The sequence below is a fragment of the Ptiloglossa arizonensis genome, chromosome 10 (genome assembly GCF_051014685.1).
Source record: "Ptiloglossa arizonensis isolate GNS036 chromosome 10, iyPtiAriz1_principal, whole genome shotgun sequence".
In the NCBI taxonomy this organism is placed as follows: Eukaryota; Metazoa; Arthropoda; class Insecta; order Hymenoptera; family Colletidae; genus Ptiloglossa; species Ptiloglossa arizonensis.
This window is the reverse complement of record NC_135057.1, coordinates 7,003,830-7,063,442: the sequence shown is the minus strand read 5'-3', so window position 1 is coordinate 7,063,442 and position 59,613 is coordinate 7,003,830. Positions and strand designations below refer to the sequence as shown.

General features: G+C 38.4%; 2 protein-coding genes across 6 annotated transcripts; one reads left to right on the top strand and one right to left on the bottom strand.

Annotated features, from left to right (window-relative positions):
- The first annotated feature begins 3,674 nt into the window (after positions 1 to 3,674).
- Qvr (glycosylphosphatidylinositol-anchored protein quiver) lies at positions 3,675 to 24,345 on the top strand. Of its 3 annotated transcripts, none has more exons than XM_076322177.1 (6): positions 3,678 to 4,077; positions 6,900 to 7,155; positions 11,386 to 11,534; positions 15,719 to 15,766; positions 16,252 to 16,398; positions 16,972 to 24,345. In XM_076322177.1, exons 3-6 carry the CDS (start codon positions 11,510 to 11,512, stop codon positions 17,226 to 17,228), a joined length of 477 nt encoding a protein of 158 aa, XP_076178292.1. In that variant the 5' UTR covers positions 3,678 to 4,077; positions 6,900 to 7,155; positions 11,386 to 11,509; the 3' UTR covers positions 17,229 to 24,345. The 3 variants fall into 3 exon arrangements, with proteins under 3 accessions (XP_076178294.1, XP_076178292.1, XP_076178293.1); XM_076322178.1 differs by having other exon boundaries at positions 3,678 to 4,182; XM_076322179.1 differs by lacking the exon at positions 15,719 to 15,766 and having other exon boundaries at positions 3,675 to 4,077.
- Positions 24,346 to 24,987: 642 nt separating this feature from the next.
- On the bottom strand, positions 24,988 to 42,186 carry Hdc (histidine decarboxylase). Of its 3 annotated transcripts, XM_076322176.1 has the most exons (17): positions 37,850 to 38,048; positions 37,530 to 37,562; positions 34,933 to 35,219; positions 33,563 to 33,820; positions 33,157 to 33,300; positions 32,118 to 32,184; positions 31,634 to 31,796; positions 30,768 to 30,838; positions 30,647 to 30,666; positions 30,453 to 30,551; positions 29,480 to 29,700; positions 28,268 to 28,377; positions 27,525 to 27,533; positions 27,235 to 27,405; positions 25,983 to 26,059; positions 25,666 to 25,780; positions 24,988 to 25,523 (listed from the first exon to the last, which is right to left on the bottom strand). In XM_076322176.1, the coding sequence occupies exons 2-17, from the start codon at positions 37,555 to 37,557 to the stop codon at positions 25,180 to 25,182; spliced, it is 2,184 nt and encodes a 727-aa protein (XP_076178291.1). In that variant the 5' UTR covers positions 37,558 to 37,562; positions 37,850 to 38,048; the 3' UTR covers positions 24,988 to 25,179. The 3 variants fall into 3 exon arrangements, with proteins under 3 accessions (XP_076178291.1, XP_076178289.1, XP_076178288.1); XM_076322174.1 differs by lacking the exons at positions 27,525 to 27,533; positions 37,850 to 38,048 and adding an exon at positions 42,032 to 42,186; XM_076322173.1 differs by lacking the exon at positions 27,525 to 27,533.
- Between the last annotated feature and the right edge of the window lie 17,427 nt (positions 42,187 to 59,613).

The following is a 59,613-nucleotide window of genomic DNA, read 5'->3' as shown; positions in this document are numbered from 1 at the left end:
ATTTTTAGGATTTATGCTTCTGCACGCAATTATGGTACAAAATTTAATTTATTCAGCTTAATTTATATCTGTACAACAACCATTTTTCCCATTGTTTAATAGAAATTTATTACTTTTGCGTCTCTGATTGTACCAGCTTTCTAAGTACAACTAATAGAGCATTAGAATGTAATTGACAAAATGTAAATGGTTCATAAAAAATGAAGATAAACAACGTGTTTAGAGGTGTACATAGGTTGTCTGCTAGAATGTAAGTGCAAACTATAATTTATGCGTAAAGTATTATCTATTGGAACTCTACTCAGAATGTGTATTGTATTGTAATGGTCAAATAAAATTTATACGTAAAGTATTATTTATTGGAAATCTACTGAGAATATGTATTGTAATGTAAGGGTTAAATAAAATTTATACGTAAAGTATTTGATATAAAATTTTATGTATATTTTATTTCAATCCTTGTATATATGACATGCATCCAGTGTATACCTACGTGATATTTATGCGTCTTTTTTGTGCAAAATTTATATTTTGACAGCTACATTCAAATACACGCTGTAACAGTCCCCCTTCCGCCATCTGGCCCTTCAAGAACGAACTATTTCTCGACAAACTTGGGCGTTTTTCCGTAGATGCCGCCACCTGTACCTTTTCGATGTTTTAAATTTTTTATTAATTAAATTATTTTTAGGATTTATGCTTCTGCACGCAATTATGGTACAAAATTTAATTTATTCAGCTTAATTGATATCTGTACAACAACCATTTTTCCCATTGTTTAATAGAAATTTATTACTTTTGCGTCTCTGATTGTACCAGCTTTCTAAGTACAACTAATAGAGCATTAGAATGTAATTGACAAAATGTAAATGGTTCATAAAAAATAAAGATAAACAACGTGTTTAGAGGTGTACATAGGTTGTCTGCTAGAATGTAAGTGCAAACTATAATTTATGCGTAAAGTATTATCTATTGGAACTCTACTCAGAATGTGTATTGTAATGTAAGGGTCAAATAAAATTTATACGTTAAGTATTATTTATTGGAAATCTACTGAGAATATGTATTGTAATGTAAGGGTTAAATAAAATTTATACGTAAAATATTTGATATAAAATTGTATGTACATTTTATTTCAATCCCTACATATACGACATACATCCTGTGTATACCTACGTGATATTTATGCGTCTTTTTTGTGCAAAATTTATATTTTGACAGCTACATTCAAATACAGGCTGTAACAGTCCCCCTTCCGCCATCTGGCCCTTCAAGAACGAACTATTTCTCGACAAACTTGGACGTTTTTCCGTAGATGCCGCCACCTGTACCTTTTCGATGTTTTAAATTTTTAATTAATTAAATTATTTTTAGGATTTATGCTTCTGCACGCAATTAGGGTACAAAATTTAATTTATTCTGCTTAATTTATACCTGTACAACAATCATTTTTCTCATTGTTAAAAGGTTTTGTTTATTTAACGAATATGTATACATTATTTATTGGTCTTCATTGTTTATTGGTAACATTGATTGAATAATTGTTTGATTCTTGTCATTTGGACAATACACGTAGTCGTGGTACGCGTTGAACAATGGAGCCAAAATATAATTAATTACTTTGTTAAACATAAAATTTATCGTCGTGAGCAGCTGCAAAAGAATCTATCGTGGAATTTCAAATTTGTCTATCTCTGTACGAAGGAAACGCAATGGTTACGAAAAAAATGTAATGTAGAAGTTGGAGTTGTTACACATATTGGTCCTTTCGTCAGAATAAAATAAATGTTACATTAATGGGTCTAGTAAACAATTATTTCTTTCCATGTTTTAAAATTTTGAGAAAGAAACCAGCTTTCACTTCGAATCTCGATCAAAATTAATTTCTATAGGCAAATTGATCCTTGGTAATATATAAATAAGATGCGCATTGTTCGATTAATATTGAAATCGTTCGTAAATGTTAGTAACAATCGCGGAAATGAACGAACATTCACCAAAACCATACGCCTTCGCAGATTTCGCTATATCTTGATGTTTATTTATCATAATTGATAACAACCGTCTTAGAACCATAGTTTAAACAATTATTAACAATGTCCTGGTATAAATAATAGCTTAAAATATTATGTCGTTGAAATATTCTTCGTTCGAGATTGAATTCTTCATTGAGGTCCAACCGACATTGTCAAAGCTACACATATGGATTATCGATATATATTTGTCCATGAGTATAATTTTTTTTTTATATCTCTCAGCTATCCTTAAAATATAATAAACTTTTGCAAGTATTATTTACGTCCAGACTCGTTTTTTATGATACATGTCTTATACATTAAGAAACAAATGATCGAACAACACTCGAAACTTACATATCTTTTCCTTTGACATGTATAATTCAGGATCGTATAAAGCGAATGGAAGCAAAGTAGAAAAAAAAACAGGAGCTATTTATATTATACGTAATGAATTTGTTGAAATGCATCAGAGTTACATTCATATACTTACGTTTCACAAAAATATTCAGATTTTAATGCCCGTTAGAAAATTTTCAATGTTACGGTATTCAATTTCTCCTTGTATATTAATTAACTAATCCAAATTTGCAGCCAATAGTCTCAGTACTCCCGACAACCAATAATTGTTGTCCGTCGCGAGTAATACCGAGCTAATTGGTTCCATTGGTAAAATCTTTCTAGTTCTCGCAGGAACATACCCACCTGGTCCTTGTAAATAAACTTTTCTGATTTTCTAACAAACATACCCATCAATTTCTGCCTTACCATAACCGACCGTTAGTACAGACCTCTAACGGTGATTGGTACGAATCAAACGAATCCGCAATAAATATGCAACTGATCGCGATAAATCGTTCCGCGTACCGTCAGTTGCTCTCTTCGTCCATTCTATACCGTCAGTTGCTCTCTTCGTTCATTCTGTACCGTATTTCCTTTCTGTATGTTAAAACAGACTATCCATAATTTGTAATCTCTCTCGTCAGGTACATCTAATATCCGCGCATTGGATGGACCACGTTCGGTTCAAAAATTGAAGAATGATATCGTCAAGAGAGGGATTTTCAAATCGCAAAATTCCATTCTCGGGGAGATCCATTGTATCCTAAGGTAGGTGCAGGTCAGCACGTTTGCTTTGATTGGGAATTAAACGGTCTAGGCGAAAGCCTTCACGGCGCAATCGTGACGGATGCTCCCTCTCTCTCCCCGAATGAAACGAATCCCCAATAAATATGCAACTGACCGCGATAAACCGTTCCACGTACCGTCAGTTGCTCTCTTCGTTCATTCTGTACTGTGTTTCGTTTCCGTACGTTACAACAGACTATCCATAATTTGTAATCTCTCTCATTTGGTACACCTAATATCCACGCATTGGATGGACCACGTTCGGTTCAAAAATTGAAGAATGATATCGTCAAGAGGGGGATTTTCAAATCGCAAAATTCCATTCTCGGGGAAATCCATTGTATCCTAAGGTAGGTGCAGGTCAGCACGTGTGCTTTGATTGGGAATTAAACGGTCTAGGCGAAAGCCTTCACGGCGCAATCGTGACGGATGCTCCCTCTCCCTCTCCCACTCACACTCCACACCACCCCACTCTCACCGGTTCTCTCTCTCCCTTTCTCTCGTCGACCGCTCGACGCACTTGCCGCAACACGAGCACGAGGCAACGACTGCTGACCCGTCATATTGATCGACCTGGATCCGCAGTTCGCCTCTATCCGATTGCGCCGCTCGGCTGGCGTTTTCACAGACCGCGTCGCGACGCTCTCCGACGCTTAAACGCTAGCGTAGTCGCAACCACTGCACCTGCCCGCGCCGCATCGTTGCCCTCTACCCTGCGTGGAATAGTCCACCGCCATGCTGGCGATGCAGTGTTCACGGGATCGGTCTGGAACAGCGTACGCTCGACGATAAGAGAGAGTTTCGATGATCCGTATTGTAAGAGACGAAACAAGGGGTGGTTTCGAGTCTCCTGCGCCGAATTCTCGTCCTCGTCCCTGAATATCTCGCTCGCTTTCCAAGCTCGAGCGTCTCGGGATCATCGTTTACGAGTTGTGTACGTATCGACGAGGGTGTAGCAGTTCACGTTTCCGAGATCTCTATTTCGTTCTCTATTTCTGCACGACTGTATTCGGAGTGTAATCCCAGTGCGAACGATCCAGTAAGTTTTCTCGGCACTTGGAAACACCAACGAGACGCGTGGTACACGGAACATCGAAATTGTTTACAAACGATGTACGTCCCGATTGGTCGGCTACGTTACGTTCTCATCATCTTTGGTTACGACCAGCATCTCGAATTACGCGATCTCGAGCCACACGTTTCTCGTTACTCGGTACAAATCGGTTCGTCCACCACGCGGAAACTGTTCTTGCGTACCGTGATAGAGAATTTCAGTTCGTAAATTACGAAGAAGTTACAAGTTGGTTCGCGACGAACGTGTTCGCGTTTCGTTTCATCGACGAGATATTCTTCTCGTTAAATTGTACGCGTTCTTCGTTCGTTGAACGTATAATCGGACGATCGACCGCGAGTGAAAAACCGGCTGTCCGATCATTGCGAATCTTCATCACTCGTTCGACAGTAGTTCCGTGGTGTACGTTATCTTCGCGCGAAACGTTATCGTTTCGTATTTGATTGCAGGGCAGTCTTGTTCTCAATGTTTCGTAACTTGTAAGTAAACATTCGAACGCAAGTGGCATTACCTCCCTGCGTGTATCGAAGCCAATGAAATTGAATGGAAACCTGTGCAAAACGAAGTTTACGGTTGTCGGCACATTTAAATAAGCGTCAGAACGATCGGAGAATGCAACGTGTCTTTTCACACTTCTGGCATTGAACCAATTAATACGATAAATACGTTCCTCGAATGAAATTCTTATTTCGCGAATACGTTGCAATTCGATATAAGTTCGTTGAATGGTATTGAACTTTCGTCTTAGTTCTTCGACCGTACAATTTTTCGTTTGTTCGTTAGTGAAACCCACGAATTTAGTATAATTCTCGAGAGTTGTTACCGAAAATCTATCCTCGGATTCAGTACACAATCGTGCAGGTTACATCGAGCAACAGGTGCTCAAATTTTAGGCATTATTGCGTATCGATCTTAAAGTTAAATTTCCTCGGTAACAACGACACGTTCGAGGAAAAATTTCATCTCTCGTTTGTATCGTTTTTCGTTTCGATCGAATTAATTTCTTGAAATGTAGAATTGTTACAATGGTGGATTTTCGGTGCATCTTCGATATTTTCACTCGAGACTCTCCTTTCGGTGCATTGTGTCCGTTCCGTGATTTCCACTCGTAGTTTCCATTATGCATCTCGTATGTCGAGAGGCCATTTCATTTTCCTTTGTGCAAACATTAATATGCGCGACGGGTGAGTCGTTTAACAGATCGCCGTACATATTGTCCCGTCGATCAATTGCCTCGCCAAGCGGTTCGAGATTCGTGGTATTATGGAAAATTGTGTTTCATGGGAATACCGTAGCGCCGTGGACACGAGTCGTTTGTTTCCCATTGAGGGCTTTACCAAACGAATAAAAGTTTCGTTTAAACATGCCTCCAGTGTGCTATACAATACCAACGATTCCTAGCACCCTTACCGCGATCTGCCTCGTGTTTGACAATTATTTAACTACGTGAATATCACTCGATGGGAAGTTTTCCTGATTTTTCGTAACAATAAATGTCTCATCTCTTTTGAACGACATTCGTTATTTTTTCTGTGGTAATAGGTTTTGGCTTATCACGATTTCCCCTTTCGTATTCGACAGTAATACAATTATTTAACCAGAAGCGCGAATACTATTCGATACGCGCGGAAAATTTTCCCAATTTTCGTAACAATAAATATTTCACTTTCTTTGGCGAACGTATTAAAAATCCCTTATGACACACCTACGTTTTGCACTTTGAGAAAAATTTCTACTTTGATCGTACGAGCAATATTCGTCCAATTCACAACTATGGGTTTGTATAACGGGGTCGAGTGGATAATCCGAATCATTTAATTATCCGGATAATCCGAATATTCGATTATTCCAGATACCAATGAAATGATCCGGATAATTCGGGTGATAAACAGGGGAAAAGAATAGAAAACACGTGTGCGTTTTTGAGCACGTGTGCAACGTTCGATTAAATATTTTTTACAAATTTTCGCTTAATTTCTCTCTCGAATAATTAAAAAAAAAAAAGTATATATAAGAATAGAAGCACGATTTAAATTTATACACATGGAATTGCGAAGTTTACGTTGTTAGATAGTATCCACGGAATTGCACTTTTGTTTAAAAGTGTAACTTTGTAAACCCATATTTGGATCCCTGAATCTTTGGGAAAAGAATTCGTGTACTTGAAGTATTGCGAATACTTCGTGGTGGTATTGTCCGAATATTCGGATACTCGATTGTTCGGATAATTTCGAACATTCGAACTTCGATAAGTTCGGAACATTTCGAAACACAAGTATTACCTTTTAACTAATTATTGAGACGAAAAAGAAAAGAAACTCGTTCAAGTTCGTTCGTTACTACCGTTCTCCACTTATTGATTCTCATTTTCCATAAAACTAGCAAACTTAGCGTCGTAAGTAGCGATCGTTTAGAACCGAGATTCTCAGCTCGAAACGATTCGAAGTGACTCAATCGTGTAATTTTTACGTCGTTACATATTCGCGTACAATCGAAGCAAACTGTGGCTCTCATTCCCCAGTTTCTTTTTTTTTTTTAATACGTCCCCTGTTTAATCGTTGCGGTCAACGAGAACGATTTCGTGGAAACAAGATTGTACATTCGAGCTTTTGTCCACGATCGAGCGTCTCCGGTCGATTTCGTCAGAGACTTCCGTCGAATCTTCTCGCTTGAAATTTTTTCAGGACGAAGACAGAGATGTAACATCGATGTGGACACGGCGTGGTTGGACACGTTTCGCGGAGAAATGAAATTTTGACGCTGCTATGGAGAATATCGGGATCAGACGTCTTTCCTCGTAGCGGAACAGCGTCGAGGCGATAATTCGGAATCGCGGAAGCGATTCGCTCGCTGGACGAGCACCCTTGCGTCACATTGGAAACAGACTTGTTGCTGTTGGTATCACGCAAGGATCAAGAATCAACGTCGGTGTCACGACAGGTACGGACACTTGTCTTTCGAGAGATTTATTTTTTAATTCGTGACTCTTTATCTCGGATATCTTTTCACGTTTTCTATTTTCATACGCGGAGTGAAATTTAGAAATATTAGCAAAGAATTATCCGTACTGAAGAAGTAAGAGAGATATTTCTTTCTTTCGAGAGATTTTTTTTTTAATTTGTGACTCTTTATCTCGGACAGTTTTTCTACTTTAAGAAGAGAGATATTTATTTCTTTCGAGAGATTTATTTTTCAATTCGTGACTCTATCTCGGAGAGATTTTCACGTTTTTCTATTTTCATACGCGGTGTGAAATTTAGATATATTAGTAAAAGATCGTCCGTGCTGATCGAAGCAAGAGAGATATTTATTTCTTTCGAGAGATTTATTTTTCAATTCGTGACTCTATCTCGGACAGCTTTTCACGTTTTTCTATTTTCATACGCGGTGTGAAATTTAGAAATATTAACAAAGGATCGTCCGTGTTGATCGAAGCAACTAAATTGATAGCTACAGAGCTGCGAGGAATGCCCCTGACTTATGTTTACTTGTAAAATGTATTTTTCTTATGGTAGAATTATTTGTATTTACGCGATATGAAATTGTGATCAGTTTTAAGAAATTCTGATGGATAAATAACCTTCAGGGGCATTCTCTCCAGTGTACTCATGTTCTGTAAATGAATATTCGATGGAAAACTCACTTCAGGGAACGTGTAACGTAGCGATTGCATAGTCGTTAAAAGCAAGTTTTTAGTTCGTAGCCATTTTGAGAGGTAAAGGGAGTAAATTGACCGATAATTGTGCAACGCTGTAATTAATGATATAATGCAAGGATTAAAATAATGATATTTACTAAAGAGCATGTGAGTCGAAATTGTGGTATAAAATATAATACACAGATTCATAGACTGTAGAAAGTAAAAGTCGGTTGAATAAAATTTAATTGAGATAGAAAGTAGTAATATAGTAACAGTAGTAATATAGAATGTAAAAGAATCGAGTAAAGTAAAAACGATCGAAAGGACTAGATTTATGATAATAACAAGCGTAATATTGTTTCCATCGTGGGGGCACTCATGGCAGTGCAGGTAATGTTGACCTTCTACGTTGTTAATCATTTTTTTCTCGTGTTCTCTTGGTATGCGTAGCTCTATGTTGTTATTAACATAATCCCGACAACAACCGGGAAACCCAGTTTCATACAGTGTCAAGAGTAATTGCTCCACGAGCACCGCATCATTAGAAGTTTATGCGGAAAATTTCAATAAACACAACATTAACGATGCTTTTGCAACGAAGTGACGAGTCAAGTTCGCTAAGTTTAGTTATTTATACGTTTCGTTAGGTTCGGTGCTGCTCTAGCTGAAACTTTAGAGTTTACTTAACCTTCGAGTTGGTTTTTTTTTTTTTTGCGCGCAGCATATATTATGATAGAGCCAGATTGATTTATTGCGTCCCTGTGCGACCTTTCTCGCGATATAACTTTCTATGGGAACGAATTCTAGATTAGAAGCACGCTATTTAATCGACGATTCTTACCACCGTTCTGTTCCAAGCATTACGAGTAAATTGTTCGTTACAGACGTTCGTGTACAGAGTAATTCGCGAATACAAATTTCTTCGAAATGAAATGTACCTAAAGCATTCTGTAACTACAAGAAAAAACATTCAAGCATAATAAGCATAATCAGTATAATAAATACTCGCGTGTCGCGATATTTTCGAAATTAATTATCCAGAGAATGGAACATCGTACAGAAAAATGTTACTCCACGATTTCGATTTATTTTTGCCTTCATATAACGTAAAATATTCAAAGTGGACCATCTGATCCGACTGATTCAATTTTTTTTAGCAACCACTGAACGAATCAAAATTTTCTTTCATCTCGATGTTACATCTATGAATTTGCATTGACGAACGATATTACGTTAGAAGTATCGTTAATAATAATATTCACACATTGAAGTGTTATGCAATGTTTCGACCAAACAACACTTGGAGAGAACAATAGGCCAGAAACTCTTGCGAAGAATGCAAATGGAATCCCTTTTAATGGATTAGACGCTTAACGTCGCTTCTATCGTCGAGTACTTCTTCACCCCAAGGGTAAACAACACACTTCGCTTACCAGATCAATGGGACGGGGTAGAAAAGACGCTGCTCAACGCATCCATTATTGAGAATTATTCGATACAGGTGTTGCATATTATTTATGAAATCAATGTAACAAAAATACTGTAACAATTGAATGTTATGTCTTGGAGTTACTATATTTTAATTCAATTTGAAAATTAGAAATTTTCAAATAGTGCGTTCGTTAAGGTTCTTGATTGTTATAAACGTATGCAAGATGAGTCGAGACATTGCTGGTCGAATCTAATATTATCAAATATTTTCGATTCTAATATTTTAGTTATTTTGGATAGACATTTTATTTTGGTAATAATCTGACACAATCGTTATACAATATAAGAAGGAACGCTTTCTAAAATAAATATAAAGAATTAATAGTAGCGTACACGACGTAGGATGATTAATGTTTAATTACATACGATAGTAAAATTAAAGACAGTAAAAGTACATTACAATTTCGAGATACAAAATTAATTAGAAATGATGAAATAATCGTCAACCGAGAGAAACTGTGATTTTTTAACGAATCACTTGTATCGAGTAATGATACTTTAATTGTAACACTAGAAGCTTTATCGTGGATACGTAGACTGAATCGATTGTTAAAAAATTTGCAAACGCATTCTACTGCTCTAAACTAACAGAAAAGGTTTAAAATCGTACAAATCCAAGGAATATATGTTTCTCGATTTACGATCACTTTGTGGTTTAAATTATACGCGAAGATTCAAAGTTGTAAGGAATGGAATATATATGGTTTTTATCAACATCTTTATCTGTCTTCCGCGTAATGTAAATTTCACTACTTGTAATATCAGTGTATCGGATCTCCCAGTATGTGAAATGCTTGCCAGTGGAGACCAGTTCGAATACTTCCTGTGGGGTGATGATTTAAAGAGAAAGTAATTGCATCGTAGAAACAAACGGCGTTAGAATCAATATTGGTTAGACCACTCCTGTTAGCATTGAACATGTCCGCAAGTATCGTGACAAGTATTCCAACTCATTATGCATCTGAAATTTGCGTTAAGCTAGCGAACGAAGTTAGATGTAGACAAAGTCTTAATAACACGGGAAGGGAAGATGCGGCATTTTGTTGGCTCGGTTCTTTGCCGCAGCGTTGGTTGCCGCAAGATCGCGCGAAAAACAGAGTGTATTAACCCTGTATCGTTTCGAATTGGACTAACACGTCTCTGGATTATTTAAACAGAACGAGAAATAACTTAGAGTATAATCAATCATAATTATCATAGCTGTTGAATGAGCAAAACTCGAGATTCTTATTAAACGTTTTTAGGACATGTTTTTAGGACAATATTTCTCTATGATCAAATTTTATTGTTAAGAATATTTTATGCTTGGATTCACCTTATATTGAAAATTTTATTCAAAATTTTACACTGCTTGGAAAAGAATAAATAGTAAAATTGTATTTGAAATAATTCATCGTTACCGAAGCTTTCTTCGCTCTTCGTGAAACGTAACTTGTGATGGTATCGGTTACTTTCTTCTATCTTATTTTTTGAATAGTTGCATAGATCAGTTTCAACCGAAATATTGATTTTCTAAAATTGGCGACCCCCCGTTTCAGCTCTACAAAGGTCTCCACAGACGCTGATGTATGCGTTGATGCAAGCAATGAGTTTAAGTAGACACTGCAAACGTTGTAATATGATGACACGATAACGTAAATTATGTCTCGTATATTTTACGTTTGCAACGACAGGCGTGTTTCAAGTAGTTCTATATCCCAACTCCGGTACTGTTATAGATAACGGCTGATATGTCACGTTTTACAAATAAAGGAATCAAGAAACGAGTAAGTGATGAAAGTACGATTAGCAGCGACTGAAATGAACAGGTATACGTATATGTATTTATTTACTCACTAATCTCGTGCAAGTCACAAATCTATCGCTTGAAACGATGGTCGCCCCGATGCATACATCAACGTCTGTAGGGACATCAATACACTCCATCCTGTAATTACGTTCAATAGCGCATAATTAGAAACGATCAACGAAACGGGAGCAATGTTCAACGACGTGTAGCAGCATCAAGTAGCGATTTTTAATTTTTGTCTCCATTACAGTCGATTGCCTGACGGGCGAATGCAACCCCGCGAGTTGCATACAGCGTGCATTTCTATTGCAAGGGCGAATTCGTGACACGGCATGAAGTTGAATAAAAAGTAAGAAGAAACCATTGCGGGAAACATGGGGACGAATTACTTGATAGTGGGTGAGTTTCGCGAGTAATTACTCGTTTTATAACATCGTTACTTTCGAACGAATCGTCGATCTGGTTTATTATTCGTGTTTACTTACGGTGTTTTTTTTTTCCAACGACTCGTTGAATGTACAGGCGAGCGCATAGACAACAAAAGACTCGAGAGAGGTTACATTGGAATAATTTGTAATATTTTGACACGATTAGATCGTATTTTTGATAACTTCAGAAATAATTTCGCTTTTAATTGGATACTATTGCAGAGAGAACTTGCAAACATTCGTCAGAAATGTTTCATTTCTTAGACGCGATTTAAAATTCGAAGCAAAAATGGATATCTCGAACGAACAAATTTTACGATTATACATGGATTCTGTGCATTGCTTGTACATTATTAAAAATAATAGCGACACTAGTGAATCTGTCTTCGTTTCATGCCACACGCAATTATGATAGCGATAGGCTATTGTCTACAAATGTGTTAAGGATAATTCTTAGGAAGTAATGTTTCTTAGCGAATTGACACTAATGGATATTTGAATAATATTTTCCCTGCTATCAGTCTGCGAGATTTTAACATCGCCTCGTAACGCCAATGCATCGATTCAGTGGACGATAATATATCGCGAGAGGAGAAATGGATAATTGACGATAAATTTAAAGACAACAGGTTACCGTTTACCTTTCCCCGTGAATGAGACGGAAAATTTATGTAACGTACAGAAATCGATGCTTACTTATAGGAAATTTGTTAATCACAAACGGAGTAAAATGTTCCATTGTGATAATATTAAGTAATGAACGATCAAGTTGGTAATAAATATCAAAAGAACGCAATACTGAATAGAACAGACAAGAATCTTAAAAGTATTCAATTATCTTCTATCAGAACACCCAAACGCCCAATCATCTTCGGGTTTCATTTATTATTGATGACCCTCTTCAAGACACAAGGGGATGAAACAAAATTTTTCTCTATCGCGTGAATCTTCGATCGTAAAAATTTATCACAATATCTAAATAATATAGATTTTATAAAGTATTGTAAAATTTTCATCAAATTGACGAATGTAATATGAAATTTTTAATTCTGTATTTACAAATCCGATGTGTTATCGTAGACGATGTATTCTTTAGCTTCCTTGACGCGTATATCTTCGTCCATTGCGGTGCATTCGGTGTGATCGGTATCAAGAATTCAGCGATACAAATAGTAAAAAGGGGAGAATTCACAGCGCACTCCTACACCGTGTTGTTTCTTGCTTGCACCCTTCGAGCTCGTTAAACCTTTCCTACCCCTCACGAAGCAATAACTGCCTGACTAGTTAGATACGAATGGAACGTGCATTATCGATTGTTTGGAGGCAGTCGAGCGCACTGCTCCGGGTGAGTGCAAAAGACGAAAACAAGAAAGCTAGACACAAGTCTAGCTCACGATTAGCGCAGATAAGCGTGGACAAGCATAGAGCGTCGTTGGCGATAAAAGTGTCTCCTTATCTTTCGATTTCTTTCGTTCTCTCTCGAAAATAAAATAAAAGGTTCTTTCTCCGCTGACACAGCTCATTACATTTCACGATTAAATATTTGGAGCACCATTCTATCTTTAAAATAATTTTACCGAAAATATTATTTTGTCGTATCAATCGAACGTTACTTAGGTACAATTTTAAATGAAAATTACAGTCGATTATAATTTTGGATTTGTACAAAACAAGGTTCATCGCTATGAATTCTTAACAATATCGCTACGTGAACTTTTCGAATAAATTGGACATTTGTAGATACATATGCGAACCTGTTGCTTAATAACCACTGTTATAGGTACTCTTCGAAACGCTATTGATATCGAAATAAGTGGATACTCGTGATTTGTACATTACTCGTGTCTTTGCAAAGAATATTTGCGATACGCCATTTTTACCTCGTATCTTTTTCTTTAATATAAAAAAATAAAATTTTCAGACAAGCGTACGTTTATGAAAAAAAGTTTCGATTCTGTTAAAATGAAAGGGCGCTCGAAAGGTGTGGGTAGTATGATATATGTAGAATCAAGGTGGTTGGAATGGAACTCGATTTTCAATATCTCTTCGCATGTAAATGAATTTTATGCAGCTTGTTCATTTTTCAAGCGAGACACCGTGAGCTACTTTTGTCGCCAACGACACACTGCGAATATGAAATTTGGTTTCGTATTATTATTCCCCGTAGACTTCTCGTACGTAGGTCATTCTAAGAAATATGTCACAATCGATCACACTAATAGACACGCGTACGATCGCTGCCGCTGTGCACGAGGTACGTACAAACAAGTTTCTAAGATCGATAAATCCATTAACGTTTCGAATCAACGATTGTCATTGTCCTATTAACTACGTATTCTTCACACATGCTACGACAAAGAAATGCTGCATACTGGAAGGTATGAAAATAGAATAAAAAAGGATGTTCGATGCTCGCGAATGCGACCGAATCGATAATAATAATAACGATTCCATTTGAGATGCATCCATGGATTTTAATACGATGTAACGTGTAGCGTTGCGTTAACTTTAAATGGATTTTCCGAGACGAGGAACTCTCTGTGAACTTCAACGCTGAAATCTTAATTCGTGTAATGAATTCATTCTTCGTTGTGTATAGCTGAAAATAGAACGCGTATTACGTGGAAAAAATGCATTTGCATCGTAGTTATTTTATAACACGGGGAGCCGGGGGAGTCTGATGCATGATTTCGCAACATTCAATCGAGTTTAGTATTCACGACTACCAGTCTCAAGATGAACAAACATACTGTTATTTACATTCATACGTGCACATATTTATCACGACTCCCTGAGCAGCATTAAGACAATCTCTATGGATAATTATAGATTTAATTGTTACCGTATTATCGAACTAGTTACAATATTCATAATCCAGATATCTAGATCTCTTAATCGTAAATAGACCGTGGATTTTATGCATTTATAGCGTGTACGAATAAGAGAAATATATACGAAAGTTATGCAGAAGATATGCACGCGTGCAAAATAAATTATTAATATTATTATATTAAAGAGAGAGGTGAGAAAACGGTGTCCAATTTGTTTGGTCATGCGAATAAACATTTACAGACAGTAGTAACTATTCTCTCGTAGTTTATTTTGTAAATAAATAAAATTATCCGCGAGAAGCTTTTAAAGATTAAAGTTAAAGATTAGAGAGAAATCGGTAAATATTTAAGTTTGCAAAAAGAATTCCAGTCTTTGCAATATTATATCTGTAGAAGTATCGTTGTTAAAGAACTTTTGTATCGGATAATGATGCAATAAAGGGAACTTCTTAAACTTTCAAGAAAATGTACTTTTTCGTGCGTGAGAAGTGATAAGTATAACGATTTTCGCGGGAACTTTGAAAAGAAGCAAAAGTATTGTTATCAGATTTTCTGTTCCTTTTTTTTATGTCATCATTCGTAAAGTTGATCTTCCCTGATAACTTTTCTCTATATTTAGTACGATAATATATTCCTGGTCCATTTTTCACACAATGTTCCGCATAACTATACATATTTTTGTAGATTCTTGTTATAATTTTCGTAAACTCTACCCTACATATATATTTTGGCACCCCGTGTTCTTCTTCCAGAAATATCAATTTTATCTTTCCCCGAACTAAATAATTCCTATGTTAACGTATTGAAAATATTCTGCATACGTTTTGCATGTATTCTTCGTATTACCATAGCCCCACCGTGAATGCGCAAAATCCTCGGTCTAGTGATAAAATTGCATAACGGAGTTCGTAATTGGGAACAAGGCTCGTCTAAACGTTATCAGGTAGGTAAGAACCAAAAGTAACGAGAAATAAGCACCGCCCGAATACGTCGCGAGCGGATAACGCTTCGAGTGATTGACGTTATCGTCGGATTTTCTTCGTGTTGTTCGAATCTTAGAACAATTACAAATGAACGAAATGTTTGGATCCGACAGCGTTCCGAATGTTTTTAACCGCGATCGATGCCACATGCGATATTCACGACGTTGCGTAGAGTCGTCGACCATAGCGAAGGCAATAGCAGTAGGAAGAATAGTGACAGTAGTTTTAGCAAATGTGCACCCATTGTTGTTGTTGTTGTTTCATAATTATTGTTCCGTAGCCATGCGTGGTTACATACATGTCAATCGTCGTCTAAAACAGTGACCGATGTTTCGTTTCAGCGACAATTGTACTCGCGGTTGCCACCGTCTGTCGCGCGGAGTGCCAGAGTGAGTGATCAAGCCAGCTTCTCTTCAGTGTCCTTGTTGTCGACGTTATTCCGCAGGATTTGCGTCTACAAAATTCAACTCATTTTTGTTTCATCGCTACCCCGCGAGAACTAAGTTTTTTCATTTTCTTCCTTTCTTATTATTATTTTCAGCTGTTCCGTATCACACGCTTGGGCAGATACATTCATTTTGCGCCTTGCTCGACTTTCGATTTCTACATTTTATCTAGAATTATTTCATTCGTATCTCTTTTCGTTCTACTCTCGCTAATTTTTCTTTTTTCGTTTTTCAATCGCTACTTGTCTCCCTTTTTGGCCAAATACACGATTGTTTCAAATTGTAATTTCATTGTTCAACGTAAGAGTTATTTCACCACATATCGAAGTAGCTGAACGTTTTGCAATTTTGTATTATTATTATTTTTTTTTTTTTTCGCCGCTCGAAACGGAACGAACGCTTCGCTTCATTGTAATTGTATTTTCTAGCTCGCTCCGTTTACTGCTACGAATGCGATTCGTGGACGGATCTCAGATGCAAGGATCCCTTTAATTACACTGCCCTTCCCAGGGACCAGCCGCCCTTGATGACCTGCAATGGCTGCTGCGTGAAAATGGTTCGCAATGCAAAGTCACGTGAGTATTATTCAAGCGTTAAAACGTGGAGAAAAATTGAACGTGACTTTGTTGACGTATTTTTGCTATATTTTATGACGGTACATTCGATAATCGACATTTTCAATTGTCACGTCTCTGTAAGAAAGAATAACTTTTCATTATTTTTCCTTCCTGAATGCGTCTTCGAGAAGAACTCGTAGCACGGAATTAAAATAGAAAATACATTTGATTTTTCAAGCATACCAAGCGTACTTTTATTCGTGAACGATTAACATAATGATATTTAAGTATTTAGTACGACAATATTTTCCTGGTCCATTTTTCGCACAATGTTTTGTATAACTATACATATTTTTGTAGATTCTTGATATAATTTTATTAACTATACCCTATACATATATTTTGGCACACCGGTGCCTTTTTCGATCTATTTCTAAGGTCATCTTCCATCGAAGAAACATATCGGTTGCAAAAAAAGAAAATATACACATATAATTGGATACAATCATTTTTGATCATTTACTTTTGTACATAGGATCCACGAACTGATCGAAACACTCCTATTTACGTGGATGAATCGTTTGTTCGCAGCGTACGAGAGCGTGAGGCGGACCTGCACTTCGCAGCTACAGATAAATTTATTCATGGTGGACCACGTGTGCATGATGGAAAGTACCGGCACTGGTCACATGTGCTTCTGTGAGGAGGATATGTGCAATCGTGTATCCCCGACCTCGTGTTCGAATCCCGTACTCCTGTTGATCCTGTCGACCATCCTTGTACTACGCTCGGTCATCTTAGGGGTCCCAGCTTGCTTAGTAGAACGTTGCAATGGTCACGTCGTATAACACTGATTTTACTCGATTCACCCGCAGTGGTTCCGATTCATATCCTCGTAGACTATATAGTTTTTAGTCGGCGTCACGAACACCCCCGTCGGGACGAGCGACTCTCTATTTGTTTCCACGGGTAATACGAAGCGAGAGGTAAGATATACGTGTTCCACGGAAGAGAAGAGGATCGTTCGTTACGTCGAGCATCGAACGAGATTACACGTCGAGGAGTCATCATCAGCCGCGTGTCGTGCGACGAATTGACGATCGATCGAATCGTCGGGACGTTTTGACGTTTCTCTTCTTCTCTTCCCGGAGATATTGCACTATGTTAATCGCTCATCCCGATCCTTTCTTCGGCATAGACAGTAGCGAGAGATCTCGACCGTATTCTGTGTAAACAAATCATTCGACTCTCTATCACTCTCACGATTTTACCGCGAGCCCTTATTTTTTGATCGATGGCTCCTTCGAGAGAGAGTGAGAGCACCCGTTCGCATCGTTGCAACGAGTATGCGATACGCGCGATAAACGAGAATTTCAGTTTGTCCCGCCGAATGCGCATCCAAGGTACGAACGTCCAATCTCGTGTTCTCATCCATCTTGCACGAAGTTACCACAAACATTTCGAACGTGTTTCGGATCCCTTCCTTTTCAAATCGACAGTAGAGAATTCGTAGATTAGGAATTTTTTCTCCGATCGAATGTCACGGATTAATAGAAAAGGTACCATCGATTTTTAACCGCCGAAAAGGTTATGCTTCAATTGGTAGAATTCAGACGCAATTTGAATGGTTTGTCTCCCCATTTTTCTTTTTTCTTTTGGCGAAACTATATACCACATGCACGTGATTAATTTTTTCTGAACGGTATCTCTTCTTTTGGTTACACTGTCATTACTTCTCTTATATTCGGTGCATCCTTTCATCGTCTATATTATCGAAGATCTCTAAGCATTGTTTTCTAATCTTCATTGAGCACTTTGATAATCATTTAGAAACTAGAGCCGCTGAATGAAGATGCTCTTGATACCTAGAAAGCAAAGGTAGAATGGACTAAAGCCGTGCCGATTTCTTGAAATGTTTCTCGTTGAAGTTCTCAATTGCTTGTTGTCACCTGTGTTCGGTACTCAGGTCCGACGTGTTTCTAAGCGAAGATAGACGACGAAACAAATACGTAACGTAGGTATCACTGTCCGTAATGTGGTTCGATCGTTCTGAGACCTACGAGTCAATGCGCGCGTCTCGGTAGCGACGAGTCTTCTTGAGAAAAATCACGAGGTGACGAAGGATGACCGAGTCGAGAACGCGGAAAGATACAATGAGATACGAAAGTCTAAGAAATAATTATTCAAACATAGAGAAGTTGATTATTGGGAACTTTTCGGGCGATTTGTCATCTCGAGCATGCCCGTAGGGTTTTCAATATTTGGCCAAAGTTTCATACGCGATGTTTCTACCGGAAATCGATCCTCGTTGACAAAAATAATTCGATCGCGAATTTTTCGGGTCGAGAAACAATTTAGAAGCACGGACACAATTTCAATGGTAGAAACTTTGTAAATAATCGTTCGCTGAAACGAAATATCGTTGAGATGTTAGACGAGTCGTAGAACATTGAGAATATTTCGCGCGAAACACCGACGATTCTAAAATTTCAGATTCAAGGTTCACTTTGGTAGAGCCGCGATCGATGTTGAATACCGAGACAAACGCGCGACGTTCGATCGAACTTTTCCCAATTTGAAATTATTCTTTGTAACTCGCTATTGCCGTAATTTCTCCACTGTTCTTCGTCACCAAAATGTCCACTGTTGAACAATATTCGTTCACGTCATTCTTACGAGTCACCGATGCGCCGCGCGTCTCCAAGCACCACGAGAAAGCGAAACGGGAAACGGTCCATGGTACCCAGCGTGCTTAAGGTAGTCTCCACGAATCAGGCAGCATGGTTTCGGCATGCACATCCGACAGCGAAGTCGTCGAACGCAGCAACCAGCAGCCGGCGAGCATCGACAGCAGTATTTTCGTGTTCCACGTTTCTCGAGTTTGCTCGCGCGCGTGCCTTCCGAACGATTTTTTTCTCCTACGAACAGGGTGGAATCGAATCGGGGACACTCGACCCTCTTGTAACACAGTTTAGATGCGACACGGTGCAAAAATTGCGACAGTTCTCCTGTAATACGCTTTCCATGTAGCACGGCTTGACAAACTTGGACAACCCTCGTACAGGACAAATGTTTCGTATCGATTCCAAGTTTCGGAATAAAATAATTAGAAAAAGTGTTACAGGAGGGTAGATTGTACATCGGTACCCAACATTCGTTTCGTGGGATTCGAAATAGGGACGGTTAAATCGGTGCTCGAAAGTTTTTCTTTCCAAAAAGCAATTTCGATTCGAGTCTCGTCTAGGTTCGAATCAATTCGGAAACACTTTTTATTTATCGAGACACTTTTTCTTATCGATCCTATCGGTGGCAACGAAGTTGGGTTCGAAAACGTGAACTTTGATCCGCGATGATCAAGCTCGAATCGGGATTAAAATTGAATCGGCTTCGAGGAACACCTGCAACGTGAGTCGTCCGGAAGCACGTGCGCGTGAATGTGCGCCACGGTAGTGTTTAGCGAGTTGTGCAATCACGTATTTAGCAGGTGTGTGTTCGCACGTAGTAACGAGCGAATTCGAGTGCATGGATTGTAGCACCCTCGGTACAGTGTGTTGAAAGTCGCGACAGAGGAGAGGTTTCGACATCTCGAAGGCGTTCAGTAATTGGATGAAACAACAATTCGATTGTTTGTAGCGCACCAAGGTCGCGAGTGTACTCAGCGTCGTTCGTCTCTGTCCTCTGTCAGCCGACGTTCAAGTGCAGTAACACCTTGCATGACACTTGCATGAATCTGTTATTAGAAGTGTTGCGACAAACAAGGAATTCCATGTCCACGGTCGGTGTTTCAAGCTGGAACGGTTTTCCGAACGAGATTCCACAGTAAATTGAAACAAAACTTGCACTACAATCTTTGGAAAGTATTCTCCTCCAAATTTTGCAAACGTCTCTCTCTCGATTTTGAGAAGATTTCGAGAAACATCCTTGGGGATATTCGACTAGAAATTGTACGGAGTAAAATGATAAAAGTATAATACCAAGGATATGATCTCGTGGAAGTCCGTGTTCAGCTTGAGACTCGGCTGGTAAACAGCAGCCCGAACACGAAACCTTCCACTCCGACGAATGCAACGCGAGGCAGATCGAATTGAAAGAAAAGCACAAGGTGGGCCTTCAGCTTCGAACGTGCCACGCCATTCGCGCGTCTACGACAGTTACGCAGCGCGATTGTGCTTCAAGGCTTCGAGCGCGTACGCTGGAATCATTTACTTTGTCTCTCTATCTGTCCCTCGACACACGCAAGAAAAAACAAACAATTGAAAACGAGGAACTCGATCGCAGAAAGCGACGTAGACTCGCTCGATAGTACTCGTTCGTTCGAGCTTCGACCACGCAGATTGATTGAGGATCCGGCTGGCACGGCCAAGTTGAACGCGCATGTCCTCACAGAAAGGCTTCTCGAAGGGAGCCTCTTGCCAAACAAGCCCCGGTGCTCGTTGACAATACCGAGACCCGACCGGTGTTTCTCTGGTAAGCCATGCGACTCGTGTCGCGTCATTTGTTCATTGTCGCACGCGCGGCTGCGAGGCTACTTTTCTCGAATCTCCTCCAATGGTCTCTCTACTCTCTGTCTATCCGCTTCTATCTCCGGTTCGTTGTTGCTCGACGTGTCCTGGGATCGCCTACTGTCCCTCAACGAGCAAATCTAGATAACATTTGAACGGGTTTTCTGGTGAACATCGTTAGTGATGGGACCGTGAGACGTTTTATTATACCATTGTATAGGTATATCTTGAGATAGGTTCGGGCACGTGATTATTTTCAACGATAGGACAAGTATATTGCTTACTTGTCTACAGATAAAGTATATTCTTAATTCGATGTCTAAGCAAGGAGACAATCTTGAACTTAATCGATGGTATTGTTCTTAACTCGATGTCCAAAAGCGGGGACCATCTTGAATTTGATCGATGGTATCGTTCTTAACATGACTCGACGTTTCTTATGTCAATGTCTACATGATACTGTGTCAGTTGTAATAAATAATTTTAACACGATCGATAGTTTATTTGTCCACCGATGCATACAGTTCGAGGCCCGTAACTTGGATAGAATTCTTCACGAGTGGACAATTATTTTCGAAAGATTCTGTAGAGAAATTACATTCACTTTGGTACTTATTTTATCACAGTTCAGAACCACTCGTAAGACAAGCAGTCGTATTAATTGAGACCGGTCGTAAACGATTCATAATGATTTCTTCTCTTATTGCGCGACGAATTTCATGACCGGTTGTACAGTTACTTATTTTAATAATACACGTAGGTATTTGTTGTCAATACTTGAGAATCGATACACACATTAATAAATGTGTCACGGAATCGGTCCCATCACTACTTATTGTACTCACCTCGTCAGGGAGGAATCATTTTATTCCAGACGAATAAAAGTTTCAATCGACATTAACTCGTGGTATCTATCTTGTGACAATTTCAACGGGTTGTATCGTTAAATTTATTCACAATTTCAATGGTTGAAATATTGGAGAAAACTCAAAAGTTAAACGTACCTTCCAAGAGGTTTGAACTCCCTTCTGTTACGGAAGGATGAAACATCCCGATGTTCAATCTTCTTCGAAAGCTATTTTACGCGAAAAACTCGTTTCGCCGATCTGACAAATTTTAATCGTTTTTTCTGAGCCGTGTTGTCACTGACGCGACAAATTGGTGAGCAATTGTTCGCGAATGCAGCAGGTGCGCCAGGAACGTTGCAACGACAGAACCGAATCGGCATGTGACACGAGTGAATCTCATTTTTGAGTCTGGCCTCGCAGCTGGAAAGAATCCACGTATTGCTACCGATACGAGTACCATGCGAAGTAATGGCGGATGTGCTGAGACGTATCTCAAGCAGTCCGATCGCGTACGATTCGGATCCGACGTGTCGTAAATATTATAGATCTCCTCTATGTGTAATCATTTATTCGTCCATTTACGTAAACGTTAAGAAACGACACCACGGACCTACTCGTGCCGATCGAGACAGCTTTTGATCAACGATCGAATACTTTTTATCCGCCTCTTTACACGAAAACTCATATTCAAGTGCTTGCATAGGGATCGAGAAGATCGTAATCGGTGTACACTTTGTCTGTTACAAAATCGATGTTTACGTGCGCCGACGTGTCAAACCTGTATCGACATGCTCTAACACTTTTAATCTCGATGTTGACGAACATTGCGCATACTGAATGGTGTATGATCAATATTTTACGATGCAAGTATCTCAAGAATCCCTCTGTCTTTACGTGTCGATGTGTACCGATTGTATGTCGTTGCCCCGAAATATTAATTTTTCTGGCCTCTTGATCTTCGTTAATGTTATTCTGATTAATTTCTGAGAGGATTCTAGAGTAATCCGGTGGCATGAGGTGATGTTTAAATGGCAAAGTAGCGTTATTGAGCAGCACGTGATTTCGTTGTTCCCCATTTTGCTCCGAGCGAACATTGATTTTGTTTGAAACAATATTTTCGAAACGTTGCCGACGTTGTTTTATTTTTTTTATGATTTCAAGGTACGTTTACTTTTCTTCGAAACGACACCGCGTAACAAAAGGGACGGATCGTTAGTTTGTAAGGATACGTAGCGTCTCGGGCGTGTTTACGGTTGTTTTGTTCAAGTATCCTGCGTTGATTCGACCCTTTGCACGCTTTCGTTGAGAACTTTATGCAGAATATTATTTAACGAATAACGAGTCGACAGAACGCTCTGTTCGTAGCAATAGACGATTACGTTGATTCTTAGAGCTTTCATCGACAATTATCCAATACACTCGAGCTTTCCAACGCTACGCAGCGTTTTACACGGCAAATGATTAGAAAATTTTTAATCTCTCGTGTTTCCAAAACAGCTCGGTCGTTGTCCGAGCTCATTTGATCGAACGCGTCTCATTTGATCAGCGACGTCGCGGCTTTTGCACTTAAACGAATAGGGGAGCTAAAATCGCAAGTGATAGAGTGAAATAATTTTCCTTAATGCACATATCGTTGTCTCTGCGGAGTTAATCATTTTTCCGGTAATAATGATAGGTTTATCGGAGCAGATGTTAAATAATTAATCGCCGTTTAATAGTAATAGCGTCGTCACACGATGAATCGAGCGTCCAGCATTTTACGAAAGCAAGGTGCGTCCACTGAGACGGAAGCTGTTGATAAATAATTATTTGCCCTAGCATTTATTAATTTTTTACCAGAATTAGTACGATAACTATACGAGACTGCGGACTAGTGTTAAGCAGTGCTTAGCTGTAACAGAAACGACGACTATTGAACGCGTAACGTCGATATCGAGTACGTAGCGTTAAGAAGGTATACTAAGGTACAAATATCACGGTGAATTTGTGTTCACCGATCGTCAACCAGCGTGGGTAATGAATGTTGGAAAATTCGAAATCAGGTAGAGATGCAAAAAACAATGAAAGATCGCCAAATGATTAACATTTCGTGCCGTTGATTCTTTTTAGCAAAATTATACACCGGCCAGTACGGAGCGTACAGGATATTATTTAAGTTCGAATCTTGAAACAAACGATTCGATGTGATGCGAGCTAATCGGAACAATTCGGAAGAGTCGACCGTTTTGAATATATGGAAATTTGGTTAATTAACGCGGTATTCTTCGTAATGCGAGTCTTCAGTGCGCTGAAAGTGCCATTTTAGGAGTTGCGTTAAAAAAAAAGAAAAAGGTTGTTCCAGTTACGGTTGGAGACGTTGAAATAACATTAGGAGGCTGTTGAATGTCATAGGGTAAACGTGTTCAGAGAACCAGGTACAAGCGAACGGTGATACAAGGGCATGTTGTAATTTAATGATTGTTAATAATAATAAAAGTGGTGTATCTAAGTTGAGAGTCTACGTGGACGTTATACGGTCGCAATTTAATTGTTGATGCGAATGTAATAGGCTATCGGACGCAAAAGTGATACTTTGTTGACTTACCTCAATGGAAATATACATGTATGTGTACATATACGTTTCTCCCTTCTTACTACTTCGAACACCGCGTGGATAAACTATATTTTTCGACCACTAATATAAAGAATGAATTATAAGAATTGTAGTAACGTGTTGGAAGACACTGCGTTGAAGATAAGTTATTTTTGATCGAAGGCCTAGATAGAAAGTAATTAACTAGAAGAAGAACAAAGACCTCGGTCGACACGATGCATTAACCAATCGTACATTAACATTCTTTGCACGAAGAAAACAGATTCCGTATTGAAAGAACGTAATGTGCAATGCGAAATGATTTTTTATCGTTTATAACCGAGAGTTTCTGTTAGTTGACAACGAAGAAATTATGTTCTTCTCGTATTTGTAGAGGAAGAACACGATAGGGAAAAATGGCGCGAAAACGAACGGGAATATTTTTTGGTTAACGGACAAGGACGTGATTATAATTTTGTCGACGTTACCATAACGGAGAGAATGTCAACTTGTGACTAGCTATTGCCACGTAACGTTCATACATCGTTAGCTCTACTTGTCTCTTTTTTTAGGTGCCTAGCTAACCAGAAGAATGAATCGAATACGAAACAAACATGTTTGCTCGTTGCGTTGAACCGCAAGGTCTCCGTCGAGGTAGATGTCAATTGTTAAAGACACGAATGACGAGACGGTGGGACAGTAACTTTAGATTTTATTTATCGCAGCTGATTACTTTCTTTCCAACAAAGTTGTTAAGCGTTGCGAGATCGGCGAAGCGCCACGCTTAATCCGAACAACATATAATCCATCGAGAACACGAAGGAGTGGATTCAGTCTGGAGCTGGCGTGATTCCAATTAGCGTTCAGTCGACTAACATTATTCTTTTTTCATACAGTGGCCGCATTTTCGGCAGTAATCCGTATTCTTCTCTTTGCCCTCGGCGACCTCCTTGTTACGATCCTCCTGTTGGTCGTGCACGTTTGACAAGTCACCGGTGTAAGGACGATGAACGATCGCCCCTATTGTCTCGCTCCTTGGTAGACTCGTCTCGTTCGTGATCATGGACGTTAGCTCGTTGGAGCAATCCTGAAAACCGATCTTGACCGAGCCGTTCGCGACCTCGTGATTCGAGGGAGCCTTCGAGTTTTGCTTACGCAATAATTTGTCCACCGTCGCGACAACCGATGGCTCCTCGATCGTCGAATATTCGCCAGAATCATCTGACGACAGACAAACATCAAGGGAGATTTGAGAAATTGACTTACGATGTTTCGGTTATCGTTTATTGTAGCGTAACGCGCAGCTTGAACGACTCGATACGCGAAGGAACAAGATTACATAGCGTTAATTAATTTTGCTTGCCATTATTGGATTGATTCGCGTCGGATCCTGCTTCCCCGGTTCCCGAAGAATCCTCGTCCTCGTTCAATGGCGATTCGGATGTCATTTCTATGGCTGGACGACAGCAAGCGTATCCCTGAAGCACGAAGAACAAAGTGTTAATATTCTAATTGGATCAATATTTAGGGAATAGGAATGTTTCGAGTGACAGGGCTCGAAAGATTTTATTATAGAATTATTTTCTGCGAGTACTATACATATATTTAAATAGAAAGATTTTTCTTTTAATATTTATTCTTAATTGTAGATTGCTGGGTAGAAAGCTATACTTATTTTACCTGCACGAGATCCATACGCGAATCTAAGGAGAATTGTTTTCCTGACATGAGTATTCCTCGAATTCGACGTCGCATGGCTGTAAATACGAAGCGAGTGATACGTGAATTACTTGAATACATTACGGGTATAATTTCTTTCGCATTTTTTAAATTTCTTACTCTCATTGTATATAAAATTCATGCGAACATACTTAATGTACAGTTCTGGTAAATTAGTAACGCAGTGGAATAGTAAATTAGACGATATAAGCTGTTTTAGTCTAGAAATTAGCAAGGTCGTTACGAGAGTTGCGGAAACTCGTTTGAACGATTTCGAATAAACGCGTGTTAGGCGTGTGGTAACAAATGTTCCTGAAGAAGACCTAGAAATGGACCAATTATCGACAGGTGTAATTCGAACATCGCATGGAAGATGAAACATGGAAAATTTCCGGATAATTACTCGTTATTTTCGTTAATCAGGGCGTATTCTTCATTGGACAATTTGGTCAGTAATATTTTTCGAATAAGTATTAACTCTTGTCGTACAATGAATTCTTGAACATTCTCGTTTGATACCACGATTCTAATTTTAACTTAATTAATTCATGCTATTAATTACAGTTCTATTAATTATATTACATATATGAGTTACATATTAATTATGTTTAATTATTCTAGGTAATAGCGAAGGTAATACACCATAATTATAATTTTGAAATGGTTACTGTTCAAATGCGACCAGTACTGCATATTAAATATTCGTTAATTTCTTCTTCTATGCAACGGTTTCGTATATATTCGAATTAAAATGGAATTTATTGTAATTGAAATTGTTTCATTGAAATTGTTTCGTTTCAAGAAACTTTGTTTCACGTTAAATATACATTTTCTCGACGCCAGATGGTACTGTTGGTCATTTCTCTCGAGAAATACGTTATGACCTATTGCCGTACGACAGTATAAAAGTATGGAGTATTTCAATTTCTTATCGACGTGCTTTTACGTCGATATACAGATGTAGGGTTGAGACAGTTGAAATTGATATATGAAAATACTTTAAAATAGCGTAGAATAATATAATAGAAATTTCTAATCAATAGTTACTAATACACGACTTCCACTTGAGTATACATTCAAAGTTTTTGAATAGAAAACTATTCCGAACTCACGTTTTTAACTTTATGGTACAACGAAAGGATTATAGAAATGCAGCAGCATAATTATCTATTGTAACGATCTAGAGTTAATTTGGCATTTTTGATCTTTTTACCTGGACTATCTCTGGCTTCGAGTCGTAGTTTACCGAAAGCTTTTGTGCAGTCTTCAAACACGTCCGCCGTGTCGTATATGGCAGCGAAGCTACCGTTCACGATTTTTGGTGACATTGGTGAGTTGGCCAGCAGCAAACTCGAGCCAAAATTTTCGTTCTTCTCTCGAGTATCTGGAAATACGAGTATCGACCTTATCTTCCATTTCTAGCAGCATCGTTGTTACGGACACGTGATAATTAAACGCAATATACGTGAAATAAAACGATAAAAGATTGGAAACCCGTCTTACCTGAGCTTTCTGTGCTCCAAATATTATAGACAGTGCATTTTTACAGAACAAACAAAAAGAAACACAAAACAATGCGATTAGAAAGAAAATTGTTTATTATCGTTTGGTACAGATTGTTTAATGTAAGTCGGAAACCTGAATCAATAGGGGAACTGAAATAAAAATTTTCACAGTATTTCAAATCTTACTCATGCAATTAGAGCAAAATCCTGTAACGTGAAACTAGGTACTTGTGAACGAATTAGTCGAATATACACAATCTAGGAACTTTGATGATCAAAACCGTGTGCGTTATCGAATCTAACAACCGGTTCTGTACTATTAACACAACACGAAAGATTTCGAACACTATCATTGAAAAACTATTATCTCGACGATGTTTGAGGAACAATTATATAGAAATATATTACATTTCGAAGTTGAGAATCTAACCAAAGTATTTTAAACGTTCAACGAATAGTACTCGATATGTTATTATTTCTTCGTGAAACGAAACGTCTTTTTCTGAGGTAAAATTTTCGTTTTCATTCCCCGAGACGGATAAATATTGAAAAGAAAATGAACGAACCCTGGTTCGGTCTAAAAATCTGTAATAGAATGATACTTTTAATAAAGGAAGTAGACTCACGTCACAGATTTCTTTGAGCAGTGTGCACGCTCTGTGCACAATGTTTGTCTGTTTACTTTAAAGAATTGATCGTATCAGCTCGGGTAAATTGATCTACATTTCGGTTCTGTGTTACCTGCGAGTGGAACTCTTGCTCGTACAGGAGAAGTCGAAGTGTCACCCAGGATCTCGTTCGCTGTGTTGCGTATCTCGGCCCAGTCCCTTAAAATGTCTTCGTTAGTGGTGCTGAAAAAATAACGAGAGGAATTTCGGTGTACAATTGAATTTTCCAAAGACACAAATGAATCTTTAGTACTATCTATTTCTTACTAATTTAAATTCAATCTGTAGAAAGGCGTGCGATAGTTCTGGAATTTGTACGCTCTTTTGACTACGTTTTCAATTTTGAAAATGGTAAAATAAAAAGTGATATTATGTGATCGTTAAAAGCTATTGTATAGAGATCGTTTTCAAACGATTTATAAGAAATAAAATGTTGTACGTGTTACGGTAATGCAAAGGTTTCTGTATATGTACTTTGGAATGAAATTGTTAAAGACTTAAGTCGTTGTTGTTAACAACGGTTACGTGTATAATCGGTTCTTGTAGAACCGTTATGAGAAAGCAGGTCTTGTAAGTGGTACACACATCACTGCTTGTAATACATTCTATTGCATAGTGTAATGATCAAGAATTCAATGAAATAATTTCTGTAAAGTTCGTTGAGAAAATTTTACGAGATTTGAATATTAATCGATACATGTACGTATAAATAACCAGGAAATAATTTCTTTCAGTAATACTTGAAAAGTAAAATAAAAAATTCATGCTGTAAAGTAAGTTGAGAAAAGTCAAAATAATATTTCGAATAAATGCAGTTCAGAAAGAGATATACTTCGCGAATATTTATATAACGACGAATTAATTGGTATAAAAACTGAACATCGAGTGACTAAACCCGCAGAGCTGCTAGATGTCACAGCGAATATTATGGAGATCTTTTTTCTTGGATTCCCGATCGATCATATTACGCAATAGAGCAGAGGTTCCCAAACTTTTTCTACTTAATGTACCACCAATAAGTTTCAATTTCGGGGCACTGATATCGCTGTTAAAATAAAACGCTGTTAAAATAAATAAAGCTAAAGTACTTTAAAATACGTTAAAATAAAGCACTTGGTTTCATTGATTGAAAAATATCGCTGTTAAAATAAACGCTGTTAAAATGAATAAAGCTGAAGCACTTTGAAATAAGTTAAAATAAAGCACTTGGTGTTCATTGATTGAAAAATATCGCTGTTAAAATAAAACGTTGATTTCGGCTCGTTGTGATCGTTAATTGACTCACTTGGTCGAAGTGACGGTGAACCTAATCACGTATTTTCCGTGCAAAGCCGCCGGTACGCAGTGCACCCGACCTCTCGTGTTCATTTTCTTCAGCAAACGCTCCGTCAAGGTGTTCTCGCCACGAAGACGGAACACGACGAGACCAAGGTGTCTCGTTGCAGGTATCTCGAAGCGTGCATCGGCCAAAACTAGCGCTTCGAATTTTTGTGCCAACCTAACGCCCTGAAATTAACGTTCCAATGATACCGTTGATCGAAAAGTCAAAGCTTAAGCCGTTCTAACACCGGAATGACACGATTTGCAAACAACTGAACGATTGGCGATTGATCGTACCTTGCAACGAAGTCTCTTAACGCAACGTTATTGCGTCGTCTAGAGAATACTTATACTGGTAATAATCTGGTAAATAATGTTAAATGCTCGTGGTACTTCTTACTTTTAAGCGTAAGTTATATTTGAAAGCAAGACAACGATTTATTCATTTTTTGTTCAAGTTTAAATTCAACGCTGCATCGATTGTATCTGATATTTAATTTGATTTTCGAGCGATTTATTCAAAAACACATCCAATATTTATTCGAAACGTTGGAAAAAGTAAATTTCGAATTTCTTGTCTTTACAATTTATTAATAAATGATCAAATATTTCTATCTAGTTAAAAATTAAAAACTTCATGCACGTTTAAAAGACTTTATTTGTACTTTGTTTCTGTGGATTTTTCACGAACTTCGAACGATAGTGAACAAAGAATACATTATTCGATTAAATTCAATTTCTTCGCTACTGTAAATTCGAGTTTTAAAAACGAGTAATTTTATCGTTTTACAGTTTTCCGGCAGCAAACAATGAAATTGTAGATTTCTACTTGAACAATCTTCAATTTGTACAATTATATACCAAGAGACTTCGTTGTAAGCGTGTACGCGGCTTTGGATTCGCTTTTTAATACAAGGAAGGTATGATGTAATAGAAACCTCTCGAATATGCTTCTGAAGGCCAGTGATTCCGTAATTTCGAATGACGAACCACAGTTTCAAGGCTCTAAATCTCTTTGATAACGGGATTTGCCAGTGCTAAAATATAAAATAACGAACAATAATAACATTAGATACGTTAGAAAATTCCTCCGCTGTACGAGGAATAAAATTTCTTGAACTCGATTAGTTACCATATAATCGATAGCAAGCCCTGCAAGTAAATAAGATGCCACGTTTAATCGCATATCGCGCCCGAGTGAATTCAAAACGTTGATTCAAGTACAATTTGGTAAAGTATCGGTTCTTCGTTACCTGAATTTTCATGCTTCAGATACAACGGGTCCACGTTAAAAGTTCTGTGAAGAGCCTGGCTGCTTTTCACCCTGAAAGAGCCATAGATATTATCGATAATTAATTTCCCTACGGTTATTCGTCTCGTTCCAACGTTTCCTCCTCGAATCGAATATTTTCGTCCAATTTCATTTTATACGGTCGATTTCATCCCGAGGTATTTAAATGAATTCCTTCTAATATCGCACTTCACACGAACGATTTGTATCTTCGACGTTCGATAATAGAGCAATTTTCAACGAATGTGATCTTTGATATTTCAATTTGAAATACTTCGATATTTTAGTTCTTAATATTTTGCTCTTCAATATTTCGATCCGCAATATTCTAGTAAATAATATTTTTCCCGGTATTGTAATTTTGTAACCATACCGGATAAAATCTAATCAAAGGAGAGGTGGGTACACGATAAAAGAAGTCTTTAAAAATATCTTTACGAGTGAAAAAATTGGTTTCCCTCGCCAAACCGTTTATCGTTATCGAGCAATAACTTGGATAATATTCGTTCCTGCCGTTATCGTCTTTAAAAGACGCTCAAACATCATTTCGAAAGATTATGAATTACGTAGGGTCGTTCGAACGGCTAGACGGAAATTGCAGGAAGAATGAAAAAACCGATTCCGCGTCCGCAGTCCGACCTATAAGTCGCGAGAATAAGGGCGACAAATGATAACGTCCCGCGCTTACGAATTTATCGAGTTTGCAACGATTTGCGCATTTGCGAATTTCCTCGGTGCATTCTCTCACGGAGAACGTCTCTCGACGACGAGGTGCATAAAAATTAACGCAGCGAGACGAAATTCGGTTTTCGTCCACGCGTAACTTACCACATCGCGGTGCAATCAAAGTGCACCATCAGCCATTTGCTGGGATTAAATGCAATCGAATCGGCGTATTCTATTCCTTGAAGCCAGCCACGGAATTCGGGGCACACGAATGCGCTGCCTGCATAGGCTGCATCCACATGCAACCAGAGCCCATTTTCTACACCTATCGATAGGGAGAATTGTTTGCGGTTTAAACGGAGGATATCGAGCAAGTTTTGTGAAATATTCTTCGTAATGTACTCGATGTAAAAAATATTTATGATTTATCGATCGGTTGGTCGTTCACAGCTTGTAGTATTATAGAGGCAGTTTGAAATTGTTTGTCGTTGCAATTTTACCGACATTGAGAACAAAAATAATATATTATTATCATAGATAACGGCATACTTACATCGTTTTAATTATTTCTGTACTTAAATTTTAGTGGGCAGAGAACTGTTAAATACTACAGACAAAAATAAAGACGATGTTGAATTTTACTTACACACTTGTCCAACTTCTTTGAGATTGTCAAAAGCACACGCACCGGTTGTACCCAAAGTAGCGCATACCTTGGTAAACATACGAAACATTTTATAGTAAAGGAAACATTAGTATTCTAAACAGTGCATTGACTTGCAGTATTCCAGAAAGATGTATTCGATGCACAGAATATATCACTCTTCAATTTTTTCTGCGCAGTTATATCGTAAAACGATTAATTTTGTTTCTTTTTTCAATAGAATGTAATTCAATTATTGATACGAGAACGTAAAGTGAACTACGAATCTTCTAAGATTTTCCGATCGAGCGAGTGTATTGTCAGAATGAAAATTACTTGTTTCTAAGGGTAATCATTTCCCGTGCTGTGGATTTTCTGTCTTGTAAAATAAGGGTTATTCGCTGTCTCTTGGGACCAACTAGCGAAAAGACAATCCGCCTTGCAACGTCATGTCCGCCCTCTTTCTTACCGCGACTACTAGCAACTGTAGCAAGTTTAATTGGTAGGTCGATCTTGTTTTAATGTGATACCACTATCCGCCCGAATGACGTAAATTAGAAACAGAAGATTTACGCATTTCATTGCAAAGTACTTTTTAATTGAACGCATTAATAATTAACAGTAATCAATTCTGGTACAGTTATAATGCTTCCTTGAAGTACTTATCAGAAATAAATCATGACGATATAAATTCTTTTATAATGTCAATGTTGCGAAATACATTAATAAGTACACGATCAAAGTATCGAATATTTACATTTTTCACGCTTTAATTCGATCGAATAGGATGACTCTAGAATGTCTCTGTAGCGTTCGGTGTGGACGATAGAGGTAAAAATTTTGTCATAAACCTATTTAAAGACCATTGTTATTATCTCAAAGAATCTGTTCTCCGTTTTGTAAATACTCAACGCAAGCAAATGCACAAAATTAATATTACGTTTGTACTAATACACGAGCTTGGAGCTTCCTCTCCCGTTGTCCAGCACAATATTAAACGAAAACCAATAATAACGGATTGTTTACGAATATCGATACTCACAAAGAAGGGTAGCAGCCCCTCGGCCCTGTCGTGAGTTATCGCTTCGAGTAACGCCTCGCCCCTCATGCTGAGATCGTCGTCCGATTCGATGTACCTCATTCGCACCAAACCTATCAGACCAGCTTTTTCCACGCTGGAATGAGCCTGTGGCACACACGTACGCGTAAATTTTCACGAATCATTCACGGGTAACGAGCGTTTCAAAATACGCGTGAAGTATCACGAATCGAGGGAAAAAAACAAAGAGACGAGCGCTTGAATTATGGAAATTAATTCGTGGAAGAGTTATGGATTCGCGGTTGTTAATGTCTTCGAATTACGTGGGTTTTAGTGAAATATTTAGGAAAAATGAAAGGAGAACAGTGGCGTGTCGGGACAGAGAGAGATTCGAGACAGAAGTACGTACTTGGTCGGAACAGTACGCGATGAGACGCGAATTAATCTCGGCTGGTAAACGGTCCGGCTCGTTTTGCTGCACGTCTCTAATGGCTCTGGTCCTCGCTGCGAGTAAGCAAACGAGGGTGGCTTCCGACGCGGTTGTTTGTATCACGCCACCACCACCGGATCCACCTGGACGATGCAGGAACTCCTCCGGCAGACCGATCATTTTGCCCAGCCAGTTCATTACGATGGTCTCCAGTTCCGTGCACGCGGGACTCGATGCCTTTTGAACGTACATACATCAAATTTCAAGATTTTGTCGTGGAAACTCGAGTTTCTTAGAGTACTCGAAATGAGGACGTTTGATGCAAAGTTCGAAGGACTTTGAAAAATGTTAGTAACACGATCTTTGAGTTATTTTACGTGGTATTTTTTGTACAGATTTTTAAAGTATGTTTCCATTTATTGATATAAATTAATATCGGTAGTAAGTAGCGGTCAAGATTTTATTAAGTACTTTTTGTCAATTTTTGGATCCTCGTAGGTTACGATAACAAAGTTTTGGAAGAAAGACTTTTGTGAGAAACTTTAGTAGATTCATTTTGGTTGTTATATTCAGTCTTTACAAGGCTGTTTATATTCTACTTTTTTCCCTGTAATACGATAATTGTTCCTTCTCTATCCATGTAATACGATAATTGCACGTAGACCAGATTTCCCTTAATTCTTCAATCACGGAGACGATATCCCGTACAGACCTGTGTGTCGATCGAGAGTCTTGTGTTCAGTTTGTAAAACTTTTTGTACATTGAGACAACAAAATTTTTGGAACCGTCTTTACGTAAATGTCGTTCGAGGGACTCTCTCGAAATACAATTTACTTAACGACTTCAAAGCAGAAATATCGCACCGCGAAACAATTTGAAAATGCAAGTAAATATATCGAATTTTCAGATTAAAAAGCAAATTAAGCTTGCGGATCGACACTTAATTGATTACTCAACACTTGAATAATGAATATTTTGAAACCTGCAAATGCAACTGCAGATGCACACTTTGACGAAATGCATAGTTTCCAGGGCAGAAAAATTTCACAGGTATATATGTTTACATATACACGTGTCATTTGTTAGAACAAAATCTAAGATTCTATCTCGTAATTAAGAATTTAAGATTCTATCCCCTATGAAGAGTTAATTGTTTTTCTGTAATACTATAATTGTTCTTTCTCCTCCCTGTATTACGATAATTGTTCTATCTCTATCCATGCAATACGATAATCGTTCTTTCTCTATCCGTGTAATACGATAATCGTTCTCTTTTTCCCCCAGTGATATGATAATTGTTCACTCTGTCACCCTACAATACGCGCATTATAGCGAAAATTCTTCTTACCCAGGTAAATCCAAGACAATTGATCGCGTCGGCCAGCATATCGGCCAACAGGCTGGCAGGTGAATTCAAAGCGGGAAAGTACGCGTGCATATGCGGACTCTGCCAATGCGTCACTCCTGGCATGATGCACTTTTCGATGTCGGCGAATATGTCCTCCCAAGACTCGCCATCCACCGGTGCCGACGTAGGTAAAACGTTTCTCAGGTAACCCGGTGAAACCGCCGGGTAAACGCGTCGTGATCGAATATTCGCCAGGTAATCGGCGATGTAATCCACCATTTCTTTTCCTGGCGAGTGAAAACCGTGTCGCGAGTTACGTTCCAAGGAATGACGAACTTCTTGTAATCTAATACGCTAAACATTTATCTTCCAGTGAGTTTAAAAATTACGCCTTGTAACGCGGGATTTGACGCTTAAGATCGCACGCTTTAAAGCTCCGAACAAAGAGCACGTAATTCTTAAAGCCTTAGCTTTCCTGTAGAGGTTTCTAATTCACTCTAAGGACCTTGTTAAACCGAGATTGTTCTTTGCGAGTTCTTCCTTTTTTTTTTAAATAATAGTTCTTTTGTTTTTTTAAATAGTCTATTGGAAATTGTAGGATAAATCATTACGTTAAGATACATACGAATTTAAGGATACTATAAGGACGATATAAATACAGTTGTGGATCTGTTATTATTTGGAATCGGTGCTTTGAAAAATTGGAGAACAGTATGTTTGGGTAAAGTATTAATCGTAAATGACTCTATCGTTTCCCCTCTCAAATTTGGATTCAATTTTCAAACATATTCGCTGAACATCGATCTTGTACCTTGTTTTCACACGATGCAATACTCTTCTGCTTTATTCGGTTTTCCTTTAATAAGATAAATCGATGAGTAAATAAAAATAAAAAAAAATAGAATAGGAACATTCCTGTACACAGATCCAAGTTTCGTATTTTTAAATAGACACTGATTTCAGAAATAGGACGACCACCATTTGTCGAACTCCTTTTTCAATAAAGCTTGGCACGATCTTTTGGAAATTGTCACAAGCATGTAGTGTTCGGTGAACCGTAAAATCGTTTCATTTCGTACCGAAGAATACATGTCCACAAAGAGACGTAAATAAATACTCGGCGAGAGAGTAGAATTTCTTAAAGAAACCGAGCACGGGGGGTGATTTATATTTCAAATCAACGGAAACGAAAGCTCGATGTCGGCGTTCCCCGAACGAGAACAATTATTTAACTTCGATGGAAAACCTTAAACCGATTATCTCCGGTGCTCCGTGTTGTGGGGATTCGGCCTTAAGTATACCGGGAAAACACTTCCGCCGATGTTGTCGTGGTCTCGGGCAACGTTTTTGTCTCTCCTCTAATTCGTTCGTTGATGCAACATCGCGTGCAACAATGGTGCAATGGAATTCGATTCGCGTTGTTTGAACGTTTCCTTCGGTCACGGGTCGAGCACGATTTCCGTCGCGAGTACACGATTTTTCGAACGTTGATCGATTTCTCGCTATCGAAATGGAATGGATTCCTCGTTGATAGTTTCGGAGGATTTACTTTCGTGTTTTCCGAATCGTAATACCACCGTTTCGAACGAAAACGTTTGTTAATTTTATCGATCTTCGAAACACAGGGCGAAGAAAACGATCGATTTTCCCGAACGAAATTGGATTCGAGGAAAAGGAAAGTCCCGCTGGAATCGTTCGTCTAGGATTCAGAGATTTAGGTTGTGAAGGCGGAATCTAGCGTGAACCGTATTGGAAACAGTATCGAATCCATAAAGTTCCCATAGAGTTACTCCCGTTCGGTGATCCCCCTTTATTGGCACCATTTTAACGCCTAGGAACGTATCTGATGGCGCATTGTAAGCCCCTTCTTTTATGCATGCGTATTCGCTCTTCGTGTACAAGATTACAAGGTTTACAACAGTTTGCACGAGTGATATCCGGGGTAACGAAAGATACTGCGTTACGATAATAATTCACTTATCTTTTTTCTTTACAAGTGATCGACGAGCTTCGAAGAATATCCGAAACAGAATGTATTCTCGATCGTTCGAGGATTTATTTCTCGTCGAAACGACAGAGAATTTTCCTCTTCACTTTAAACTACTTATTTGTTTATTTACGATACTTGGACTCTTCTCGTGGGGAAATAAGGAAGAAACGCAACGTAGGAAACGAATAATGTAATACGAAAAATATATTGAAAACATTGTAATCGATATCGAAGGTAAACAAAATCATCAATCAGTACAGTGGCTCTCTGATTCGCAAATTTGCATATTCTAGCTACTGGAGTGTTACAAATTCAGCGAGTAGATTAACGAAACTTTACCATCGTCAATGTTTATCATTTCCGCGTACAATATTGTACGCGTCCCAAACATGACGATATTTACAAATTACTCGCGCTTTATTGCTCCGAAGTTTGGAACATTTACAAATTAACTCACTCCGTTGCGCAAATAGTATCTCGTTACCAACGTACGAATTTACGCTACCGTGTATTTTTATCGCGCTTGTAAACTCCTCTAAGCACTATACATAGAAACTACGTTTGAAAAATTGGTCTGCATGCTGAGAATAAATGATCTTTTACTCACCATGCTTGCGATACTCCTCTAGATTCATATTATCTGTAACGAAAGCAGTAGATGCACTATAGTATGAACGTTTCGTAAATGTTTACACGATTTCGCGTATAAGCACTGTCAAATATCTTAAACGATATCCATGGTACCGAACGAGGGAAAATAATAGAACGGAAGTCACTCTCCTTAGCTTCTTTATCGAAACTCGGCGCGTGGACGCTATATCGATCACGCGGACGATTGATAGCCGCGAAAATGATCCCGATCATCGATTCGTCGATGGTCACGGCGAACGTTTCCCGTCAAGAGTCGAAGAACGTGTTCTCGCTCACCGTTGAATCTCACAATAACCAAATCTCGAAATTTCGATGGCACCGTATCAGGCGCATGTGGTGACGTTTAATTTGTTTCGTTGCCGTAAGTTGTTGCTCGCGGAAGAGTGTTGCTCAGGAATCGCAGACGCGTCTCGCGGAAGCTTAGACTCGCAACGACGGGGAGGATTTCACCGAGCGTAAAGACTGGATACGCTTAGTCGCCCTATGCGTGTTGACCTAGCACCAAACTTTCACGCCGCGATAGGTACTCGCGAATGATTTTCTACGGATTCATCATCGATCGCTCGTCACATGGGCCCGAGAGCTTATTAGGCTAGTGTCACAAGGCTCCACGCGGCCTAGAACTAGATCGTACGCTTTCCCCCGATTCGAATACGCGATTTGACCTTTCCCTGTGTATTCCGAAGTTCGCGAAGTTCGTACCCGCGAAACGACTCCAAAGGAGTACTACCAGATACGAAATTGCAAATTCGAGGAATTTGGCGCGGAATTGTATTTGACACTTGGGTCTTTTTCTCGATCGTTTAGTACGGTTTTAGGATCGAACACTTCGAAACGATGGTTCTAATGCATTTCTTCAAAATGCATACTGTTCGAAGTATAGAATTGGTAATGAATGACGAACGATGTTAAATTTTTGATCGTATTCGTTTTCACTCGTTAAACAGGATAAGGTTCGATTCGTGGATTATTAAAGCGAATAGATAAATCGTTAGTGGGAACGAGTAATGTTTTCAGTTGTTTTTGGTATTATTTGTTAGATACTTGGAACGAAATGTGCGAAGAGTAATGAAAGACAGGAGATCGTCGAACAGAAATTAATAATAATTTTAAATATCAGTGGTAACGTCTTTGTTTGTAGAATACTAGTAATTTTTATACGGACGAACGTTTAAAATTATTTCAAGTGTTTGATCATTTTTATTTAGTATCTTTCTTGCTCGAATAAATTATTCTTGGTATATTTTCCTTTAGGTTTTTCGTCAGTAATATTATACTCATGTATTTTTGGAAAAAAAAGAGTCGAGAACGTTTCACCGTAATAAATGATTCGAATCGACTAACCATTTATTCGTATTTGTAATAAAGCATAACTTACGCTCCGAAAGAAATTCAAGATTTATTCTTTGAGCGGCCTGTTCAGAAATACTAAAATATTACGTGAAAGAGGAACAAATGAGATCTAAGAAAATTTGAAAATACTTTCTTTCTTGTCAAAATTCTTTCTTACAAATATTTATTCACGATTTTTCGTATCTACGTTCCAATATTTAAAATAACTCAAAAACTGGACGTACACGCGTCTCTGAAGAGACTGAAAAACGCTATTAATTATACTCTTCAAGATTTTGTAAGGGTTGAATAGAAATTTCAGCTTCGTAACTTTGATTCGAGTAAAGATATTTTAATAAACGAAACGGGAGAATAAAATCCTTGGAACGAATCTTTTGTTATCAGTATATACTGTTCTATATAATGTACATCGTTCGCAATACATTTCCCCTAACAATGGACAAATTTCTTCGAGGTATTGTGTTCACGAATGATTTCACACTTTGTCTCCGCAACTGGGTCCTGACAGTCCTTTATATTTCTTCGTTCGAATCAAACAGGTGCTCGCGAAGGTATTCGATCAATTTGGGGAAGGAAGCGATGCGCACGGTGTCAAATCCAAATCAATGGATTAAGACGAGACGTTCGAAATTTAATTACTTTCAAGTGTCACGGGACACGATATTATTCGTCACGTCGCAGCGATACTTTCTTTCTCAGCTTTCGAACTATTAATCGTTTTGAAACAAAATGAAAAGAACCGTCCGGTTCTGTTTCTAGAGAGAAAGTGTGGAGTCGTTTCGAGACGACTCGAAGAATCTTTCTATCGTCGGTTGAAGTGTACGACGAGTAACGATGATAACATGGAGTTGTAAATACATGGAACAAAGGAGCTCGTTTCGAAGATTATTTTCCTCTTTCATTTGTCAGAATATGCCGACTTAAATTAAAGTTATGAAACTGGAGACGTTACTTTTCATTCGGCGCTTGTAATACCAGACATTTCCTGCTCCTTCCATTTGCAGGTGATAATTTTGCACGAATACTGAATAGGGTTAGTAATTTATGATAATTGTGTGCATAAGTCGGGGTAAAAATGTGGAGAAACATTCATTCCAGGAAATATATTCTCACGTTACCACAGTGTTTCTATATGAAGTTATTTAAAAAGTACAATAGCTTTTTTGTAGAAATGTTGATCTTGAGAAAAGATCGAGTAGAAGTAACAAATACGCGTGACGAAATGAAGACATTTGCGTTGAAACAATCATATATCTAAAAGGTATAGTAAAATAGGATTTCGAAGTACTCTTTTCTTTGCAAAAAATTTTGAATGAGAATTAGAGATGGTTAGATCTTAAGTTTTGTTACCTGGACGTAAGTTAAGGGGACAAGAGAACACAGGAAACAGAGGTGGCTTCTTCCCAGATATTACTTAATCCTGTTTTAGGAAACACAGAATCTCACTCGCGAGTATCGTAGAAATCCAAAGCAGTTTGTGTCTTCTGCGAAATGGGACTGGCCGAGCCAACGTTTAACTTGAATTTACAAATTGAATTACGCGGGAGAACGGTTTGGTATTATTTATGCGTTAGGATATACGGACTGTTGTAAATTTCTCCAAACGGATTTCCAAGAGCTGCGTAACGGGTGCAAAATATTTCTTAAAAATTATTACAAGAAAACGAGTAATCAACCGATCGATATCTTGCGCGCTTTAAACGTCAGAAATGCTGTTAATATTTAAAGTGATCTTTTCCCTAAGCGTTTGTTTCGTCCAATATCTATCAAAATATTAAATATACTATTTCTCCGTCATTTTTCAAAATATTAAATATACTATTTCTCCGTCAGTTTTCAAAATATTAAATATACTATTTCTCCGTCAGTTTTCAAAATATTAAATATACTATTTCTCCGTTAGTAATTTCTCTCAATAACGTCACATTAATTTCTCCGAGTAATTATCATAATAATCCGTTTGTTTGAACAAAAATTCAAAAGACAGACGCGTCCTCGCTCGCCTAATTCGCGTGGTATAGTCGCACGTTCATCACCACGGATGTCTTAGGTTTATGAAAGGGATCTACGACAGGGAACGATCGAGACGTTATCAGCCGCCGATTACACACGAGAAAATAAAAGATCCGGGAGGCCCATACGGGCGTAAAATGGAAAATCGAACATCCACAGTCGCGAGGATCTCGAGCTTAAGCCAGAATGACGCTCGACGATATTAAAAGCTCGTCCTTCCACCGTTTCCGTTTCCGACTTTTGTAATTTCCCGTAGCTTTCAGTATTCGTGCGCGATTCGAAGGATTTATCAGCGATGCCTGCTGCTTAGGTGTGACACCAGTCGCTGGTACCCGATACCGATTCGCGGTCTCACCGGAAAATAAAACGATCCGATAACCAGAATTCCCCTCGCGCGTCCTGATCCTGACGATAGTTGAATTGTACGACGAGAAGCGTTTCATCGTCGATTCCGCGGATTAAATGCATCGAATTAACGCCGAACGATTTTCGTTTCTGCTTTAACACCGAGTCTTAGGATCTTGAGTTCGAATATCGAACGCGAACGAAAAATAAGCGGTCGATGCGATTCTTTTAATTTCATCGCGCACAGATTGATATCGAGAGAGACTTTTAACGTTTACATTGTTATTAAAAGATACGCAGATTGATATCAAGTACGTAGATTGATATTAAGAGATTCTATGAAATGTACTCCTTCGGATATAATATTCACGGTAACTTCGATTCTCGCGATATCCACGATTAAAACATTGCTGAAATTTACGAAAGTATCTCTGATTTGACTCGAGTCGTTCAGGATTAGAATTTTTCACGAAACAGTTACGTTGTTTCTCGTTTAATTCGTCAATGAAAACCTTCAGAATCCTCCGATACGAATATTTTAGAATTTTCCGTAAGAAAAGCTCGCGGTGTGATTTAACTTTTGCTCGAATTTGTGAAATTCGAAAGAAATGAACCAAATATTCGCGTTAGAAGTAACATTGTCGCACAGAGTGGTTGGGAATTTATCCCCGAGCGGTGTAAAATTTTCTTTTAGGGAGCAACGCACGGTATCGAAGTGGTGAATTGTTAAATAATGTTCTCAAAAACCTGGTCTTTTCGGTGTCTTGAAGTCCCACGGTGATCCGGAGCAACGAGATTCGGCGCGATTTCGAGTAAGCCGAGTGAGAAATTCGTCGAAACGTTACGAACACTTCTTCGATGGCTCCAAAGACGAATTTCGATACTGGAAAAACAGATATCTCCACGGTTGAGGGGAATCGGAGGAATGCAAGTCGTTCAACAAGTGGCCGCTTTTATACAGAGACGCGCTAAGTACAAGCTGCTTTGGCGCAAGCGTGGCCGACCAAGATAGAGCGAGGAACAATTTCAATGACTAAGCTTCGCGATCTTAAGGGACTACCGATGAACGATCTCGCGTTTCCAGCTGCAATCTCGATTAATTTTCTTGAATGCTCGTTATACATCCGTTGAAAATCCCTTGCTTCGTAACAAACATTTTTTTGCGGTTTCTTGAATCCGTTGGTAGTCGCGAGGCATAAAATTGTTTTCTCAATTGTTTAACGTAAGTTACAATAGTTTCTTTCGAGTTGAGGAAAACTTGAAAGTATTGTTAGAAAGTGGGAAGAATTGTAATATAAATGGATCTTGTAACAAGAACAAGAATTGTTTTTCTTATGAAGAATAAGTATGGTATTTATGCATTTGGATTATGGTACGGACGAATTTCTTTAGGTAAAAGTGAAAGGAAAAATAACATTTTCGATTATCAGGTGTTGAATTTTCTTTCGATAGTTAGAATTTTATGTTACTGGTTTTTGAATATGTAATTTTGTTTTAAGTAATTTTCTCAAGTGTAGAAAACTGTGGTGTAACTATTTTAATACAGATTTTAGGAAAAGATAGATTTAATACGATGAGTTGGTAATACGTGACAAATTAAACGAATCATTTTCAAAATTAAATGTTGAAAGAACTCCATATATGAGACTTTTCTTTCGATGAAGAAATAATTGCAGCTACGCTTTTTCCATAAATTGGTATTTATCTGGGAAATAAAATTCTGAATATTAGTTTTTACTCTCTATATTGGTGTGTATTTAAATACGGTTACATTGGAATAGAAAGTACATGCTATGATTGAATATTTTCATATTACACATTTTCATTCAAATTTTTATCTAATTACTATTATAAAACGGGGTAAGAATTTAAGAATTTCAAAATCTTGGTGTAATATACATTTTGTATAAAGCATTTAGGCATCAAATGATATTTTTAATTTGAAAATAAAATAGCAACATCCAAGTTATCAGCAGCTGATCAAGTAGGTCGTGTATCTAATTTGTGGATAACGTTTTTCAACACTGACAAGGTAGATGATAGAACAATAGAAGTTTGTAGATTGAGCAGGTATAGAATACATTGAAAATTCATTGACGTTTGTGTGTTATAAACCAAAGTACAGAGCTCGTGTATAATTTTTCGGAGCACTCTACGTTTAAGAACGGTGATTCTGGGAACTATATTCGACTGAACCATCGACGTTGGTAAAGGAAGAGAATTCGTCCTATGCTTTGTAATTCTATCAAATGGACCAATCACTGAAAATATTGTAACTATAAGAAAACCTGGAACATCATTGAATTGGAAGAATATACGATTGATCAAAGTTACAGCTACCCTAACACGATACTCAAATTTGAAAAATCTCATCAAAATCTAATCTAGAATATTTATATATAGTCACACATTGCATTCAAATATAGAAAGTTCCATACAGTCCCAATATTTACAAAAGTTTCTTATCGCAATACTGTACTTATTCTTATATTTCAAGAAACTATCGTAAGTCTTAGCCAATTAGTTCGATATTACTCACGGCAAACGATCCTTCGTTACGAGTAATATCAATTGCCAGGTCACACCACGAAGAGATTACCAAATCGAAGAGATAGAAGTAATGAAGCAAATGAGGCAAAAAATGGGACAAAATTTGTTCCGTTTCCTCCTAGTGAGTTTCATTGAACAGAAAAATGGTCAATTCCATCGAAACAAGTGTCAATTAGGATGTCCAACAACAAAAAGTTCTATTGATTTCGGAAATTTTTCGCATACAAATTCGCATTTCTGAAATATCTTTCTCCAGAAATGCATCAGAGGATGACAACTGATCGTTCGAACCAGCGACACGGTCGGTCACTTGCATATACAATAAGCAAAGGTGATCAGAGTGAGGAACTAGTGAGCGAGAAAAAATAAGCTACTTAACTGATAATTGCTTGGTAGAATTCAGATATTCGTATATGCTGATCTTCAAAATTAATTCAAACTGAGCTTAAAACTAGAGATCCCGATACGGATACGATGTCATCGTTCGACGTCTTTGTGATGAACGTAAAACTAAGCTCACGCATAAAATTAACTATACGTAGTAGTTGTAGATAAAGTGGGTATGGATAGTTCTCTATTTACTGTTTAGGCGTTTCATTTACTGCATGCGATCTTTGACCCTCATTACCTTACTGATCCACCGAGCTACCTTTCTAAATAAAATTAATTCTATTCCAAATTTTTTCTATTTAATATTTACGTATGTTCGGTATTAGACTAGTGGACGAAATATTTTATTCTATGTTATCTTATTTCGATAATATACCTAGCTAAAAGATTTGATGGAATAATTAGGAAATACAAATAACATGTGACGATACAAGATAATTTATTTCAAATCATCTTCTTTTGATGTAATACATACTTAAGAAGTCAGAAAAATTCACGAACAACAATGGCATTTGATTGAATAAAATATTTTATTGTATACAAATCCTCTGTTTTGATTTTTTAAGATTTACTCAGAGTTATAGAAATCGAAATAATTAGAATGTAAAAATAGCAAAAGATTAAAAAATATTGTATTATAAATCCTCTTTGTTTGATGTAATCTAGATAAAGAGTAAGGAAACATTCGTAACAATGAAAAAATAAAATCAGTTACCGGTTAAATATGTTATCGAGGAACGAACAGTAAGAAAAAAAAAACGAACAGACAAAGCTTTCATTTTAAAGTGATGAATAAATTTCAAAGACGATAAAAATCGAAGGATCACACAGGAGACATTAATTAATATTTTATTACGTTTTCTACATTTACCGACTTCGGTGGATCAGTTGAATATAGTTCTCTGAATCATCGTTCTTAAAGAGAGAGGTCGCTCCAAAACCACTGACATTTTACGAGGTCGGTATTTCAGATCGTGTGACTTCAACTTCCGTAAGATAAAAGGTCTATTCTACATCTCGTCTGTGCTCTCAGTCTACATTACCTTTCTCATATTTCTACGTTGTTCATTCACGCTGAAATTCCATTCACTGCCTACTGGTGTCACTATCTTCTGTAAAATCTTTCGAGCAACTATCGAAGCTGACCAAACCATAGAAATTCAACAAATACAAAATACATATTTTCTTCATCGTAGATTGAGAAAATATGTTACAGTAAACGAACGTCACTTGTAGATTTAATCGAATAATTTAATCATAATCTGAGAATGATTCAAGTTTATACGTAAAGTCTCAGTGGGTCCAACAAGATTCTTAAAGACCAGATTATGATAATAATCTTCTGTTTTTTTTTTTGAAGTAGAGATCGATGAAACTGTTCAGGAATCTTTCTAATAGGTTCTTTTAAATTAAACTGTACACAAAAAGTTCATAAATTGTAAGCTAGTAATAAAGGTTCTTAAGAATAAAAACAACTGCTTTCGAATAACTTTTATAGTACAAATATTGAAATATTGATTCGTCGAAAACAGGTTTTGAAAAAGTTCTCCATGGTTTCTGCCACGAAAAATACCAGAAAAACAAATATTCCGTCGAGGAAAATACACAAGTTCTGCCAAAATTTTAAACACATGTAAAAGTGAACTATTCTCCTCGGTCTCTGTTTTAAATTAATTCGATTCAAATGTATAACACTACTGTCGGAATAAAATCACCCGACCGTCCACGTTCACTGCGGGGTCATCCCCACCTCACCGTTTAGCTGTCTCCATCTCTCTATCTCTCGTCTCTTCGTGCAAACCTGCAGACTCTCAAATAAGCCAGATAAACTAACATGACACGTATACTTGTAAACAGAAGCCGGGCTTGTCTAGATTCGTAATAGAGAAAACGGCCTCGAGGAATCGTTTGATTTTCTCCACAATACAAATGTATAAATGCAGATCTGTTATTATTAAAAAAAAAAATTCTACGATCACAATAGCGTTAAACGGACGTTCAATTTCCACGAAAAGTGAATCCGCCATCCGCGCGATGCTTAAACACGCAATATTTCCATCTAACGCGAACAATCGTAGCCGGCAGAGTAGCTTTAATCCCGAAATCACCGCCATATCCTGCAAACGTGTATAATACGACACTAATAACCGTGCACATGTGCACGAACCTGTGCAACGCATCAGGATTCACCATAATTGCAAGACCGAAAATTCCAATTAATTGCACGTTAGTCGCAAATGTTACATTTCGAAATCCGTCCATTAAGGCGCACCAATAATCGTTTATTTGTGTTGAAAGCCTCCGATGGAAACTTGAATCCGATCACCCGAAAGAGGAATCATCGAGATCTTTGCTCGATGGAATTATGTTGTCGTTCATACGTCGTTCGATTCATCGTGGGATCACGATTCGACTTACCGTAGTTTCCACATGAAAATTATCTCGACGCGATCGAGCCAAGTGCTTCAATTCGTTATTAGATGAAAAATTCTTAATCAGAATCGACGAGCAATTTCCACGATCGATCGGATCGGTTTCCGGCGTCGCGGGACAGATCGGAGTATTCTTGTTGCTGTCACGGTGTCTTGAATTTAATCGTTTCCCGCTCGGTCTCGTCGGTTCGATGCAAATTGGTTCGCGCTCGTTGCGTGAAAATCGCGCGAATAACTGGACGAGCAAGCGAGTTTCTTCGCCGTTCGATCGGTTCGAGTGAATTTCGACCGGTATCCCCACCAACGCTGCCAAACTTCGCTTGTTTATACGTAAACCTGTTATTTAACGTACATTGTTGTGTGTACTTACACGGTGCAGGGCATTACGAGCGAGTGCAATGTACCGTTGATTGCCGTGGGCGTCGTAATTCCCCCCCTTCGGCCCCCTCTCGCCCTCCCTCCCTCCCACCCCTTCCAGTTTCACGTATATCCCGCGCCGTTGGGATATTATTCCTGATCGATTCGAAGAATCGAACTCATCAATAATATTGGCCCATACCCGAAATTACACGTTGCGAGATTCCGTTGCGGTCTCGGTTCTATCGTTTCGTGCGGCCCGATTTCCGTCGAGTGCTCTCGACTCGTTCGAAATTTCGCCGATTTTCTACGATTCCGTGCGGCGAAATAATGCGAACGCCAAAAGCAGCTGTGTTTCCACCGTGGAGAATTTATTTCCCTCGATCGATGTAATCGACGAGGAAGAGTAGAATCTTTACTGTAGTTTTACCGTGCGGTGAGCTCGATCCGATCGTACGCGGTTCTTCAATAACGAATTAAACGAACAATACCACGGTGTAGGGTTTTTTGTTTATTGGGCGAAAATTCACCGATATTTTCTAAACGGTAAATTAAATATCTGTTAAATATCTTTGTATTTTAAGAAGAGATGTATTTTTGATTTTTTCGATCATTGGTCGAAAATTTAGAGATATTTTCTAAACGGTAAATTAAATGTCCATTAAATATCTTTGTATTTTAAGAAGAGATATATTTTTGATTTTTTTTATCATCTTTTCGTGGACATCCATGGATAGTTTAATCCGAGATGACGATTGCATTAAGAGTAGAGAAAGAAATTTAATATTGTTGTGCTCCTGTTTATCCACCAGCTTATCAACCTGTATTTAACAAATTAAATAGTTGTAGTTTCTTTGGAACGAAATAAAAAATGAATTTGTACTGTCTTCCGAAGGAGTAATATTTATAATTGGAAGAATATAGTGAGGATCGTCTAAAAGTTAATTGTAAAATTATTGGATGTATGATACGGAATAGTTTCATTAATATGATGGAAATTTACTTTTAAAGAACACGATCGCATCCTTGAACTTGCGTACATTTTTATTAAAAACGTGTACACACTATATCTTTACAAAAAATATTTATTTTCCTCATAACAAATAATCAAACTTTGACTCTTCCATAAAAAATACATACAACATTCAGCGACCAGTAGTGTATACACACACTCCACGGTATATATTAACAAAGAACTCCATGAAAAAATGTCCAATAACTCGATAATTTCTACTGAAAAAAATTCAAACTGGACCGTGTTCCAGCAATTTTGCAATCGTTTCTCGTTCACTCGAGCAAACCTCCTCGAATCTCGTCGACGATGATATCCGTCTTCCACGAACAATTTTAAATTTTTTCCGAAAATCACTGTAAGCCGTTTCCAGCTATTTATACCCGGAATTTTTGTTCATTCCCCGTAGAGGAATTCTAAGAAATTCCAAGTTACACATAGCCAGTTGCCACGTAGGCTTCTCGTATCCTTTACGGCGTTTCGAACGCGTAGCTGCCGGGTGTCTCGTATTTCTCGTTTCGTCGATGGCCGCCGGTCAATCGAAATCAAAATTGCGCGCAGTCGTACGTTCAACGCGGTTCGTGTTCCCCCGTAAGGTCGTTGCACGCGGCCAATGGGCGTTCTCCGCTCGCGAGCGCGAAATTCGAACGATTTCCCAACCGTTCGACGCGTTTTACGGCTTCATTTGCGCGAGCGCGAGCGGATATAAATCAGGGTACACCAAGAGGAAACAAATAATCGTCCCTCGAGCCATTTAATGCGCAGCATCCTTACCATAAAATACCGGTTCACGGAGTGGTTGGTTCCGGTACATCATAGATAGAAAACGACACAGCCGGTGGGTGGGGGGAGGAGGTAGAAAAAATAACTGGTTTCTCTACGATCGAACGTGATTGAAACTATTCACCACTCCGAACTTCGGTGGTTTTATGACCGCTGTAAACGGAGAGATACCGCCCCGAACGGTCGAAATTTATTACCGAAATTTCGTTCGTAAAGCGCGAAGCTTAGTGGACTTCTCGATGTCGTAAAGGTATATCTCGCTCGAAGCTCCGTGTCTAATAATCATCGGGAGTCGATGATCGAACATTGTCCACGGACAGAAGTATTTTACCATGGTTATTTTTACCACGTTGGAAAAGTTGTAACGGAGGAAGTTGTGTAGAATTGTCGACCGTGTCATTTTACCGTAATTTGCAAAGGAATACGCAAAAATGAAAACGAAGCCTGGTAATTTGTTAATTAATTTGTAACCGTACGGGAATACGAACGTACTGAATGTTAATCTTTCACGTGGAAAGTTTTCGCAAGTTTTATTGCCTTGTCTACGAAAGTATTGCAATAATTTATTGCAAAAGTTGCAATAATCGAAGTAAAACGAAGGATCGAAATTCGATTTGTTTGAGCAAAGTAAACGCTCGAGAAGATTTTCTAGAAGACTATAAAAGATTATTTTTTACGCTGAAAGTCCCTTCTCGTTGAATAACTTTGAATAATGAATGTTACAATATTGTATGCACGAATAGAATGAACACCGAATATAACGCTCGTATTACAATATGAATATCTTATTACGATAATTATAAAGTACGGACGAGCGGTGTATGTGTGGGTGCAATAACTTGTTATTAATATTTGACGAATACATTTCAGAGAACAACTTCGTGAATTTTGTAATACGCGTGGTATCGATTTCGCTAAATTCTATTTTTAAAAAATATAATTCACTCGAATTTGAACCGCGCAAGCTCGAGGGAACGGAAATACCGTGATCGAAGAGTTGGTAAAGTGTAAAGTGTGCTGTACAGGAAAAATATACGGTGAAATGTATTATCGAATGGAGCAAGCGACAAAAGTTTGTACGAAACTTGGTATTGAGGAACGTACAATTCCTGAACACAGTTTATCGGTCCGTTTTAATAAATTTTCTTACAAAGTTTCCTGCGGGTATTTTTTTTTAATATTTGGAAAACAAGGACACTCGCGAGTAAAATTCTGTTGAAAAAGTTTCTTCGAAATTCACTCAATTTCACGACTTCGCGGTTGTAAAATTCTACGTAGTCTTCGCGTCTCTTAATAATATTCAAATATTTTTACTTTCGTTTAAAATACGGTGTGTCGCGGTAAAAGTACCGTAGCTATTTAAATATCCACCGAAAAAAATACACGAAAGTATATATATACTATTATATGCAATTTAATACTATTTACATATCCTAATATTATATTACATATCCTAATGTCTAAAAATGTCTATCAATTCTCCAGAACTCCAAACCGCGTTGATATACTCTCGACATCGAAACGTTCCCCGGATAACCCTTCCCCGTGGAAGCCCTTCGTACGGTCCATTCGTGCAGCACGTTCTCGTCCTTCGTCGTATTCAAAGTCGAGGTGGTTTCGCGAGCCGAGCGTTCACCGATCGTCGTGGCATCGACATCCTACGCTTCCATGGCGAACTGTCCCCCGGAAAAACGCGTGATTCATCGCAGATCGAAGACCACGATGCACAACTCCGTACCGCTAATAGAACAAAACAAGCCGTCAATGTATTGACTGCTTTAACAGATAAGATTACCGGGCACGGAGGTACCGGTTCTGGGAGCTGTTGCTCGGATAATACCGGTCGCAGTGTGCCATAGAAATTCGAAAGAAGAGCAAAAATAAAGAGGGAAAAACCGAGGGTAGAGAGAGAGAGAGAAAAAGAGGAGAGAAAAAAAAAGAATCGCCTCCATACGCGCGATAGCGACGAATTACGAGTGTCCGTGAACCTCGGAGGATGATTTCACGAACGGTGGGGATGCTGTACCGCTATGTGGCAGTGTTACATCGTCGATTTCCCCTACCACGTCCCCGTGGGCCCTCCTGTCCCTCTCTCTTACATCATCGGGATCCCTCTCCAGCTCGCTCTCACGACGGCCTCTCGCAGTCGGAGGCGCAACGGTTACGTTTTACCGTTGCAGGCCGTTCGTTTGCTTGCTCGCACGGTATTCGTATAACCCGCGCGTCCGGTACCTCTATTCTATCGCGCGCGCCCACATGCGTGATCGACCGCGCGCACACTCCTAGAGAACGTATAGTGCACACACGGAATCGCGACGGATCGGAGAATAAACCCCTCGTGGTTTACTCCCTTGTCTTAATTTACCGCGTTTGCATCTCTTTTTCTCCGTGTTCCGTCTTCTCCGAATCTAGACTTCGATTATCAAAAATTTATTATATCGCGTAATGGGACAATTTTTAATATTTCAATTTCGTTAATAATATATTAGGTCGTTTGGAATTTTTGTTCTCCAAAATGGAGAATATGTATTTTATTAAAATAAAATGTGCGTATACTTTAAAAAAAGTGTTTCATTGTTTTTGATTTTTCACCAAAAAAAATTGAAACGACTTACCGAGCAATCCAATAGAATCCATGCTCCTTTTCTACTTTGGTTTGCGTCTTCTTTTGAATTAAACTCCCCGGATACATTCCATTTGTCCATTCGCTCGATTATCGTTCCCTCCTTTTCGCACTTCTCTTGCCTGCTCAATTCTCTGGAAACACATAGACCTCGTGTCTTCTTTGTTTTCATTCGCGTTTACGCAAAGGATTCAGACCGCTAATTTAACCTTCATTCTATCGTACAGGTATACCGCATACACGTACCAGTCTCTTTCTTTCTCTCGTGTTTTTGTACTCGTCATTTCCACCCATATTTTCCGAATTGTTTTATCCTCGACTCGTCGAACCTCGACGCGTTTTCTTACCACCACTGTTTCACGAATTTTCGTATTTTTACGAGTTACTCTTCGAGTTTTAGTGTCTCCCGGCTATTTTTAGTCTAAATTTCTCTCCTTCCCTTTCAAACCTTGAATTTTGAATACCGTAATGCAGATTCGTAGCCTCGTTCAAGGTGTTTCGTGTTTACAACCGTATTTTTAGCACTCTATCACGAATTATACGTGTCTTTTGATTTATTCCGAGCTCAACTTTTTCCTTTAAGTCTATTTTGAGCCAAAGGACGATTTACTCTGTTTCGAGGTTTTGATCCGTTTGGACTTTGAAGAAAGGTCACGTTTTTGAGCATTATTTTCTTACGTTAAGAACGAAATTTTAATATTTAACTTCACGCGAGTTTCGCGTATTAAGTTTTACTCACTTTGGCTAAATTCTTAAATATTTTGCAAGATATTTTGGATGTGTAATACTCTTCACGTCGTTACGAGTTTTATTTCAAGTATTATTCTTCCTTTTTTGAATTCATCTTTTGTACACTCTGCCTCGAGGTTCGGTATGACCTATTTAATTTTACACGGTTTACATTATTCGAATTTAAAAAGTTTAGCAGTTCGAGCATCATTTTCCTGCTCTATTTGGAGCGTGAAGTATTTTCCACGCTATTTTAACTACCAACTTTTGCTCTATTTTGTACCCCAAGTTCCGTATACTTTATCTACAATCATAAATATTTACCAAGATATCTCTCATCTCTGATATTTCTTATTCTAATTCGAAGTTTGTTTCCCCATTACGAGCCTCGATTATTTCCCTCGTTGTTCCAAGCACTTGAATATTACACAACTGTTCAAACATACTTCCACAATATTCCACAATATTTGAAATCACTGAATCACCACAAATTTCTAACTAGCAGCATCTTACTAGCTGCGCAATACTTTCCTTTTATTGCACACGAATGCAAAGTATACCATTGCATTTATTAAAAGTGAAAAATCTACCTTAGAAATTTCTACGATCGAACATTTCAAAATATTCCAAACATTCGTCGGATCGTTGCTCGCTGTAACTCCATCGTGCGGTCGCATAAATTGAAATTCGTCGAAATTCAACGAAACGTTTGCCTGGAAGTTCAATGTCGAGCAATCGTTTCGAATTTCTCGACCGTGAACCATTAATCGGTTAGGACCACGTTCGAGGATCGAACTCGATGAAAAATTGATATTTTCCTCGGGCACGGTCGCGCGTCCCAATGTCGTTGGCTTTCTGAACTTCGTCGAAGTTCATTCTGTTGATGCATCACGCCCTGCTGACTGTAAACTGCAACCGGTACTTTCATTCTGCTGCACGCCCACGTGCATCATCGATCGTAAACACGTAGCTACACGGGTACGAGTTTAATGGTCGGTGTCTAGGAGTTTGCGGGCTCCTATCGCATCGTAATTAGATTATGAACAATTACGGAGCGCGAAAGGGAACACCACCCAGCGAGGAATTTCATTTTTCTCGACACTTTATTTTTCGTTCGTTCAGCGGTTTTACTTCGCAACGAGACCGGTGAGATTTGATTACCATTGAACGGAGAGAAGAATTTAACTGCTCTACCATCGGGAACGTTCGCGTGTCCGTTGACGATAGTTTTTTTTATTTCATTGTCGTACCGGTCATTCAAACAAATACTCGTTTACGTGGACCAGAACGGAGATCGATTAACTCTCGCGATACCAATGGTTTAAAAGGTCTGTTAAACGAACACATAATTTGATCCTACGTAAATATTTCGAATCAAAATTTTATTATTTTATCGTGTTCCCTAAGAAAAGTTATACCAATTCGTAATTTGTATATAAAGTACCTTTCGTAATCCCTAAGAAAAGTTATAGCAATTTGTAATTTGTATATAAAATATCTTTCGTAATCCCTAAGAAAAGTTATAAAATACATGTATGTATATAAAGTACCTTTCGTAATCCTTAAGAAAAGTTATACCAGCTCTGTGTGTCCGAAAAGATTCACACGTGGTACAGTGGCAATGTTCAAATTTTATTATTTTATCGTACCTTTCTTAATCCCTAAGAAAAGTTACACCAACGTTCTCCGGGTCCGAAAAGATCCACACGTGATACAGTGAGGGTCAACGCAAGAAATACACGATCGATTCACCAACCTGGCAATTCGGTTGAATCATCTTTAACGAATCTTAATTATAGGCTCATAGTGTCACCACGGTCCGTCCCCTATGTCGATTATAACGCGTTTCGTTAATTCGATTGTTTCCAAATTACGAAAAACGTTCGATCGATGGACGATTGTTCGTTTCCACGTGACCGTGCAAGATCTCGTGGCGCTCAAAGTTGTCTGCTTTGGCCTGCACTAAACGCCTGCCAACAACATGTGCCAACCCCTCCTCCTCGCTTGTGGGCGCTGAACGACTGTGGTTTTATTCCCAGTCGGCGAACGGGGCATTTTGGCTTGATCAGTTCGAGACCGAATGAAACACAGTGGAATCTAACTCTCTCCAGTGCGACAACTCGAAGAGAAGAATCCTTAACAATGCAATGGTCTAGAGCGACGCTGCGGGGCCTTTCAGACCCTTCTCGACGATGCGTATCGCGAAGAGGATATACAAATTGGCACTATTATTCTAAACACGTTGCTCTGCGCGTGTGATTGCGTTATAAAGTGACTACAGACCACCTGGCAAAAAGTAGACAAGCTGTTGGAGGATTTAGATCCGAGGAGCAGCGCGTCCATTCTTTTTAAGAACTGCTAATACAAAACTACAAATTACATGTTCCAGATCGCTTCGTTAATGTATCGAATACGATGACGATCGCTATTGACCGATATTCATAACTTACGATGTTTCTTCAGAGCCTCGTTTTTCAACGAATTAAACTTGTAAACTTTTAAGCAACGTTACCGTCGTTGGCGATGCTACGAAACGACAATCATCTTTAACGAATCTTAATTACGCGCTCATAGCGTCACAACGATCCCCTATGTCGATTATAACGCGTTTCGTTAATTCGATTGTTTCCAAATTACGAGAAACGTTCGATCGATGGACGATTGTTCGTTTCCACGCGACTGTTCAAGATCTCGTGGCGAAGTACACCGATAAACTAACGAAAATCTCTACCTTTCGCGTTACAGTTCGAATATATACCAAGGTTATCCTCGGATATGGAAAACCGTGTGCAAGTCGACGCGTTAACGGTACGAGAGTCTTGTTATTTTCCAAACGATGGCGTAAAGATCGTCAAGAAGGAAGATATTTTCTGTCCGTGTACGGTTCTGCTCATCGGTGCGTCGATCAATGAAATTAAGCGCCGCGGAGAACATAAAAGGGACAATGGGTCGCATCTAAAACCACGGCCACAAAGAGCTACAACAATCGGCCGCGTCCGCGGTGTAACGCGGCAGAAACTCGAGATCAGAATCCGATATCGAAAACTTCTGTACGCGCTTAACAAACAATGGAGTTCCTATTTAAGTGACTCCTACGCCTATGTACGACGACGTTGTATACACGAACGTTGACGCACCTGGACGCACGGAGCGTTAGCTTTATTCGAAGAAAGATGAAGTACCCGCGCGCTGAACGAGACGCCTGTCGAAGTAAAGGTTCTTGACTCGGGGACCGAAACGACGAGGACCAAGCACACGCGAGACGTACGTACCTCGCCACTCGACCAAAGTCGACTCGACGATGTAATTTTAAACCTAGCTGGATCCTGAACTGTCCTTACGTTCTTTCGCGCGAATGTTCTTTCGCGATCTTCGATTGAATACGCGATGTAACAATTTTCGAGAGGTTTTTCAAAGTAACGTGGATGTGATCACTTCGTAATGCTTTAGGACCAAGTAAAAGATTTCCTACACGAAAAAAACTAAGGACCAAGTAAAAGTGAAATGTACATTGGCATTCGATCAACGTTGAATCAACCATGTAATTTTAAACCTAGCAGGATCATGAGCTATCCTTAGGCTTTTCAACATGAAGAATGTTTTGTAATCTTCGACCAAATATACGATGTAACAATTTTGGAGAGGCTTTTAAAAAGTAACGTGGATGTAATTACTTCATTATGCTTTAGGACCAAGCAAAAGTAAAATGTACATTGTCACTCGATAATTATGGACTCGATGGTGTAATTTTAAATCTAGCAGGATCGTGAACTATCCTTAGGCTTTTCGACGCGAAGAATGTTTTGTAATCTTCGACCAAATATAGGATGTAACAATTTTGGAGCGATTTTCAAAAATAACGTGGATATAATTTATACTACAATATTTGGACTTACACCAGTGTCCTGGTTTGTTTGTGTCCACCGTTTAAATTTTCTTGTTTTATAAATCAAAGTGAATCCCCTATGTCCTTCTATTAAATAATTGATATTAAAATGCAAAATTAATCTTCAAATAAAAACAGTTTCTATAAAGTTTACCGAGGATGATTTACAAGGTTTGAGTATTAATTAATTTATGGACGAATAACCGAGAAATAATTTATTCTTTTGGAAGATAAAATAAAATTCTTACAACAGAGAGTTAAATATTTCTCTTTCAATATGCGGAGCATCGATCCGCGTAAAAGGTGTTTCGTAAAGTGTGATTGTGACATTACGGTAATCTCGGCAGGATAAAATTGATGAAAAATATTTGTATAAACATTTACCTCCCACGATTCTATTTGTAAGTTCCGTGTGGGGATATTCCCACATTTCGTAAAACAACCTGGTATAATTTTCGACTATTTAGTTCCTGATGCGGATCCTGTTCAGGAAAGAATCGCCCTTATCGCTAAGTAATCGGTAATATGAAATTCTTTCGTTGGGATAATAAGTTGTTAATTAGATCGTACTGGTAAAGGAAATATTAATCGATAAATTAAAATATCCGTACCTCGTATATTTATAAGCAACTGCTTTGAAAGCAACAGCTATTATTGCAACATTTCTATTGTGCTTTCGGAGATCGTATCTTTTTATGTCGCATAAAATATCGACCGGTCCATAAAATATATTCGTTACGTGGATATAAATCGAGTAATTGGAATCAAAACTTATCTACCGGCTCCAGTAATAATAATACAGTTGGAATCTTAATATTCCATTCATTCGAGCTCGTTTCCGTCGCCTAGCGCGTTAAACCGCCTTTATTCCCGTCCTACAATGGAACAATTACCGTGCATCTAAAACGCCACGAATCACTTCTTGGTTACGCTCGACTTCCTCGACACGCTTCAGCGATCGAAAAGCGTTTCCAATCGTACGGTTTCGGATGTTTGGAATCTACCGTGTATTGTACTTAATATCGTCCAACCGATAAAATCCGCTACAATTATGCGGTGTCTTCGATTCCGAAGAATTGGAACGTCAAATACACGGAACACGTACGAAAGAGTTGGATCGATTTGAATCGCGAGGAAAGAAGGCGGTACGAACTGTAAATTAACCATTTTTATAATTTATTTGTCCCTATTGTGTGTAAACAATGTAATCAAGGTCTATATTCTTTCGAGCACGTTTCCTCTATAAATAATCATTTTATTCCTTTCTCAACGTTTTGCCATTTGTTGGCTCTCTACGGTGAACACGTACCGAAATCGTAACATAATTCCACGATGTAAAGAAAAAGTGACAACGAATAAGTAACAGAAGGGAAGATTTTATAACGCCAAATTCTAACGAAAGAAATAAATCAAATTATTACTTCGGAAGAAGTGTGCTTTTACGGTCAAAGAATCTACCGTGATTCTGCGTAGTACAAACTAGCGTTGCATAATGCATTGCATTTTCATGTGTATACAGCAAAAGGTGTTCTATCACGGTGAAGAGGGAAAGACGAGTTCTCCGTTATTTTCAACAACGCACGTGGGAGCACAAACGCGGAGAAGAACGTTAGTCAAAATCATGTCCTTGGGATTACAATGCGGAAGATATTATTTACAGCGGGAGGATAATTCTTGTCGTCGTTTAAGTAGGCGAATAAGAGGTTCTGGCGACAAGGAGTCAGACCGGATTACGAACCGGAAGGGTGGACCTAGGAAACAGTGTTTTCGATCTTGAGCAAAAATTCGATCCCCGAGACGAACGTTCGGAAGATTTTCCGGTAAAATATAGAATTATACATACTTTCTTAACGATCCGAAAAATGAAAAAAGAATTGGACATGTAACGGAAAGAATACAATATTTAAGAACTTTTTCGATACGTGTGCGATTTTGTAAAGCTAAGAACACTCATCGAGTCTAGAATATTAATTATATTTTCCATTTTGATATAAAATTCTGTCCTCGAGATTAATGCACGGAAAACATTCTTACGGTAAAATTCAGAATTATTTTTTAAAGATCCAAAAGTGAAAAAATATGGGAATTGGAAACCTAACGGGAAGAATACATCATTGAAGAACTTCTTCGATACGTGTCCGATTTTGTAAAGCTAAGAACACTCATCGAGTCTAAAATATCAATTATATTTTCCATCTCGATACAAAATTCCGTCCTCGGAGATTAATGCACGATAGACTTTCTTCTTGTAATCCAGAATTGAAAAGTGTAAAAACGAGGGAATTGGGAACACAACGGTTAGAACATCGTCGACACCGACGCGATCCTGTAATGCAAAGAACACGCAGCGAGTCTAAGAGAACAGCAATTACGTCGTGCCGGAATGCCTTTCAACGACAGGAAGTGAAACACGTCCCGTAACACGGTCGAACGGAACGAAAATTTTACGCGCTCATCGCGGCGAGAAGATCAATAAGATCTCGAATAACCGGCGTGAAGTTGGAAGAAGCTGTCGAAGAAACGCCGTGGAAAAAGTAGCGAGAGAACACGTTCGTGCGAAGTGTGAAACGGAAGATTGGTGAACAGAGTCGGTGTTCGGCATCGAAAGATGCGACAAAATCATTCCTCGCGACGGATCGGCCAATAGCGTGTCGCCAGGTCATCGTGATGGGGTTGCGCGCGGTTAAAATCGATCGTCGCTTCGCGGTCGTTTCCGGTAATATCGTCGACAGGTTTATCGCGGCCGAGATCAAGGAACCGTCGTCCGTCGACGTGTACACTGTCATTCAACAACGTTGAGAGACAACAATTTCAAGGTGGAGTCACCGAAAGCGTCGTCGAAGTCTCTGCGCTGGATCGTACCTCGCCGTTGGCTCGTATTCTTCGAACCATTTCGGGATACGGGCGTCTTTAAACGATGATTCATAAATACATGACAATGCAGTGTTGCGCGAATTGTGGTCGAGATACAGAAATATGAAAGAGAAACATTTCGCCGAAGATTGCGTTTTGGAAGATTCTTTAAACGGACAATTCGTTAGACAGTATTCAACTTACACTATATATGGACAGGAATTTTTGTTAGTGTGGTAACTAACGTATTTGAATATTCGTGACAAATACAGATTGACGATCATTTTCAAAGGAAAATAATTTTGAAGGATTATTACACTCGATGTATCGAAAGACGAATAACGAGAATTTTTTTGCGAGTAATTAGTGTTTTTTTTTTAACTGGTCTTTCGGAAGAAAATTTTGAGCAGTAATAAAATTTAGACGAATCTCTCTTTATGTGTGTACGTTATAGACACCAGTTTTGAAGAGAAAGTAATTTGGTACTCGACGAGTTGAAATTACTTTTCTAGGCGACAAGTTCTTTGCTACGCCTATGATTATAATTTTGTATAGGAAAATGAAGTTTTCTGAATAAGAACTATCCGTTATTATTTAGAAATATCGTAAAACAATCAAATATATAAATTCCTGATAATAGGAAACATTCGATACAAACTAAAAAAGTTGCGAAATAAATGTTCCAAATGCTCGACACAACAGTCGATGATGATC

Excerpts from the sequence above, each read along its gene's own strand:
- Qvr (XM_076322177.1), top strand. The coding sequence starts at position 11,510 with ATGGGGACGAATTACTTGATAGTGG. Across the intron at positions 15,767-16,251 it reads CTGTCGCGCGGAGTGCCAGA|CTCGCTCCGTTTACTGCTAC; the intron begins GTGAGTGATCAA and ends TGTATTTTCTAG. Across the intron at positions 16,399-16,971 it reads GGTTCGCAATGCAAAGTCAC|CGTACGAGAGCGTGAGGCGG; the intron begins GTGAGTATTATT and ends GTTTGTTCGCAG.
- Hdc (XM_076322176.1), bottom strand. The coding sequence starts at position 37,557 with ATGAATCTAGAGGAGTATCGCAAGCATG. Across the intron at positions 29,701-30,452 it reads TTCAGAAGCATATTCGAGAG|GGCGTTAGGTTGGCACAAAA; the intron begins GTTTCTATTACA and ends CGTTAATTTCAG. Across the intron at positions 28,378-29,479 it reads TTCACCGTCACTTCGACCAA|CACCACTAACGAAGACATTT; the intron begins GTGAGTCAATTA and ends TTATTTTTTCAG.